This window comes from Vitis vinifera, chromosome 19, assembly GCF_030704535.1.
Source record: "Vitis vinifera cultivar Pinot Noir 40024 chromosome 19, ASM3070453v1".
Lineage (NCBI taxonomy): Eukaryota > Viridiplantae > Streptophyta > Magnoliopsida > Vitales > Vitaceae > Vitis > Vitis vinifera.
In genome coordinates, this window is record NC_081823.1 from 2,721,724 (window position 1) to 2,792,689 (window position 70,966).

General features: G+C 32.9%; 9 protein-coding genes across 15 annotated transcripts; 2 read left to right on the forward strand and 7 right to left on the reverse strand.

Moving 5' to 3' along the window:
- The first annotated feature begins 2,739 nt into the window (after positions 1–2,739).
- LOC100253752 (G-type lectin S-receptor-like serine/threonine-protein kinase At2g19130) lies at positions 2,740–5,118 on the forward strand. The gene has a single exon (XM_002282410.3). The coding sequence runs from the start codon at positions 2,740–2,742 to the stop codon at positions 5,116–5,118; it is 2,379 nt and encodes a 792-aa protein (XP_002282446.1).
- Positions 5,119–5,513: 395 nt separating this feature from the next.
- LOC132253399 (proton pump-interactor 1-like) lies at positions 5,514–6,176 on the reverse strand. The gene has a single exon (XM_059735177.1). The coding sequence runs from the start codon at positions 6,174–6,176 to the stop codon at positions 5,820–5,822; it is 357 nt and encodes a 118-aa protein (XP_059591160.1). The 3' UTR covers positions 5,514–5,819.
- On the reverse strand, positions 5,514–11,799 carry LOC100267528 (proton pump-interactor 1). Of its 2 annotated transcripts, none has more exons than XM_059735176.1 (7): positions 11,651–11,799; positions 10,229–10,626; positions 9,657–9,851; positions 9,383–9,562; positions 9,074–9,268; positions 6,889–6,987; positions 5,514–6,770 (listed from the first exon to the last, which is right to left on the reverse strand). In XM_059735176.1, the coding sequence occupies exons 2-7, from the start codon at positions 10,598–10,600 to the stop codon at positions 6,201–6,203; spliced, it is 1,611 nt and encodes a 536-aa protein (XP_059591159.1). In that variant the 5' UTR covers positions 10,601–10,626; positions 11,651–11,799; the 3' UTR covers positions 5,514–6,200. The 2 variants fall into 2 exon arrangements, with proteins under 2 accessions (XP_059591159.1, XP_059591158.1); XM_059735175.1 differs by having other exon boundaries at positions 11,511–11,784.
- A 7,679-nt stretch (positions 11,800–19,478) lies between these two features.
- On the forward strand, positions 19,479–23,490 carry LOC100245224 (beta-glucuronosyltransferase GlcAT14B). 4 transcript variants are annotated; one of them, XM_002284988.5, is made up of 5 exons: positions 19,479–19,744; positions 20,704–21,467; positions 21,559–21,634; positions 21,745–21,860; positions 22,689–23,490. In XM_002284988.5, the coding sequence occupies exons 2-5, from the start codon at positions 20,891–20,893 to the stop codon at positions 23,186–23,188; spliced, it is 1,269 nt and encodes a 422-aa protein (XP_002285024.2). In that variant the 5' UTR covers positions 19,479–19,744; positions 20,704–20,890; the 3' UTR covers positions 23,189–23,490. The 4 variants fall into 4 exon arrangements, with proteins under 4 accessions (XP_002285024.2, XP_010644192.1, XP_010644193.1 ...); XM_010645890.3 differs by having other exon boundaries at positions 19,534–19,797; XM_010645891.3 differs by lacking the exon at positions 19,479–19,744 and adding an exon at positions 19,817–19,878.
- A 101-nt stretch (positions 23,491–23,591) lies between these two features.
- Positions 23,592–35,752, reverse strand: LOC100258898 (protein SPA1-RELATED 3). Of its 3 annotated transcripts, none has more exons than XM_002282405.5 (8): positions 35,039–35,752; positions 33,459–34,504; positions 33,142–33,299; positions 26,838–27,804; positions 26,609–26,755; positions 26,166–26,477; positions 25,318–25,377; positions 23,592–24,133 (listed from the first exon to the last, which is right to left on the reverse strand). In XM_002282405.5, the coding sequence occupies exons 2-8, from the start codon at positions 34,383–34,385 to the stop codon at positions 23,951–23,953; spliced, it is 2,754 nt and encodes a 917-aa protein (XP_002282441.3). In that variant the 5' UTR covers positions 34,386–34,504; positions 35,039–35,752; the 3' UTR covers positions 23,592–23,950. The 3 variants fall into 3 exon arrangements, with proteins under 3 accessions (XP_002282441.3, XP_010644194.1, XP_059591161.1); XM_010645892.3 differs by lacking the exon at positions 35,039–35,752 and adding an exon at positions 34,983–35,013; XM_059735178.1 differs by lacking the exons at positions 23,592–24,133; positions 25,318–25,377 and having other exon boundaries at positions 26,057–26,477; positions 26,563–26,755; positions 35,039–35,432.
- A 1,751-nt stretch (positions 35,753–37,503) lies between these two features.
- Positions 37,504–47,265, reverse strand: LOC100250348 (probable serine/threonine-protein kinase At1g54610). The gene is made up of 8 exons (XM_002284972.4): positions 46,315–47,265; positions 43,581–43,865; positions 42,974–43,291; positions 41,131–41,358; positions 40,913–41,013; positions 40,160–40,271; positions 38,506–38,985; positions 37,504–38,057 (listed from the first exon to the last, which is right to left on the reverse strand). Exons 1-8 carry the CDS (start codon positions 46,723–46,725, stop codon positions 37,851–37,853), a joined length of 2,142 nt encoding a protein of 713 aa, XP_002285008.1. The 5' UTR covers positions 46,726–47,265; the 3' UTR covers positions 37,504–37,850.
- Positions 47,266–56,944: 9,679 nt separating this feature from the next.
- LOC100264069 (small ribosomal subunit protein uS2m) lies at positions 56,945–57,900 on the reverse strand. The gene has a single exon (XM_059735436.1). The coding sequence runs from the start codon at positions 57,763–57,765 to the stop codon at positions 57,100–57,102; it is 666 nt and encodes a 221-aa protein (XP_059591419.1). The 5' UTR covers positions 57,766–57,900; the 3' UTR covers positions 56,945–57,099.
- An 878-nt stretch (positions 57,901–58,778) lies between these two features.
- Positions 58,779–59,439, reverse strand: LOC100265811 (uncharacterized). Its single transcript, XM_002284952.4, has one exon. The coding sequence runs from the start codon at positions 59,310–59,312 to the stop codon at positions 58,971–58,973; it is 342 nt and encodes a 113-aa protein (XP_002284988.1). The 5' UTR covers positions 59,313–59,439; the 3' UTR covers positions 58,779–58,970.
- A 3,541-nt stretch (positions 59,440–62,980) lies between these two features.
- LOC100241788 (fe(2+) transport protein 1) lies at positions 62,981–64,514 on the reverse strand. The gene is made up of 3 exons (XM_002282389.3): positions 63,745–64,514; positions 63,455–63,604; positions 62,981–63,367 (listed from the first exon to the last, which is right to left on the reverse strand). The coding sequence occupies exons 1-3, from the start codon at positions 64,351–64,353 to the stop codon at positions 63,062–63,064; spliced, it is 1,065 nt and encodes a 354-aa protein (XP_002282425.1). The 5' UTR covers positions 64,354–64,514; the 3' UTR covers positions 62,981–63,061.
- Positions 64,515–70,966: the final 6,452 nt, after the last annotated feature.

The window sequence follows — 70,966 nt, forward strand, 5'->3', positions numbered from 1 at the left end:
CACCATACATGTGCATTTTTTATCTAATATATAAAGACAAACTTAATTATGTGACATACTTTTTTATAATAATAGGATAGTTTCTTACAAAGTATAATGCAAATAAATATTTATCAAAAACTTAAAAGTAAGGTACATTCCTAAAACTTGAAAACACCTATCTTCCCCGACCATCCAATTTTCGATATTTAATAAAATGAGAAATAAATAATGGTAAAGTAATTCTTAAAGTCGTAATAAAATTGGTCAAAATAGAGATCTTCAATAAAAATATCTAATTCAATAAAAGTTGCATGTTTATATAATACTGTTTCCACATATCTTCTTCTAACATAAAATTGGTCTTTTGTCTATTGAAACAAACTTTGATAAATATATATACATGTTCTTTTTAGTTACCTCCAGTGCCTCAAATTCATAGTACAGATTAATTTCACTACCATTCATCCCATTAATCAAACAAAAATGTTAACCAATAGACATTTTTATAATGTAACTTGCTCAATTTGCAACTACTCTCAACGTTGGTGGGTATGCCTTTGCAATGATAACATACTACAAAATAGGGTAAAATTGCATGAGAAATTGTGGCAGAGAAAGTATGACTGATGAGTTGGTCCTGTTAATCATACTGCATACAGCATGCATGTCTTTTGGGCTTCTAATTCATGAGAGCTTGATGCATACTTCAATTGAATGAGTTTGGTGCATGATAATCAAAGAGTCATGATTGTTGAAATGGTGCAAAGTTCACCTATGAGTTTTGGTATTTCAGTAGTCTGTTAGAACTTGTTATTGTTTGTTTCAAATTATCAGTATCATCCAAAGCCCCTGTCTTGTTTAGATGATGACGAACTAAGGTAGGATACAAAGCACTATTTTATGTATGAACCCAATTTACAAATGCTTGAATCTAAGGTAGACGACAAGAAATTCAATAAATCAAAATAAAGCAAAAGGTAAGATCGTAGAATTAATTGATTAAAAAATATGAAAAAATTCTTAAATTTATAATCTAACATCTTTCACTTTCGAACTTAAAAAAGTAATAATTTTTATATAAATGTCATTTACGATTTTCATTATTTACATGTAAATTTTAAAAGATAAAAGAGTTGATTTCATTCACCTCCCCTAAGGTTTCAACTTAATATATTTAGTTCTTATAGGTTTGAAATTTATCAAATATCTCCCATATTTTTTATTTTTTTTTATTTCACTCACATCTAGTCTTACTCAAAACAAGGGAGGTGCACGATGAAATTTCAAACTTATGAGGATTGGTCTCCCTAGACACCGAGGAAGTTTTGGGTTGGGGCCCACCGTTTAAGGGTTTTTTTTGTTTTTTTTTTTCAGTATTTGCTAGAATTGAAGTTAACATCTAAATATGCTTTTTATTGGAAGCTTTCACACTGGCTCACTGAACAATTTCCTTAGAATCATGTTTTGGACAATTTTTTGACTTAGCAATGACTCAAAGCTTGCTTAGGCCCAGTACAGCTAGAATTTAATGCTAAGACTCATATTAGGTCTCCTAAAGTCCATAATTCTTCAATTATGTGTGGATATATTGTAAACTCATCAGTAACAAATTTTTGTTTTACAAAACATTAAAAAACGATTTTCAAAAATTATTCTTGGAAATTATTTTTTAAAACTGTTTTTGAAAACACTTCTTAAACAAAGCATAACTCCCTCCCTGCTTGCTTATTAATTTGATGTGTTTTATCTGTTAAAGTCTATAGTAGGACAAAGATTGGTAAGAGAATAAATATATATATATACACTTCTTAGATTCTTCTATGATGTATATGGAGCCTCTAAGCAGAAAATAATGTCTGGACTGACCTCATTAGTCTAAAGCAGTTCCTCTAGAACAAACAGGTCAGCTAGAACTTGAGTGGAAATCTATAAATTTCCCCATAAACCAGAGACGAAAACCCAGTAAAAGAGCCATGAGTCAAGCTCAGTGGAAGACTTGGAACATAAGGCCAAACACTAACATAAAATCACAAATCCTTCCAACACTTTGAGCCAATCTTTTTTGACCAGGCCAGCTAATTGGCAAGGAGAACCAACCATTTATATGACCAACCACCATGAAAAGGACCACACTGTTCAGAAAATGACCCTCCATTTTGAACAGAAGGGTGAGACCGGAGTAACAATGGAGGTAGTTTTTTCGCGATTTTGCATCATTTTACCAGTTGATGCAGAATTCATTCAACACTTACCACACTATCAAATTATTTTATGTCTGAAATATCTTGTTTTGACTTCACAATTAAGTGATCATAAAATAATATAGAAGCTTTGGAAAGAGCAAGTAGTGATCAGATAATGGCCATTATCTATAACAACATTTCAAAAACAGCAGGGTAACTATCATGACAGATTGTCAACTAGCTCAGAAATCACAATGTTAATTGGGGTGTTAGCAGCTGAATTCAAACATAAAGAAGAAAAATATGTTATTCTTGACTTTTGGTGGGGGTTGAAGAAAAAACTCAACCAGGCCATCAAGAAAAGTGAAGTCTAAACTCTAAAGAAACAAGTATTCTTTAAGCAATTTCGTGTATTTTTCGTCTGACTTTCATCAGATTTTGAGTCTGAAAACTTCAACTTGGCCAGTATAAGAAGTGAAATGAATCACATAAGAGGCCTACTCCATTCAGAGAACTAGATTTCTCTATTCTTCAGATCAATTCCAAGAATTTGGGGTGCCAATCTTTTGCAGAGATGGGCATCAGAGTCCAGACTGGGTTCTTTTTTCTTCATGTTCTGGTTCTCTTCTTTTTGTCTTTCTACATGCATCTCTCCATTGGGGTAGATACCATCTTTCCAGGCCAACCTATCTCTGGAAACCAGACAATAACTTCACAGGATGAAAGATTTGAACTGGGTTTCTTCAAACCAAACAACTCCCAGAACTATTACATAGGGATCTGGTACAAAAAAGTCCCAGTTCATACAGTTGTTTGGGTGGCAAACAGATATAAACCCCTTGCTGATCCTTTTTCGTCAAAACTAGAACTCTCCGTTAATGGAAACCTTGTCGTCCAAAACCAGTCCAAAATCCAAGTGTGGTCAACTAGCATCATCTCAAGCACCCTGAATTCTACCTTCGCAGTTCTTGAGGACAGTGGAAATCTGGTTTTGAGAAGCCGGTCAAATTCCTCCGTTGTATTATGGCAGAGCTTTGATCACCCTACAGACACATGGCTGCCTGGCGGTAAGCTTGGATTAAATAAGCTTACCAAGAAGCAGCAAATCTACTCTTCATGGAGCAGTTATGATGATCCTGCACCAGGGCCCTTCTTGCTCAAGCTAGACCCGAATGGAACGAGGCAATACTTTATCATGTGGAACGGAGACAAGCACTGGACTTGTGGGATCTGGCCAGGGCGTGTTTCGGTCTTCGGTCCTGATATGTTAGATGACAACTACAACAACATGACCTATGTGTCGAATGAGGAAGAGAACTATTTCACCTACTCAGTGACCAAAACCTCCATTCTATCAAGATTTGTGATGGATTCATCTGGGCAGCTCAGGCAGCTCACATGGTTGGAGGACTCCCAACAGTGGAAGTTGATCTGGTCTCGACCCCAGCAGCAATGCGAGATCTATGCCTTATGTGGGGAATATGGTGGCTGCAATCAGTTCAGTGTTCCCACATGTAAATGCCTGCAAGGATTTGAACCAAGGTTTCCCACAGAATGGATCTCTGGAAATCACTCCCATGGATGTGTGAGGACAACCCCATTGCAGTGCAGGAAAGGAGGAAAAGATGGCTTCCGGATGATTCCAAACATAAGATTACCAGCAAATGCTGTATCTTTAACAGTAAGGAGCTCTAAAGAATGTGAGGCTGCTTGCTTAGAGAACTGTACTTGTACTGCATATACTTTTGATGGTGAGTGTTCAATATGGCTAGAAAATTTGTTGAATATTCAGTATCTTTCGTTCGGTGATAATCTGGGAAAAGATCTACATCTACGAGTGGCAGCGGTGGAGCTGGTAGTTTACAGAAGCCGGACAAAGCCAAGGATCAATGGGGACATTGTGGGTGCTGCTGCAGGGGTTGCTACCCTAACCGTTATCCTAGGGTTCATCATTTGGAAGTGCAGGAGAAGGCAGTTTTCTAGTGCAGTGAAGCCAACAGAGGACTTATTGGTCCTCTATAAGTACAGTGATCTAAGGAAAGCAACAAAGAACTTTTCTGAGAAGTTGGGTGAAGGAGGCTTTGGTTCAGTGTTCAAAGGGACTCTGCCCAATTCGGCTGAAATAGCTGCGAAGAAACTCAAATGCCATGGACAGGGAGAGAAGCAGTTCAGAGCAGAAGTCAGCACCATTGGGACAATCCATCACATAAATCTCATTCGCCTTCGAGGGTTTTGTCTTGAAGGTACAAAAAGGTTTCTGGTCTATGAATACATGCCCAATGGCTCTCTAGAAAGCCATTTGTTTCAGAAGAGCCCTAGGATCTTAGACTGGAAAACAAGGTGCCAGATTGCACTTGGGATCGCTCGAGGCTTAGAGTATCTCCACGAAAAGTGCAGAGACTGCATCATACATTGTGATATCAAGCCAGAAAACATACTACTGGATGCTGGGTATAATCCTAAGATTTCAGACTTTGGCTTAGCAAAGCTCTTAGGCCGGGACTTCAGCCGGGTTCTAACAACCGTAAAAGGAACCAGAGGATACCTTGCACCAGAATGGATTTCAGGCATAGCTATCACTGCAAAAGCTGATGTCTTCAGCTATGGGATGATGCTTTTTGAGATTATATCAGGAAGGAGGAACTGGGAGATAAAGGATGACAGGATGAATGATTATTTTCCAGCACAAGTCATGAAGAAATTAAGCAGAGGTGAGGAACTTCTAACCTTGCTAGATGAGAAGTTGGAGCAGAATGCAGACATAGAAGAGCTCACCAGAGTCTGCAAAGTAGCTTGTTGGTGCATTCAGGATGATGAAGGTGACAGACCCTCCATGAAATCTGTTGTTCAAATACTCGAGGGAGCGCTGAACGTAATCATGCCACCAATCCCATCATTTATCGAAAACATTGCAGAAAATCCAGAGGAAGGCAGCCCCACCCCTGGGTTCTGAATAACTTTCAAATCAAGATGAATTTGGAGTCTATAGTAGCACTTGCAGTTCCTGTCATTCCAATAGCTTAGTTTTCTTCTTAAGTTGCTTCTGGCTGTGTAAGCATATATGTAAGTAATCAGCAGAGTTTGGTGAATAAATGGCAGCAGCATAAGAGTCCACTTTCCCCAACTCACCATCAAAAAACTCTCATTATTCAAGCAAAATTCTAATCCTCCAGACAAGTCACCATATTTTCTAAAGAAAATTATCTTTTGTACACAGAAAAAGGTTTCAGAGTTAAGCAGAAGATCAAAACTGATAAATGATTGAGCAACTAGTATAGCATCGCCTTTAACACAAAATGATCCAATCGTGCAAACATAAAATGATCACAAGTATTTCAACATTCATCATCCAACTACTAATCTGCCTGTATAAACATTGCATTTCTGTAAATAGCAAAATGTTTAAGATAACATCCATGATATCTGATCAAAGTCAAAATTTGAAAATTCAACAACCAAACCAAATGTATAAAGTTGCTCCATCAGTAGATGTTTCAGATTGACTGAGCTACTCAACAACATTATGAGTTTGAGTCCATCCCTCTAATAGGATGTAAAGAACAAGGAATGGAGTTTAAGACTACAGACCTAGGCACTCACAAGCTCATCAAGCAGAAAATTGGCCCATAACTCATTTAACTCTAGCTTCAATCTTCAGAGGAGATAATGGAATCCGACCACTACAAGCAGCAGTACTAACAAAACAGCAGCAGCAGCAGCAGCCCATATCCAGTAGTTTGTTGTCTTTTTCCGCTTAAGGATGGCTCTTGGAAGAGAATCTGGGCCTCTTTTTTTATTCCTGTGCCTGATAGTGTTCTCCTTTTGTTCCTTGGTCTTTGATGGGACTGGAGGTTCAACATTCACATTGGTCTTTTCCACTTCAACCACCTCTGCATCTGCTGCTTCAGTTGGTTCCTCATTGGTAGCTGTTGCAGATGAAGCAGCCTTCTTCTTTGCTTTTTTTTCTCTCTCCTGTAACAAGTGCAATAAAAGTACAATCAGTTTTGCCATACCACAAGAAAAAGCTAGCTACTACTAATTAGCAAATTCTAGAAAAATAAAAAGTGAAGTAATAATTTCCTTGAGCTTCTTTTCAGCCTCTTTCTGAGCTCTTATGGCTGCCTTGGCTGCAGATTTGTCTGCCAGCTTCTTCTTCCTTTCCAAGGCCAACTTAGCTTTTGCAATCTCCTCCTCTCTCTTCATTTCCTTCAACTTTGCAGCATCAACTTCATTGTCCAAGGAAGGACCCTTTTGATGTTTTTCTAGCCCAGGAATGATCTCCTTCTCTTCTTTGTCACCACGTTCCAAAGTAATTCCTGAATCTGTAGCTCTATCATTTGCCTCTTTCTGGACCTTCTGGGAGGGAAGAGTATCATGTTGTGGAGGCGGCTTGGAATCTTCCTTAGATCGTTTGACAGGAGCTTTTGCCACTGTCTCTGTTTCAGAGGGTGTTGGTGCTTCCAATACCACCAATGGCTTCTCATCGGGGTTCCTCATTCGTCCATCCCTACTCAATTGACGACTGTCCAATGATGGCAAAATTCTTTTCTCATAATCTTCTCTAAAAGCCTTATTGCTGCTCCACAATGACATAAATTTCTCAACCTAAAGGAGAAGATACAAGGAAAAGATTAGAAGGAGAGCATTTTGGAAAAGTTGTCTGATGTTGTTGATGAAAAATAAATACTAACTTAAAAAACTAATTAATTAATTAAAAGAAAACCTCAGAATGTGAAAGTTCCTCAAGGGCCTTTATATCCTTCTTCCCAGCAAGCTCTCTGGCATTGTTCAAGAGAGCACGGTTTTGGTAGAAATGTGCATTCTGAAAAGGAAAATATTAGTTAGAGCAAAATTTTTGCAATAGTAGAAAATCACTCTGATTAAGTGTGCTTGTAAGGAGATTACAATGAAAGCAGCTTGTGCACATTGTAATACAACTATGTTGTATACATGAATGTGCAACAAACATGACAGAAAATTATCATAGAATGACTATAAAAGTAAACCCTTATTGGCAAATTAAAGATACAACATCCGACTACTATCATATGTAAAAGACTTAAGTTGGCTAGTCCCTTCTTACACACTGGAAAGACTGGACCAATTATGGTAGTGGACCATTTCTACTAATGGCTTGCAAATTGAAAATCTTTCCCATGTGTGTGTGTAGGTGGGTGAGTGCCAATATATCATGATGACCAACTTATTGGTTATCTTAGTTGGGGGGTGGGGGAGAGGGACGAGTGGTTATTTCTATCCTAGTTGACTATAGCAAATTCCATTCTAACACAATGCAAGTAGCTGAAGGGAATGGGAGGGTTTTTTGGTTTTTTTCCCTGGCAGAGAAATTTCAACCTTTCTTCATTTTTTCCCTTTTTTTATACATATTAATTAGAAACCTCTTCTTGATGTGTCTTCTCCGAAGATAACCTTAATATGTCATTATCACCAAAGGGCAACCAACAAAACCTAAAAACCAGAGTACAGGAGGAAAAGCTGAACCATTTTGTTATGTAAGCATGTGCAACCATTTATTTCATCCTCCAATTTTTCAGCAGAAAATCATTTTTTTATATAGGAAAATAAAGATTGTATCAAACAAAAGAAAAAAAACAAGAAGGTATGCACAACACATACAAAGCAGCCAAAAGGCCAAAAAAATGACGAGAAGGCACAAAAACCAGCAACCACACCCTACAAAGAGTCTAACCAATCCACAAAGTCTATCAACGACAAGGAACAATCCCCAATATACATGCTAACTTTTTCAGCAGAAAATCATGTGTTAAGGCCTTTTCCAGTCTGAACATTAAGTTGTAAAGCACGCTCGATAGTGTGACTCAACAGGGATGACTTGGTCCACTTCCAGAAATTCCCAAAACCACATTAGTTTTCACCCTTCAGGAGGCAGGGATTTCCTCGGATTGCATCTTGCCTCTTAAAGGAGAGCGCGTTTTTATTCCTTCCATAAATTTAAATTTATCAACAGAACCAGTGGATTAACTTCCAAATAGCAGTTGTTTTTTTATTTCATAGGCAAATGAAAGATAGAATTAAGGGTTCCTAGCAAATTTCCAATATGAGGTTATGAAACTCAACACATAGTCAAAAACATAAAATAAAATAATAAAGTGGACAACTTCCAATAGCAGGTTACGAAACTCAACATATAGTAAAAAATATAAAATAAAATAATAAATTGTCAAGTTGAAAACACAAATTATTTTTCCATAGTCAAGAAAACACTCAAATCAAAAAATACTCAAGGGTAGATGAAGAATTATCACAAAGCGCCAACTGGTAGAAGGCTAGAACTATCAGAAAGCACAAGCTAGATTTAGCATGGATAACTTCTACAGCCAGTGCTTCTAGGCAATACATAATCAATGAGACCTCTCAAACCAAGGGAAAGCTTCAGTTATGATGATGCAGACAAAGAGAAAACAGAATTCTCTTCAGTCATACTATAAATATCCAAAATATTTTTACTTAAAAATGCTCAGGAAAGCTTCAGGGTATAGGAATTAGACTTCATGTATCTCACAATGTGAAATGACTTAATAGCATCACCAGCACTTACATCCGATAATGTATAAGTATTCATTAACATGAAAACAAGTTCTGGAAAGATTAAATCAACCGTAAGTTGCCAATTGCATTAGAGCCTAAGATAACTAGTTGATTTCAGATATCCCTGCATATGCCCCAATGAAAACGTAAAAAGCCTCTAGGTGAAGTGGTGGCCTAGGCAATGCCTGAGTGACAATGTGAGTAGTCCCATGGAGTAACTCATCCCATTCACAATGAAAACAGAAGGAGTAGAAACCAGCAATGCAAATAACAGCCTAGTCAACCCTAAGTACCCAAAAAAAAGGAATTCTCTAAAAGTGGAATGGAAACAAACATACACCCTCATCACGCTGTTTTCTCAGTGCCTGAAGACCTTCATATGCTTTGTCCCTCTTTTCTGACACAGCCTTCAGTTCCTCCATCAAAGAATCAATCTCACTGTCTATGCCCTTCAAATCATCCCTAAGTTGCTTGATTTTGGCCATGACAACTTGCTTCTCCTTCCTCACCCCATCCAAATCAACACCTATAAGCTACAACGAGAAAAGAATTCACAAATTTATTAATACAAACTGAAGAAATAAAAACTCAAGACAGAAGGTTTAACAAAAGGTTTAATTCAAATTCCATAGAAATAAATTCCTTACTTTGACCTGGTCTTGGATGGCCTCTTTCTGACCCAATGAGTCCTGAATCTTTGCCCTCATAGCAGCACCAGCAATAACTTTTTCCCTTGTTGCCTCAAGCTGTTTGATTTCCCTAAGGATTTGCTTCTCTTCAGCCAACGGGATGCTCTCATGTTGCATATGGTAATGTAAGCTTTGAATCTGTTTCAGAAAAATGAAAATAAAAGGCAAGGAATCACTACACAGCACACAACACTAATTAATTTAAGTCAAAGTTCTTGGCATCAAAGCTCACAAGATCATTAAGTTCTTCCTCAGATGAACATAGAGTACCACCCCTCTCTCGGTTAGCACTGTTTGTACTGCGCAACTTTCCCAGAGCATGCTGCAGAGGTTCCATTTCCTTTCTCTTCCCATCCACAATCATTCTGAACTGCTCATCCTCAGCTTTCAGAGACTTCAACTGAGAAAGCATCTGTGCTCGATCAGACTGCAGGAAAAATTTTCAGTAGATTCAGATGTCTGATTGAGCTTGTTGTGGCACTTGGTTAACTCTTATTTGACAGCTTTTACATGAGCAATAGTTCTTTCAATTACCATCAAGAATGAGCAATTGTCTTTAGTGCCTCAAATCTAGGGCTTTCCCAACATTAAACACATTTCCTTTCAAAAATTATTACTGATATTTGCAAGGGATAAATAACATTTGCAAAAAAAGGAGATAAAGCAATTTTTAACATACCAAGTAAAATTTCTTATAACCAATATATTTGAATAAAATTTGTTTCCCTCTTCACTTATAGCTGTTATAGAGGCAGCTTCATCATATTTAGCACAGGCAATCAAAACTAAGAACCTTTAATTTACCTTTTTGGCCCTCAATCCTTCAGTGATTTGAAATCGGGCCTGATTCCTCCTTTGAATCTCTTTATCAGCCTGATCAAGTTTGGCTTTTATTTTCGGATCATCATAAGATCTATATTTGACAAAATAAAATGAATGAATCTGCTTTGGTGCAGGCCACTCATCAACCACATCCTTTGGAAAGTTATCAGAAACATTATTTCCTTCCCCTTTAACAGGCTCATCTCCATGAGAACCAAATTTTATGGGCTCGGTAACTCCGGGTCCTTGATCGAGTTTCCCATTCTCCTTGTCATGCAACAAAGCACTTTCTGCTTCAGTTCCAGCCTCCACAGGTGCCGGGGCCGCTTCAAATCCCACAACCTCCACACCCATGGTGTCTCCAAATGAAATAGAAAACGCTGAAAGAAGGAAAGAAAAAGAAAATTAATAACTAGTTCAATCTCTTTGTTTTCAGTGAAGATCAAAAGGGAAAAGAAAACATTCAATCGATTAAAGAAACATTTAATAGAGAAATCCCAATACCGACAAATGATGAATAGTAGCAAAGCCCATTTATTTTGCAATTCTATCTGTCACACCGGATACACAATGAATGTTAATTTTACCAGTTTTTGAGCTAGAATCCTAGAACATTCAATAACAGAAACCAAATACATGAATCTCCAAAAGCACATGGATAAAAATCTGAAGCCATATACAGTGCATTAGCATTTAAAAGAAAATGTTTTGGGAATCACTGGAAATAACCGAACAGAAAAATAGAACTATCCTGAAAGGCTTGTGAATCCAGAATATTCAATGAATCAACCAAAAAAACAGACATACGTATACATCTATAAATGAAAAAGGACAGAAATTAGAAAAAAACCATTTGATGAGATAATCACGAGTATCTGCAAGACCAAATCCTGATCAATCAAGATAACCAAACCCAGTTGATGAACCAAACCCATCCATTTGTGCAGGTTTCTCTAGTTGAAATTGATCTCATAAGGGTCAAAATTTTCTATAATTCATCACAGATCTTTCAATCAAACCACAACAAACAGATAAATCTAAGAAACTGCATGAAATAATCAGAAATTTACACTAAATAAGCCAAATAGAAACATGAATCCCAACCACAATTCTCCAACAACACTAACATCAGGAACAAAAGAACACATTTTTCAAAAAAAAAAAAAATTCAAATATTGACACCAAATAAACGAAACCCAGATACCAAAAATCAAAATTTAAAGAAATAAATAAAGGAGATTACATCCGAAAACACCTAAATTACCTTGACGGGTCAAGATCGCAACAGATCACAGCAGAAAGCCACAGAAAATGAGGGAGAAAATGTAAAACAAAGACGAGGGAGCAAAATAACCGAAAATCAAGAGTGAAACAAAAGGAGGAAAATGGGGGATTGATTGTTACCTGGAATAGAAATCTAAGGGAGAGATATTTGAGAGAGGACCCTTGGAGACAGGGCCGTCCGAGAGAGGAAAAAGGTCAGATCTCGTCGCTTTTCTTCACGATCAAAGTCTTTTCCTATTTAGAGACACGAGAGAAATATGAAAGACTAGCTTATTTATGTGTCTCTTTTTTTTATCAACCGGCAAGAGAGTTTTTTTTTTTTTTTTGTGGTAAAAATTCTTTTTCTCATAATTCTTATTTTAGAATTTTTATTTTTATGTTTTTTGTCATAAATTTTGAGTTTTATAATTAAGAGTGTTTTAAAAAACAGTTTTCAAAAATAATTTTTATAATCACTTTTCAATTAGTATATTAAAATTTAAATGTACCATAAATCTCTAAAGTATTTTATACTTTTTATTTTTAAAATATTTTACAAAAAAATTAAAAACACTTTAAATTATTTTCATAAAGAAGATTCTTTAAGAATAAATTTAAAAAATATACTATTTTAATTAAAATTAATTATTATATATTTTATTAAAAAATGTTTTCATTTGGAAAGAGAGGGTGAACACAACTTTCTATTTTTATTGTAAGTTATTAAAAATATTTTAAATTTTAAAAATATTTTTTATTATGTGTAATAATATATTGGATATGTTTGAAAAGTGTTTTTGAAAAGAGTTTATATTGTTTGGATAAAAAAAATTGAATTAGAAACAAATCAAAAGTATTTTTAATTGTTTTTTAGTGTACGTTGAATGTAAAAATGATAATTTTGTATATAGTAAATAATAAGTTAAAAATATATATTTTTTATATCTAGATTTTTAAACATAATTTTACTTTTAAAAATAATTAATAATATATTAATTTTGAAAACATTGCCAAAAAAATCATATTTGTTCTATAAATCTTTGCAATTTTTTTTATTTTTTTGAGCATATGATTGAATATTTAAAAATAAATTGCATTTTTAGTAATATTGGATTGGGAAAATTTAATTTTAATTTCGGGAAAAAATGTCATTATTTTAATTCTATTTATATATATATGGTAATATCCTTGGATTCTTTCCTTTCTTGGACAAAAGATATATGACGTCACTATTTCAACTCACCAAGCAATCTAAGACCGTATTGAATAATTTTCATCCGGTATATTAATTTTAAAATAATTTCTCTTTAAAGTTGAAAATTTTAAAATAAAATATATAAAAAAAAGGTAAATGAATATTTTTTTAATTTAAAAAATAAATAAATATGCTTTTTGAAATTTTTTTATCTTTCATACAAATCTTACCAAATTTAAAAATATTATACTTTATTTTTATTTTTTTATTGTTTGGATTCAATATTAGTTATTCAGATTAAAATTTATTTTTTTATTTTTATTAATTTTTATTTTTATCCGATTTATGAGCATGACGTACGAGAAAAGGAAAATGATACGAAAACGACGTCGTTTTTTTAATAACCACGTGGCCCTTTTGAATCTACTCACTGCCCTGATTCTGACACGCCCAAGCGATGATTACGAGAGCACCGCTTTGGCAATTTAAGTGTGTAAATACCTAACTACCCCTGTGATTTCTACAAATTACAGCGTATGGGTTCGGTTGTCGACTTTGGCAAGTGTAATGTGTGAACGCTGACGTGTTGGCTTTTGACATTTCCAAGAGGCGTAGGCCGCCCAAAAGACACGTATCCGAGTTCCCTATGGAAAGTCTTATTTAGCCTCAGTTGCTTTGTTTTATCAATGTCGTGACTTCTTCGGACTAGTAAGGATATTTTAGACATTTTATCAATGATTTTTTTTGGGTGTTTGAATAGTTTCTCCATAATATCTTTGATATTTTATTTATAAGTAGGAAAAAAATATATGGAAAAGGTAATTTATTTTTATAATAAATAAAAGTTGGATGTATTTTTTTTTTAATTCGAAAATTTTTCAAAAATATGCCTTTTCTTTTTAAAATAATATCCAAAAAAAATAAATGAAAATAATCATGTTTATAAAAAATAAATATTAAAAAAATGGATGCAAGCACTATTAAGTTGAAAATATGAATTATATGTACAAATTTTAAGAGTAAAAAAGATATTAAAAATGATAATTAAAACTTTGAATAAATGTGTTATGATAAAATTATTTATAATATAACATATAAATGATTATTTTTAAAACAATGTCGATATTATTTCCAAAATTTATCGTAAAAGAATCTCGTAACCAAATTTATCAATAGATTCGGGATATTATAATCATCCCATATGTGAAAAAGGGAAGAATGGATCATCTATCTCTTAATCAAAGATATCGTAATCATCTTATATACAAATATAAAAGTTTGGTGACAAATTCTTATATAAGATAATGTGTAAAATTGTCTTCTAATATGATTTTTAATGGTTTTCATTAAAATAATTTATGGCCTGTTTCACATGTGGCCCACCACCGAATATACAGATATTACAATTCATATCATTTAGTGGCCCTCATACATGGGCCCCGGGAAGAAAGTGGATAATTTGTGGCAAAAACGGAATTTAAACCTTTTGATTAGCTCATATTTGTGTAATGATGTCGTAAGATGTGTAGAGCGTAATTATTATCACAATAGTAAGAGTATGTTAAGTTAAGGTATTTCGGGGATTTTACACATACGTGGTTACCTATTTACACATACGGGGATTTTGCAGCAATTTTTTCCAGCAATTTTTTTTTTTTATAAAAGGTAAAATATTAAGATATGTATATTAAATTAAGTTTTTTAATAAATTAACATAAATATAACACAATAATATTAGATAATAAAGGAATATGAACTGAGATTAATGTAAGGAAAACGTGTTTCCACTTTCCATACATTATAAAAAAAATTATAAAAAAAAATTATAAAATAATAACTTAAGTTTATAAAATATAAATTTTAAGTCGGTACCCCGACATAATTGGTATTTCATACACTTTTTTGACCAAATGTATTACCTTTGACCATTGAAGTGTTACATTTTAATAGTATAAATACTACCTTTAACTATCTTAAATATTAACTTTTAAAGAGTATGAAACTTAAATTATTTTTAAAGGGTTTCAATTTTATGATTATTTATAGATGAGTGTGTAGAAACATACTTTTGGAAAAGCGATTAAATATATTATTTATAAATGACATTTTTATATGCATATGTTTGATCAAATCGGAGAATCAATGAATGTTTATGTAAAATTAAAAATTATTGTTCAACGATCTATTTAAATACTTAAAAGTCAATGAAGAGAGATGGGCCAGGCCTTAAAAAAAATTCAAGCCCATGATCTACACCATTGGACATAGGCCCATACTACCAAGCCCGTAGACCCATACTGCCAACTCCTCAAACCCAAACAAAATGAATCCTACTAAATAGACGATCCATACAAATACCCTCGATTTCATGAAAAATTATACCCTAATTTTAGACTGGTTGTATGGAAGTGATAAGAAAAAAAAGTATTAAGAAAAATGATTTTTTTTATTTTGTTTTTTTATGGAAAATATTTAAAATATATATATATATATATATATATATATATATATATATATAATTAAAATTAAGTAAAAATGTATATATTTCCAAATTATTTAATTTTGATACAAAAGGGAAAATTAATGTATTAAATTTGAAAAAATATATAAAAATATTTATTAATATTAATTTTTTTTATTCTAATTTTTTCTCTATTTCCTTTTCCTTCCATCATTCCTCAAATTTTTTAAAAGCTAAATATAGAGTAAGCCTTAATACATTCTGCAATCATGTTTAAACTCATTTATCTATTTTTATTTTTTTCGTAAAAGTCAAATAATTTGAAAATATGTAATTTTTAAAATATGAAAAAAAAAATTCTTAATAATTTTTTCTTTAGTATTTTTTTATGAATCAAATATATTTTTATTTTCCTTTACCTTTTATTTTTTTATTTTTTTTTCCCTTCAAAATTTTAAAGAAAAATTAGTCATGGTTGGTTTATGGTTGAATCAAAATTGAGCTTTTATTAATGAAAATATTGAATCTAAGCAAGCTTATTCAAAGTATGTTTAATACTAAAATTAGAAAACATTTATAATATTTCTAACATTTGAATGATAAAAAATTTTAAGTATTAAAAATGTTAAATACGTTTCATAAAATCAATGATTAATCAGTGAAAGTTAATTGAAGTCTTAAATTCAATTGTTTTAAAAATCTACTTGAATTTGAACTTTAAAACACATTTAAAATTTATAACTCATAATATAATTAATACATTTAAGAATTTATTTCACTATAACATAACAACAACCAATTACTTCAATAAAATTTATACAAAATATACATAATAATAATTATAAAAAATATTACTTAACATGAAACACTTATAAATTATAAGAGAAAAGTTATAAAATGTTGATTTGATTCGGTTTTTATTAGTTAAACTTAAAAAAATGAAATCAAACTGATTAAATTGGTTTTCACGATTCTCAAACTAAATGAATCTCAATTATAATTAAAAATCGAACTAATTTGATAAATTTGAACTAAGTTCGAATTTGATCCCATTCTTTTGGATTAATAGTGGTCCAATTGAATTAATAGTATTTATATTTAAGATTCGATTAATCATTCAAAATTTACTATATAATTTATACCATGAAGAATAATAGTTTGGTAAAATATATGTTTCTGAAATTCTAAAGAATCGATGAATGCATGATTTATAGTCGAATGTGCCATTGTTGGATAGTTGCCCTACGACCTCACCCACCCTATCCTAACCCTATCTGTACAGCTACCTTATCTCATTTTCAACGGTGATCCATTGTTAATCACATTCATGGTCAACCCCTATCTGTACACCTTCATTTCTGGTCGTTAATGTTCATATTTTAATACTAATTTAAACGTGAACTCCATTATACAGTCGGTCCAATCATTACACTGACGTACAATTTTTGGGTCGTACTTTTCAATCTGTTGACTTTACTTTAAATCTGATCCAACGGTTGGAAACCAATTTGGCCCTTGCGTAATAATTGGGCAATGAATCACGTCATCGGCAGATCGAATCTTTGGTCCCCCCGCCAAAAAGGAGAATGTCTATGTGGAATATTGAATCACGGCGAGGAAATTCTAGTGTGCTTCTCGAGCACACGCAAAAGAGACGCCTTCTGTTCTCTGATGTTGCTACGTGTCAAGAAACTAACCGGCGATGACTCTGCCTCAGCTGTTTGGCCGTCGGATCTCTCTGGTTCTGAATCATTAGGGATCGAGTGGTCACCTTTTCATTTTTTAAAAAAAAAAATTTAAGACGATAATAAGCATGTCAAATTACATAATTATCAGAGTCTTCACCACGTTGATTTCAATAAAATATTTTTTAAAATTTCATATTTGAATTATTATAAAAATTAAATAAAATTAAAATTAGTGACTAATCTATATATTTTAAAGTTATTTAATTTTATACCCAAGAGATTATTTTGGGTATAAAAGATTTATATATTTAAATTTTTTAAAAGAAAAATATAGTTTCAAATTAAAATATCTCAAAATTAAATTATAATTAGGAAAGTACCCTTTTTAAAATGAAAATTTAAAAAAAAATCAAATTTCAATCGGGTCATGTCAAGAATCGAGTCTTACGTGGGTGAACGTGAGGAATACGGGTTGGAATGATACGTGTGACAATATGCATAAGTCACTCGCTGCTTTAGAGCGTGAAAACACGACTTTAGTTATCAAGAAAGTGAAATATTTATTAAACTAAAAATATTTTTATTAGAATCAGATTCTCAATCCCCGATATAATTTCCACGTGTTGTCACTTTTATTTTAAAATACATTAAAATGTATTACTAAAAATATTTTCAGCATTATCTCATCTATTACTATTTCATACAACTTTTTTAAATTCATTTTCCCTACCCTCAAAGGTAATATCACCAATTAATTAATTACGCAATTTGGACGGTCCACTCGATACAATATCATAAATATTTTTAATATTTAAGTTGATTTTGGGTTAAGCTCTTTTAACACCGGTTAATTTTGGACTAATCCAAACCTAATGCAAATAGGATTTAATATTTTTATAATATATATATATATATATATATATATTATCTTATATAATAATATTTATTTTATTTTTAACCCTGAAGAAAAATATCAAACTATAATTGTATCACATATTTTTACATTGTTAAAATTTATAAAATAAAAAAAAAAGTTCTAAAAAAATATTACACATAAATTTTGAATTATATAACTTGATTAACCCTATTATTTTGAGTTTAACGTGATTAATCTATCAACTTGAACTCAAGTCAAGTTTGGAAACATAATGGTGAATTGGCCTTGAGTTAATTACTTCATATTAGAGGTTGGGTTGGATTTGAATTGATTATTTCTCAATTCGAATTACGTTCAAGTTAATTGTCAATTTGACTAACTCATCTAAGTTGTAACTTGACTAATGTTAGCCTTGTCATCCAACTGACAAAATTTTGAAACCCAATAAATAAATAAAGGGATTCTTTTTTAAATTGTAATATACTACAAATTGTTTTTTTAAACTATCGTACAATTATCAAAAATCCCCTTCCAAGATCAACACGCTCTTGGACCCAAACAACATAAAGTAAATCAATATAACATAAATAATTTTAATAATTTTATTTGATAATAAAATTATTTGTGTCGATAAAAAACTATAAAGTTTATAAGTGTACATTTATTATTAAATTACATTAAATATTATTTTATAATAATATTATGATAACATATTTAATATTAAAATTATGATCCATTTTAATTTAAATGTATTCAATGATACTAAATAAATAAAAATAATATATGTATACTTTTTTTAATATTTATATTTAATAAATATATAGATTATATAAAAATGACTATTAAAAAAATTATATTTTTATATTTTTGGTAATAAATTAAATTAAATGTAAAAGTAAAATAATTAGAATTAAATTATTTAATAATATAAAAATAAGATAAAATATCCATAAATATCAATGGAATATCGATTGAAATACCTGAAAATATGGGTTAATGGATATATCTTTTTGAATTTAGTATTGGGATCAATAGTATATTGGATATCGATTCAAATGATAGACTGAAGTTAAATTTTTACAACACATTATCTAGACATTTTGTCGAGGGTATAAACCTAATAAAGGAACATTTTAATAATTTCTTATTATAAATTCTTTTATTTAATATAATAAATTAACATATGTATAATAAATGAACGAAAAATATTAAGAAAAATGTGAAAATTACCCATTATAGAAAAAGCAATAAAAATCAAAACAGATAAGGATAGATAAAACGGAAGAAATAGGGAAAAATAGTTATCTAAAAAAATTTTAAAATATACTTATAGAAATATTATTATACTCTTCTAGAAACACACTATGGTTGTTATACTCTTATAAAAACCATTTATTTTTTAAAAATTATTTTTATATTTTAGAAAATATTATCACTTTTTTTTTCATTTACTTAAAATATCTATTTTAATACCTAAGAAAATTATTTTCCAAAAAATAATTTCGTCACCACAATTTTTTTTTAAATTAAAATATTATTTTGAAAAAAAATTTCATCCACGTGGATGTATATGGTTCAAACGAAATTTATTTTAAATGATATTATTTTGGGTCAAGGCACCAATCTCCATTCTCAAAACGGAAAGTAGCAGACACGCGCTACATGTAGGTCCCACGAACGATGAGATCGGAGGTACAAATGGCCCATTCTCACCTCATCACAGTACATCTAAACTCCCAGTCCGTCCAATTAATAGACCTAATAAAAGTCAAGAAACTTGATGATCTTAGCTAACCGTAGAGCGCGGCACACCAGATCAAGAGAAAAACCATTCGAAATCCACGCGTATAGAAACCGTTGTTCTAGTAGTTTTGGGGGGTTGCCGTCTTCTTGGTGAGTCAAATAACAGAAACGCAGATTCACAGAAAAAGAAAAACAAAAACAAAAAAAACCCACTTCTCTCTCCTCACTTTCTCTCTCTTGTTCAAATGCAGCAGCATCACCAAATCCAAAGGTCCGTCTTCTTGTTCATGACCCAACAGCTGTTTTCTTTCATTTCCATAATTTGTACGTAACCACTTACCTTATTTATATCTACAAATGTGTGCATGCATGTATGTGGGATGTATATGCCCCTGCTCTGGATTTGTATGTATATGTTGTCCCTCCCCCTTTTTTTTAAAATTAATTCTGGGGTTTTGGGTGTTCTATTTTTTTTTTATTAGGTGTGATGTGATATGATGTTGATGGAAGTTATGGTGATTTGATTTTTGGGTTTTTGTTCTTCTCTCTATTCATTTGTAGGTGCTGTTCTTCTTTTCGAATTCTGGGTTTTTTTTTTTTGGGTGGGTTTTTACCGAGTTCTATGATGGGATGTTGTTCATGGAGGCGACGATGATTCCTTCGTTCCTTTTTTTTTTTTTTTTTATCTGAAAGGATTTGGAGATTTCAATTTTTTGACATGGGTCCTGTTTCTTTTTGTATGATCGTTTGTTTCCTACATAAGAAAACTTTTGAATTTTCTTCTTTGAATCTGCTACTAGAGGTGGAATTTGTGGATTAATTATGGGTTTTTTTTTTTGTTGTTTTTTTTTTTTTATAATTGGGGATTGTTCATTGAAATTATTCCTGGATTTGGCCTTGCTTAGTTATGAATGATGTTGTTTTGAACCATGTGGTTTTATACTGTGTTTTCTGTGGTTGTTTATTTTATTTGTTTGTTGTTCTTTGTTATCGATTCTTCATATGCCTCGATTTCTGTCTTTTCTTATATATTTGATTATATTCTATTTCTCTGGTTCCCTTGTTCCTCTCTATACTTTGTTTATGATTTTTTTTTTTTTAATTATAGCTTATTTAATTCAATACCCCAGATGGTTGTTTCTGAAAGTTTCAATTCCCCATCACTGATATTGATGTAATAGGGTTTGATTCAGTTATTTATTTATTTTTTCGGGTTTTTCGATTCAACAGGACATCCAAAATCCAAACCAAAGAATTCCTGTGAGGAAGGTCTAGCTCAATTTTCAGGGGTTTAGGGATATTCCTTACTGTTTTGATCCCAATACCAGTTTTATGGTTCAAAACCCATCTTTTGAATATGCAATTCAGGAGGTTAGGCACTGGAAAATTATGAATTAGAACCCCATGATAAGGTTTGATGATGGGGTCCTTCAATATGGAGAAGAAATGGGCATTTCCTCTGGCTATAAGCTCTCTCATATGCATGTTCCTTCTTGCTACCTCCTTCAACATGGGTCTTCTTTCTTCACTACACCCAATCAACTCAATCTTCTCGATTTTCTCGCCTGGCCTTTCTACAAACCAGACAAATCCTGTGTTTGCTGAACAGAAGGTTGGGCAACCCCCTCCACCACCTACCACTCCCAACATTCCCCGGTTTGCTTATTTAATTTCTGGTTCAAGGGGGGATTTGGAGAAGCTTTGGAGAACTCTTCAAGTACTTTATCATCCATTGAACCAATATGTTGTTCATTTGGACCTTGAATCGCCTGCAGAGGAACGATTGGATCTAGCTGCTAGAGTGGAGAAGGATCCGATTTTTTCTAAGGTTGGGAATGTTCACATGATTACAAAGGCAAACATGGTAACTTATAGAGGACCTACTATGGTTGCTAATACTCTTCATGCCTGTGCCATTCTTCTTAAGAGAAGTAAGAATTGGGATTGGTTTATCAACCTCAGTGCCTCAGATTATCCTCTCGTGACTCAAGATGGTTAGTCCTTTTTCACTGCTTTTCCAGTCTATTTGACTACTGTGATATTTTCCTTTGGAGAAACAAAAGACCATTTGCTTGTCATATGCAGATCTTCTTTACACATTTTTGGGTTTGGACCGGAACCTGAATTTCATCGAGCACACCAGTCGGCTAGGTTGGAAAGAGTGAGCTCTCTCCCCCATACACTCCCTCTCACATAAACAATCTTCTTAATTAAAAATCTATAGGTGATATTTACATATTAAATGATTCCAAACTTGGTTGTGTTGTGCAGGAATCAAAGAGCAATGCCTTTGATTGTAGACCCCGGGCTCCACATGACAACAAAGTCGGAGATATTCTGGGTCTCACCTAGGAGAACTTTGCCAACGGCTTTTAAACTATTCACCGGTTAGTGTTCCTGGAATCACCTCTACCTTTCTTAGCCCTGCTGTAATTAAAAGTGTTTTTACCAGTATTTTATTATTTACCAGACAATATTACAAGATTGACCACAAAACTTTGCACCAAGGAGCTTAGTGTAATTGTTTTATACTGCCCCTGCAATCTGATAAACATGGTGGTTTCAGAAACTTTGCATTTAGGAGCTTAGTTTAATTGTTTCATACCTTCCTCGCAATCTGATAAGTGTGTCAGTTTCAAAAACTTCGCATTAGGAGCTTAGTTTAACTGTTTCATACCTTTCTCTCAATCTGATGAATGGGTTGGTTTCAGAGACTTTGCATTTAGGAGCTTATTTAATTGTTTCATACCTTCCCTGCAATCTGTTAAGCAGTTTGGTTTCAGAGACTTTTCATTTAGGAGCTTATTTAATTGTTTATTTAGGAGCTTATTTAATTGTTTCATACCTTCCCTGCAATCTGTTAAGCAGTTTGGTTTCGGAAACTTTGTATTTAGGATCTCAGTTTAATTGTTTCATACCTTCCCTGCAATCTGATAAGTGGGTTGGTTTCAGAAACTTTGCATTCCTTGCAATGCAATAAGCGTGTCGGTTTCAGAAACTTTGCATTTAGGAGCTTAGTTTAATTGTTTCATAAAGGCTGTTGGTTTCAGAAACATCCCATTTAAGAGCTTAGTTCAATTGTCAAATACATCATAGTATCAAGTAGAGTAAAGAAAGAAAGAACATTGCACCTGTACATTTATGATTCATTTGAAGCCTCGTTTAATTTATAAAAATGGTGGTGTATCATTAAACAATGTCCTGTTTGTTTGCAGGTTCAGCATGGATGGTTCTCTCACGATCGTTTGTAGAATACTGCATATGGGGTTGGGATAACCTCCCTCGAACCCTTCTCATGTACTACGCAAATTTTGTGTCCTCCCCAGAAGGCTACTTTCAGACTGTGATATGCAATGCACCAGAGTATGCCAAGACCACTGTAAACCACGATTTGCACTTCATTTCTTGGGACAATCCTCCAAAACAGCACCCCCACACCCTCACCATCAACGACACCAGTAGGATGATCGGAAGCAATGCAGCCTTCGCCCGGAAATTCAGACAAGATGACCCTTCCTTGGATAAGATTGATAAAGATTTACTAGGCAGGAAGAAAGGCGGCTTCACCCCTGGTGGCTGGTGCTCCGGCAACCCCCCTTGTTCCAAGGTTGGTGATCCTACCAAGCTAAAACCAGGTCCTGGAGCTCAAAGGCTTCGCCTTCTCGTATCTAGATTACTTCTATCAGCTAGGTATGGTCAAAATCAGTGTAAATAGATATGGTTGTGCCATTCTTGATCAAAATAAAATTGAAAACGGGAGTAGAAGTTTAGTCCAGCCAATGATATCTCATCAGAAAACTGTATCCACGGATAGAACATCAAGGCTAGAGCAACAACTATAGCTTCACAAGTGTGTGATCAAAAGATGGAGCTTGTGCAACATTCTTTTGGAAGGGCTTGTTCAATAGAACCGTCACACGAATATGCTTCGATGTTTTTACCATGCTCTAATATCCTGAACTTTTCTTGTTTTTCTACATATTTCAAAATTTAGGCTCGGTAATTCTCTGTTTTTTCTTTCTGGTCATCATATTCAGATTCATTAGTCAACAATCAGTTCTTTAAAGGCAATTCTGCTACATCAGGCTACAAGAGAGAATACTTTTGTCAAATACCCATGTAGAACGAGCTGTAGGCTTGGCATTTATAGAAAAATATACAAAAGTAGCAATTCTCCACTTCTTTTTCTTCGAAATTTTTTTTATATACACAATGCATTTGATCAGAAGGCTGTTCTCAATCTTCACATTGCTTGCATCTGGTATGATCGAATGACAAAATTTGTTATGTAGTTTGTCATAATCAATTACTATATCTTCCTTTTGGAAAGAAACCTCAGCAAAACAAATTGCTGTGATTGATTTTTTTTTTTTTCGATTTTTTTTCTATCTATCTATTCTTCTCCATTTATAACACCAAATTTTCGGTCTTTTTGATGATGGGGGGTCTTTGATAATTTTGGTGGGGATCTACCAAACTAAACCATCTCCAAAATCTTGATGTTTCCAGCAGAGTTTGCAGCAACTAAGGTGGATGATTGGCCGCGCCAACATACAGAAGAGATGAACTGTGCAGAATCATCTGATTCATGGTCAGAGTCCATGCTGTTGAATTTGAATGTCAGTGCTGGCATGGGGAAGGCCTTGTGGTAGATGACAACCTAACAAACACAGAACAAGAAAAGCATTAGTAAATGAATGAAAATTTATTGAAAATATCCATTAACATGGTATTAAAAGAGAAAATGAAAAGAGAAATCTTAACCTAACACACCCATGATGTTTCTTTACAAGTAGGACTTTCTCTATTGTGTGTAAATAGTTCTGAAATGCTTTCTTAAATCCTTTCCACCATCATTTTATTTCCATCAGAAACAGAGAAGCATAAATGCAGATTCAAAAATCCCAATCCTTTGATAGAATATGCATGAGAACCAACATCTGAGAAATTTTGGAAGTCCTGTTTGGAATTACATTTAATTTCTGCATTTAAGAGTACCATAAGTAAAAAGTATTAAGTAATCACTACTATAATACCGTTGAATTTTATGTTTGGAAACTTGACTCTTAAAAGCTACTTTTCGCATTTAAGAATATTTCCCAAATAGGGTTATAAACTGAGTTACTGTCTAAAAATTTACGGCAAATGATAACCGATGCAGCTAATCCAAATAGCTGGGAGAGTTGAGCTTTGATACATAATTAACAAAAGGGAAAAACAATCAATGGACAAGTTGTTGCTCGGATTGAGAAGTAGATTTTGATAGAATGTAGAGCCAGAATCAAGGGTATTGAATCGACAAAATAATCCACCAATTTACAAAACCCCTACTTGGGCTTTTGATTCTTGAGTGCCTCTACTTGCTTATTTTTGAGTTCAAACATAAAATAAATAAGAAACTAAACAAAGTTGCTTTTCGGATGGCTATCTCTACGCAGGGATGGACAAGCCGGGTTCTTCCATATGAAGGAAGAAGACTACCAATTGGTATGCAACCCATCAAAATGGCCGTAGGGGCAAAAAATTGTAATTTAGTAATTTTTTCCACTTACCATATACCCCAAACAAGACGATTTTGCCACAAGATGGCAAGACTTGTCAGTAAACCCTATATGAAGTACATGGAAAAGAAACTTCAAGGAAAGAATCACTCTTTAGTGACAATGTAACTTCAATAGTTCTATAATAAACTTCAGTTGCAACAGCTGACTTGTACTACTCTTAAAAATGTGGTATCGGTTTTTGTAGGAAGTGGCCCAACAATAATGTGAGGAACCCAAAGAAACAGTAAGTATCAAAAATCATTTTCCTAATAAAAACTAGGTGGGTTGATATATGAAGTACCTCATTTGCTTCTGAGCCCGTAGCAATGTAACCATCGGATACAGACAAACCTACAAAGTTCTGCAACAAGGAGAACATACATCAGCAACAAAACATACATAAACCAAAGGCATATTTCAACAATGAATTAATACATGAAAAAATCACACGTTTGAACTGATTTCTAGAAGATAAATTACATAAATAAGATGAAAAACTGTGTTATGATATTTGACTGTCTGATATCACCAGTATGCAAATACAGGGAAAACTTACCATAATAAACTGACACAACAAAGAAGAAATTCTTCATATCTGAGAATCTTCTTTCCTTCATCAACTTCCTTTTCCAAACATTAACTATTTAATATTTCCTTGAGTAAAGTCCAAAAATGGATTCTTAACAGAATTATACAGGGATGGGTCTCCAGCTACCACAAAAATTATGCAGAGATGAATCTCTAGATAGAGAATTTATTGAAGATATAGTTCATGGGCATATCGTAGTCAAAGTTCTACAATAAAGGCAATGACTTTCTCAATTCGTATCCAATCTTTCATGCTTTTAAAAGGGGACAGTGCTTACTGAAGTTCTGATATTAGCTTCCCCTACCATGTGCCAATTTTTTTACCAACACTATCAATATAGTTTGTGATCACAGTGTCACCAAAAATGTTTTTTAACTCACTCAAATGAACACATAAAATATTGATGTAAATCACAGGAAGAATGGAGCAAAGTGTAATCTTATCAAGAAAATAAAAATTAACAGTACAATCATATTATCTTGAAGAACAAGCAGGTTTACAAACTAAATACCACAATATAAGCTAAAAGATGATTGATACAATATGGAGAGCAAATGTACCTTTACATTCTGGTGGCCAGTGAATGATTGAAGTGGACCTTCAAGAACCCGAGCCGTGCACATTGACAAATCCCAGAGCTTCAGAGTGTTATCCGTGGATGCAGAAACAAGATGCGTTGAATCTACAAACTTGACGTAACTCACAGTCTTATTGTGCCCAAGTAATGTGCACAGAGGTATTTTTGAGTTACGGAGATCATAGTAATAAATTCTATGATCAGCTGAACCAAAAGCAAGGTAACGGCCAGAGTCTGGGGTAAACTGAACACAGCATACATTGGCCTTCGTTTTGATGGTACCAACACTTACTCCCTGCAGTAGCAACCCATGTAAGAAAAACAACTTATTATACATCCAGAATTCCATATGCACGACTGTAATTAGATGACTGCAGTACGTTTAGTTTCAAAGCTGACATCCACCAAGTGCAAAAATAGAATTGCCTGATTGATACTCCATAGCTTAACTGAACCATCATCACTGCCGCTAGCCAACATTGTTGGATCTGCTAATGAGTAGTCGATGGACCATACACGCCTCTCATGCTCTCTCATTTCTGTAAGTACTTGACTTCTTGTAACATCCCATACCTGGACATTTTACAATTAAGCAGCAGCTATAACATGATAGACAGCTAAAAGGTAAAAATGAGATGGATGAGGCTTGACCTACCTGTACTACACCTTCAAAGTTACTGGAAGCAATCTGGCTTTTGATATAACTATTCCAACATATACTGCTTAGCTTTGACCTACAAGCCATTTCAACTAAAGGATAGTGGATATCACGATCTTCATTTAGGATTGAATTACATTCAAATACTTTAATCTTCTTATTTACACCAGCTGTAGCAAAAAGTTCTCCATCCCGATCAAAACTGACAGAGCATACTAGGTTGGAAGAATTTAATAGATCCCCTTGCTTCAAGTCTGCTTTAACTTTTAACTTACTGAAAGATAGATACTTGCACAAACCATCAAGAAATGGATTTATCCATCCACTTTGTCCGTGCTCATTGTACTGGTCTTTTGATGCCAAATTATTAACTGAACTTCTTTCAGTTACAACAATAGATCCTCTACCATTACTACTCGGGGGGGAGATTTTATTGGATGGTTTCCCTGATGGCTTTGTTGGCTTGCGTCTTGTCAAAAGATAAGCTGACTCTAGTTTCTTAAAGTTCTTCATTAATCGAGAACTTTTGGAAATGAGAATTTCTGGATTTTCAGCATTCATGCCCAACTTTTGGCCATTGTTTAAAGTATCATCCAATTCCTTTATGTGATGAACTCCTTGTCTGAATCTTTTGCTAGACCTGACACTAGTGGAATCCTCATTTTCATCAACATCCATTGGAGAAAGATCAGATGTTGATTGATCATCCTTGACCAGTTCTTGGTATGAGCCTCCCCTTTTCCTAAGAGTAGCTTGCTGTTTTCCGACTTCTTCAATATCAGAAGATAGAAAAGAAATGGTATCTTGCAACTTATCCACAGCTCCCTGTTTTCTTTGTTGCATCAACAAAAGAAATTCCAGCAACAATTCCTGCTCCTCTATTCTCTCTCTAAGCTCTATTGCTGCTTCACGTTCTTCCATTTTGTCCCTTGGTTCGGTAAGAAACTCGCTTTGAAACAATTCACTGTTATACATGGCATAAAAACAAATATTATCTTACTTAATCCAAAAGATAGAATGGTTAAAAAACGCTTCTTGTATGTGCAAACTGAATTGCTTAACCATCCATGGCAATAGATCAATAGAAAGCAGATCAAAATGCTGCAAATATCCTACAGCCCAATACTGGAGTAGATGAAACAAGAGTACAGTCACAATCTCTCATAAATTACTACTTTATTTTTTATTGGTTTTGGGTTGAACATAGAATTCTTAAAAGTCACCTTCCAATCTGACCTGGTCAGAACATTCCATGAATGATAATATTCTGAATCTAATTTGGACAAACCAAACTGAATAGTCTGAATTACCACAAATTTTGATGCCAATTTTCAAATTGAATAGGGAAACATGCATGAGCCTGAATTTTGAACAGGAAGATTCATATAAACCAATTTAATCTCATCAAAGGAGGGCCAGAGTCTTAAAAAATATTGCTCCCCTATTATGAGTTATTGGAGATATATGACTCTCTAGATAATGTTGTATACAAAGAAAAAATTTAGATATTTAGTGTAAGTGTCAGTGTCAGTAGTTGCTATTTTTAGGAGAAAAAGTAGTAATTTGGTTTTGGTGAATTGACTTGTAAGTTTTTAGGTGGTCCTATTACTAAGAGAGATTTTATCTCAAGGAAAGTTTGTTCCCGTTAGTCTTATTGAAAGAATTTTCCTTGAAGCAACCACTATCCATTCTTCACTTTTTACAAGTGCTTTGAGGACTCACTTGCTTGATTAGGAAGTGATTTGGGTGGTGCCTTGACCAAATGAGACCCTCACCTATTTATAGGAACCAATGGAACTCTCTGGAACCTTGGAGGGTTCCTTACAAATCACGAAGATTCTAGAATACCCTACACAATTCTATGTACAACCCTATGTACAAGAGATCTCTAAAATTCTCTAGAAAGCCTTAGACTCCTTTCATGCCTTCCACCATAGTGTAGAGATGTGTGGACATCTTTAGGCATCTCTAGAACCTTCCACACTCTTCCCTCCAATGGCTTAGTGTAGATGGCTCTAGGAGTCTCCAGAAGCTTCTTAGGCTCTATATAAATCCATGAGGAGGCTCATTTGAAGCATCCTGTGACACTCTCCCCTACCTATGCCTTTGACGTCCTTGTCGTTGCCTCTTTCTGAAATTTCTCGATGTGTTTCCAGAACCTTCTCAAGGCATCCGCATGTTCCTAGCTTACCTGCCTCCTAGGTAGTCATTTCCATCGGACTAGATACTCAATCACAGGAGGGACCCCTTGTCTCTTGATGACCCGTTCAGCCAGGATATTTTTCACCTCCTTTTCTCGTGAGGCCTCGGATGGATGCAGATCCCTGCACTTTCGATGCTTGGAGTGTTGCTTCCTCTTACCCATCAAGTTCACCTTTCCCTTGGTGACCTTGTTGATGTATGTGTGGGCTACCTCAGCTCGCTCCCCTTTTGCCTCTTTTACTTGCACCCTTGATAGTAAGGAGGTCTTAGGCGTACTAGGATTTGGGTTGAATTGGAGGGCACCTAGTAGTTGTATCAAGCCCATATGTGCTTCGTCCTCCTGTTCCCTTTCCTTGATCATGGCATTGAGCGCCTTCATCTTTGGACAATCCCGTGCCCAATGTGGACCATCACATAGGAAGCATTTGATTTTAGGCGTAAACTCCTTCCTTTCCGCCTTACCCCTTCCTTCTCGTACATTAGGCGTCTTGCCTGATCCCATTCTAAGAGCATTGTGGTCCCTTGAGACCTCGTCTCCCCCACCCGTGGCGTGGCCATCCTCCAAAGACTCAACCTTGGATGAGTCTCCCCTCTTGTAATCCGTTAAAGACTCTGCTACTACCATAGCAATGGCTAAGTCTTGAACGCCTCGGCGCCTTACTTCCTGCTCGGCCTACCCTTGCAGGTTATCCATGAAGTTGAATAGCAACTCCTCCTCAATCATGTTAGGAATCTCAAGCATGAGTAAAGAGAATTCCTTGACATAGTTGCGTATCGAGCCTGTGTGCTTGAGACACCTCATGTTTTTCCTAGCCAGGTAAGCCACGTCCTCGAGGTAGAATTGCCTCTTAATCTCCCTCTTGAAGTCCTTCCACGTCTCTATGGTGCAAATGCTTTTCTCCATATCGGCAAACCTCCGACGCCACCATAGAGTAGTTGTATCAGTAAGGTAAAGGGTTGCAGTTCTTACCTTAGTCGCCTCATCAGTCAATGCGATAGCCTCGAAGTATCGCTCCATATGCCATAAGAAGTTATCCAACTCCTTGGCATCCCGCTTGCCACTAAACCCATGTGGCTTCGACACCTCCACCCTAGATGCCTTCTGTGTGGCCATGACCCATGCCGACACAGCAGCCTTGTAGATGGCCAACTCCTGCCTAACCTCCTGGTCTCGAGACTCCATTCGAGTGGCCAAGGCCTTTATCCTTGACTCCATGCTAGCAAGCATGCTCAAGACCTTTCCTTGGAAGGACACAAACTCCTCGTGCGACACTGGCTGAACCTGTGAGACTAGTACCCTCTCACGAAGGTCTTGGATCTACTCCCTTAGATCCTCTAAGCCCTTCTCCATGCCTTGCTTGATCAAGTCCAACCCCTCCCGAGTGTCCGCCATGGCTAGCTCCACCTTGGATAACCTTGCCTCTATGTTGGCAACGACATCACGAGATTTATCCTTCTTCCCCCTACCCCGTGCGGTAGGCTCAGTCTCCCTCCCACGGGTTTGCTCGCTAGTCTCCTCCATGTTAGAGCCCGACATGCTTCCTTTACTATGCCCGCTTTGTAGTCACGCTCTGATACCACTTCTCACGGACTTAGTCGTCTCCTAAGCTCGTGCGGCACTTAGACAAGTCAAGACGCTTGATCTTGCTAAGTCAGCCTTACTCCCAATGCTTAGCTTGCTAGGCTAAGACACTCGCGACTCGGAAGTTGTAGAAGGCGTAGTAGGCAACTCTTAAAGAATAAAAGTTCTTATTACTCAAGGAAGCTTTTACAAGTGCTTTGAGGACTCGCTTGGTTAGGAAGTGATTTGGGTGGTGTCTTAGCCAAATGAATTCCTCACCTATTTATAGGCACCAATGAAACTCTCTAGAACCTTGGAGGGTTCCTTACAAATTAAGAAGATTCTAGAATACCCTACACAATTCTATGTACAACCCTATGTACAAGAGATCTCTAGAATTCTCTAGAAAGCCTTGGACTCCTTTCATGCCTTTCACCATAGTGTAGAGATGTATGGACATCTCTAGGCATCTCTAGAACCTTCCACACTCTTCCCTCCAATGACTTAGTGTAGATGGCTCCAGGAGTCTCTAGAAGCTTCCTGGGCTCTATATAAACCCATGAGGAGGCTTATTTGAAGCATCCTATGACATTAAGCCTCAAATATAGGCTTCTAATAGGTTTAGGGTCTTTGCAGCCTTTTTGTATATATTTTCTTAGAGGTTTAAACCTCAATATTCAATGGTTTTAACGAGTTGTGTTTTTGTGGGGTTCTAGTGTAGATCTATAAATTTTGTTTTGGGTCCAAGACTAGGGCTAAACGTTTTACAAAGGGCAAGTTGACCAAAGGAAAAAATCACTACAATTGATGAATGAAGAAGAAGAAGAAGGAGAATGAGTGGACATTAACTCTAATGAGGAGGATAGTAGAGCATATAATCATGATTCCTTGAAGGATTCCGCTAGTGATTTTTTGGATAGCCTTGAAGGATTCTACTAGTGATTTTTTGGATAGGCTCGAAGGATTCTACTAGTGATGGTGATAATAGGATTGTAGATTATTTGATAAGGCAATGGGAAGAGTAGGATTTTAAAAGAGAGAAAAATGAACTAAATTAGAAACTATAAAGATAAACAATTAATTTGATTATTCTGAATTGTATAATTTTCTAATTATTCAATTTTCATGTAATTTTATTAGCATTTTTCCATTTTTTGGGATTTCTCTTTTTTTCATTATTTATATATTTGTTTAAATTGAGGCTTACACCTTGCTCTGCTTCAAAGCTTATGCCTCGCCTCACTGGGGCAAAATGCCTCAAGACCACCTTTAGCCTTTTAAAACATTGGGCAAGATACAAGCTAATCTAGCATCCTCAATGATATATTTCCATGGTTATTATAAACCACAAATCTAATGGAAATTTTTTAATTTTACTATCTTTTGGCTCTCTCTAGAAAGCTTCTTCACTTTTGGAAAAGACAAAAGCAGTACATTGATAACCCCTCAAGTTTGATGCTATTTTATGTCATTCCTATCAATAAAGCGGTTGGATCCTCATGTTTGCCCTGGTCTCAATATTATTTTTAAGCATAGTGGCATTGTATTGTTTTGTTCACACTAGATTAATCCAATTCAAAGAAATAGTAGCATTATTAAAATAAGCAAACATTAAAAATTCAGCCTATTAATTCTGAAAAACTGCAATGCAAGAAACCCATATCTTACCCACATATCCCATAAAAAACAATGCATTAGCACCCATGTCCAGAGAAATGTTTCATGTCAATTATATATCATAGCTTGTTAGTAATCCCATCACCATTACTCTAAGAAAGATATTACTTTTAAGGCATAGAGAGCACCAAGGTACTTTTGACTGTCCAACAATATAAACCCCAACATATGCCCCATAAACTAACACCATCCTGACATATTGATTAGGATACTCTTTATACTCCTAACAGAATGAGTGTAGCCCAGAAGGAGACAAGAACACAATTTTCCGGAATAAACTACAGCATTATGGCCTATAAGTTACCACCTAGAAAAGGATGAACAGATATGACCACTGCTAAAGTACATATTTGATTAATTGAATTTGCACCATATGGTCTAACACATTCCTTTGTGCAGTAGGTGAATTCTTCACAATCTTCTTCAAGTTTAGATGGAAATTCCATATCCATTCTCAAGCTTGGAAAGAGTTGCCAGTGACAATTTGTTTGATGGTGGCAAAAGGAAATATATAGATCTGGATGAACTTTCTCTCATGAAGAGCAAGACACCAGTCACTTAAATTCAGCTCCCAACAAATAAAATCTAATTTCAAGATTCTGAGGTGGCATCAGATTTTGGGGGGAGAAAAGATGTACATACAGATTAGCCTGGAAAGCTAATTTCAACCTTTCTGAAAGTAGACGATACAACTATCTTAGAGTTGTATTTAATACCATTGTGCTACAATCTATATTAGATATCCAAACCTCACCACTGTGTTAAGAAAAAAGACTAAAACTGAGAAGCAAGAAATAGGAAAAGATGGGATCCATATCCAGGATAACAATGCAAGAAAGATCTGCTGCAAGGAGAAACTACCTTATCTTTGGCCGACTACTTGGCTCAGGGTGCAGCAACCATAGGCAAAATGAAGCTTCCTTTGGCCACTTCAACAACAACTGAGGAGGAAGAACTCGATGCCTCAAACAAGACATAGTTCTGCTCTTTTCTTCTCTTGAGCTAAATGTGCAGAATAACTGCTCACAAGTACAACACTCACATCAGGTTGTAGAAAGAAAATAAATAGACATAAGTCCTAAGACTTTGAAGTCAGCTCTAACCACTGGTAGAAGGAAATAAAACAAACACAAAAAAAAAATCCAAAAATTCAAACACGAATTGAACTATTTCCAGACCTCAAAAAGGAGGACGCCCAATTGGTAAATATCAGAAGCACAGGAAGTCTGAGCACCAGAAATCTCTTCCGGACTCGTGTACCAATTGGTTTCCATGAGCAATATCTCCTTCATCGGAAAGGTTTGCTTCTTTTCTTCTGATTGTTCAACACTTCTTCTATCTGTACTTTTATATTCTTCTCTATCTTCTACTAATGTCACATGTGTTGCAGAAACTGAACTTGATTGCATGCAACTGGTTTCTGATAATACAATCTGAGAAGCATTTGTTGGCATTATCGTGGGTAAAAAATCTTCATTTCCTGACCGGCTTTTCCGCAGATGCAAGTCATCAGGCAAAGAAGATAATCCATTATCCTCCTCGGTATGGCTGTTCGACCCATCCTCCAAAGAATCAGAACCTGAATCTGAGCAGGATACTGACTCAATAAAGGAAACATGGTTGAAAGATGACATGACAAAACAGGAAGGCCTCACATTATTAACAACTACTCCTTGTGAATGTGCTGCATTAACAATTTCTGCAATTTGAGTAAATATGTGCAAACATTCAAGCGCATCAACTCTTCGTTCTGGTTTGTCCAACCAATGCCTCAAGCTAACATCACCCCATTCTATTGCCCGAACAAAAGGGTCCAAAGCTACATCATCATCACAAACTTGAGAAATACCGACCTGGTTTTTATGGTTCTTAGTATGAGACGACAGAACATGATCTCTCTCCTTCCTCCCAGATATAAATCCAGAATCATGTGATGCACCTCCAGACAAGCCAATTCTATTGGCATGACGCTGCCTGGGATTTCTCCCGTGCGAAACTATAGAAACATTCAATCCCCTAGAAATATCAGAATTACGCCAACCCGACTCAGAAGAACCCTCCATTGTCATCCACCTATAGCTGAATGCAATCCAGAGCACACACATCTAAAAAATAGAGGAATCCTCCTACTTCCACCACACTCTCTCACTTCCACCATCACCATTTTGTATCAAAAACACATTTCAGCGGCACCCACAAACCAGCTCCGCCATCGAAGAATTCCCTGCCGGGCACACAGACATGGATAAATGAACTTTTGAGCAAGCAATTTCCACCACAAACAGCAGCTCATTCAACAATGATAGAAAAACTAAACAATTCTTAAGAAAACATTGAACCACCCATCAAATTATAAGCAAAAGCACCGCCACCAAGAAAAAGCCCATCAAAGAAAATCAAATATACCATAAACATGGAGGAAAAAGAAATGAAAAATCAAACTTCCCCGTAAAAAAACTGTACAGTTTTAGACCCAAAGAAAGATTACTAGCAGAAAAAACACAAGCACAAACACCATCATCATCCTCAGAAACCCACCAAAGACAATTAAGATAAACCTATGAATAGTGCGAAGGGGATAAAAGAGAAAAAAATAGGAATCACCACCAGCACGGTGACCCGCTTAAAACCCACCAAAAAAAAATTCATATAATCTAGAAAACTGAAAACAGAATTATCAAATTACCCATCAAATAACATACCCATACACACATAGAGAAGGAGAAGAGAGAAGAGAGAAGAGAGAAGAGATCAGTACCGTAGCCAAGAGAGACCATCTGTTTCCACACTCCCCCAACATGTGAACAGAAGCACACGGGAACACCCAAAAACCAAAAAACATTTTATCCCACAACTTTACTCCACAGCCTCATATATTCCCCATTATTTTCTCAAGACAAAAAACAAAGAAATCTCACCCACAAAAAACCCACATCCCCTTTTTTTTCTAATCAAACCCCGAAAATCAGAAAAAACAAAAAACAAAAAACAAAAAAAAAATCATCTTCCACGGTTCTACCAAGAAATCTCCAACCCATTTTCCATCTATCCATGAACCCTCGATGTCCACCAAAAATCACTCTTTATTCCATTGATTCTTTTCAAAAACCTCCCACACACCACACCCCTATTTCATTATCTTCCCCCTATTTTCCATGTGGCCTACGTGGCGCAGCCGTCTCCTCTAATTTGTCTCACATCGGTACCAAACTGGGAATTTCGCACACCAGTGGACCCAAAAAGGAAATTGCCTCTTTTCGTGTGAAATAATATAAAATTAAACAAATTTACCATCGAAGCTGTAAACGCAGAGCTATCATTTCCTAAAGTGGAAAGGTTCAACTTGGGTCAAAAACAGTGGTCAAGAAATTCAAACCATATCAATTAAGGGATTAATTTAATCCCCATCCAATCATCCAAACTTATGAAAGTAATCAATATACATATAGTTTATAAATTTCAGATTATTTAATACATAACTTTCTCTGAAAGTAATGCCACTTATATAAGATAATACAATTGGTAGGGTAGGGATAACTACAACATTAGAAAACATGCATGTTTGGATCAAAGAATTGGGATAATTTCATTCCCAATATACACTTAATTATCATTAATTTAAATTTTTGTCAAATATCTTTTATTTTTCTTTTATCATTTTCATTTATTTTCCTTTTAATTTAAAATAAATAAAGTTTTTGATAAAATTTTGTACAACCCGTAACCTAAAGGAGCTTTTGTGACTTTAGAAACTCTCTCTTATCCCATATGAGTCACAATATAAATAAAATTTATTTTTAAGAAATACATGTAAATACATAAAACAAATATTCTAAGTTGTAAACATATTTTTATTGTAGAAAACATGGCTTACATTTTCAATGATTATTTGTTGAAAATTGCTTCCAAAAGCCTTCCAAACAAACCCTAACAATTTTCTTTTGAAAATTGTAAAGAAAAAATATCTATAAATAAATTTCAAGTTAATAAATTATCTTTATATTTATTTTTAAACTTATGTTTTTATTTTATCTTTTGTAAAAAGATTAAATAAATTAAAACACATAAAATTTTAATTAATTTTAATTACATTTAATTTTTTTGTCGTATAAAATACTATAAATTAAATATGAAAAAAAAAATCATTTTCTTTAATGTTTTTAGCTTCATTTCCTTAATATCTTTCAAATATATATATATATATATATATATATATATATATATATAGTCATGAGACAATTCTAAGTAAATGAAAACCTTTACCACCTGATAACTGTTTTAAAAAATAATTATAAAAGCTAATTTTTAAGAATAATTTTTTAAAACTATTTTCTGGATTTTTTAGAACAAATATTCCTTTGAAAACTTACAATGTTTTTAATTTATTTTTAATATTTTTAAATATATTTTAAAAATAAATTTTATATCTAATATTTTATTTTTAATCATTTTACGTGTTTGTATAATTATTTGTTAAAACAACATTCTAAAAATAAGTGAAAATAAAAAATAAAAAATAATTTTTAATTGTCAAACATGTTTTTTATTCTTCAACATATTTTTAAAAGAGCTAATAAAAATTTGTATAAATATATTTTTAAAATTTCTTATTTTAGTTATCAATATAAGCATTTTTCTTAATTAATGTAAGGAAATTTTTTTTTTCATGAAAATGGAATTGAGTCATCGTAAGACTCGCTATAATAGATTGAATAACACCCCAGTATGATTGATATTTTAAATTTCGGGATTGAACTTTATTGCAAGAACACTTCCCAAACAGAGCCTTGATTTTTCAACATGTCTCCAAGACTCGACCAAAACAAGGGTACCAACAGAGCTAGGGTCAGTTTGGCAGAGCTTTAACTCATTCTCAATCAAGTGTTTCTTTGAAAAGATTAGCTGAGATTGGCAGGCAGTCAGAGACCATGGTCACATATATAATGTAAGTCTCTGTTTGGAAATGGATAAGAATTCGGCATGGCTAGTGTAATTGATAGTTTTGCTTGTCCTATCAGAAGCCGGAACAAAAGGAATCAAAATTGGGTATTTGAGGGTAAACTTCAAGGGCCGACTCTCACTTTCTACAAAAGGGGGAACGAAAGGAAGTGGATAAAATCCCATTCAAAGCCTGGTTCTGGGTATGAGAAGAATTCTTAGTTTCAGTAGTGGAGTCATGTAAGAGGTACCAAAAACAGAATAAGATTGATGCATTCGGAATGATGAGAGCAACTAAAATACTATCTTCATCAATTTCATATTTCACATATTCTCAAGAGCTTATGGCTAACGATTAGCTCTACAAGAATGGCTCATTATAGAGACTGCAGTTGCAGAGTGAAAATAGAATACATGTAATAAATTGCAGACAGAGAGAGGTTTCCAAGTCTGCTTAGGCCTTAGCTAAGAATGGCCACCAGCCACCTTTCACCAAACACCCCCTATACAACCCAACATTCCCCATCCACACACCCAGTTACTCATATTTGGCAAGGGAACTTACCGGCTACATATTTCTGAAATGGTCTCTTTCATTGACAAAAGCTTATCTTCATCTGGGTTAATCCAGCTCAACGACCAGAAACAAATAAAGAATTGGCTGATATTTTGTTCCCTTCAACCTGAACTTTTCTGAGTTTTTCCCTGTCTAGACGTGCTCGTCTTTCAGCATCTTGTATCTGGCGGTCATGGTCCTTTAGCATCTGATCCACCTTGCCTGAGGGAACAAGTAGTGGGCCAGAGTAGTGAATCTTGTGACCCTTTGACCCATACCCAAGCTGGAGAAAAATGTTAAGGTCAAGAACCATGTATCAGGCACTAAAAAAACACATGAATCAGAATGAAGTAAGCACTTCTATTCTTGCAGAGAGTGGTTGGCAAACAAAAAAAAGAGAAAAAATTAATAAGTAAATAAATGCTCGACTCGGTTTCAGGATTCAGAATTGTTGATTCTTCCACTTCCCATAATAGCAGCATATATAACCAAGAAACAATGTATATGTTTACCCAAACATTGTAAAAATACATTGCTACTTGACTTCTTTGGTGATCAAATAAATTTGTTAAAAAACAATAAAGGACCATAGGATTGGAGATTTTTGTCTCGAGATACAGTAGAAATGACGATGTGTGAATGCAGCTAGTTAATGATAAGCATGTTTCCAAGACCCAAGAAGTTTGATTAGAAAATTTATTTAAAAAGACAGCATATGTCCAACTACTTACAAGAACTGGATCTTTGCTGGTCATTCTTCCATCTTCTTTCTGAGTACATCTGCCGGCACCCTGCATTTGATGCTTCTGATCCTGCTGTATTGTGGATTCTGAGGCCTCCTTGAAGGATCCTGGAAACCTGACTATTAGTTTTGAGACATCTGGTTGTGATGAACCAGACTTTTCTCTGCGATCTTCAGACAACAAGCTCCTCCTGGCTGCTACTAAACTCGACATGGTTGACAAGTCGGCTCCAGTCGAAACCTTTGGAGCATCATCCAGGTTTTTCCCAGCCTTTGCCCACACAGCCCGGTGAGCCAGTGGGCCTGAATGGGAGGCTCTCTTATGAAGAGGGCCTTGGGTATCTATGCTTCCATCTTCTATAGCTTGAGACGGCCTAGGAGGGTCTATTGGAAAACCAGAAGCAACTTCTTCTGGATGAGGATTGAACTTCTCACTCCGGCTCTTCGAATTGGACTGACCTTGTCTTTTCTGCAAGATGACCATTTTCACCACCATAAAGGTGAAAAAGAAACCAAAAAGAAAAAAAAAAAAAAAGATTTAACAACAAAAAGCAATGAGAGATTGAAAGAGTGGCTGATTTATGTTGAAATCTCAAAAAGACTTGGGTAAATGTTAAGGAAACTACAATATCATGAGGGCAGTGATCTCACCTTACTAAATAGCTATATCTACCAAACATGAAAATTATTGAGTACGAAAACAGAACTTCATTCACTTTACAGAACAACCTAATCCATAAAAATAGGAATGCTCCCTAATTAAAAGAATACAAATATTTTGACCAAATTTCTAAGTGAAATATCACCCCGCCAGTTATAACAAAATGCTCTGTATTTTTTAACTAACAAAAGTTGTAACATATGCTCTTTATATGGTCATTATGAAATCATAATAAAAAACAAGACATTGGGAGTTTTCTGACAACCACTCCAACCTCAGATACTGCATTCCTTTTTTTTTTCTTTTTTCTTTTTGACAGTCAAAAAATAGAATAAATATATCGATATAAATATCTAATAAAAGCAGAGGTGCAAACCCCTATATAGATACAGCATCCATTTCCTCTTTCCATCCCTCTATATTCTTCGCATTCAAATAGAGCATAAAAGAACAAAAGATTATTGACATGTAGCACTAGCTTAAGATTGGTCATATAGCAACTAGAAATTGGTAGTTCTCATCACCATCTTTCTCTTTTGCTCATGCTAATTCTTACAGAGGAACATATTCACCAGATTACAAGATCAATTTTTCTACTTGGCACCAACAAAAAGTTGCAACTCAATTTCTACTCAGAAACTGACTGATCCTCAACATGAATATGGCTCTACAAAAAACCTTGATACCTCTCGCAACCTAGAAGACCCCCTCGGTTTATCGATTCATGAAATTAGCAAGTTTTTTTAAACAATCCACTGTTTCAGTCTAGCTAGAAATAAATTATAAAAAATAATTTTGAAAGAATTTTTGTACAAACTGTAATGCTAAATTAAAACCTCTCTATGCACATGCAGCCCAAGTTTTTTGCAATGTTTGATGTCACGGGAAGAGAGTTAATGGGAAAATAATTTGGATGGATTATGGCATTTGTACCTTGTAAAAGAACATACATGACCCAATATTTAGAAACAGCCCAAGTTACCTGCATTGACAGGACTAATTCAGCATTGGCATCAGGTGCTGGAACCGCTCGAGACTCTCTTATTCCTTTCCTTTCATGGTCAAGTCTCTGGCCCTTTCCTGTTGCTCCTTGTCTACAAATGATAATAACAAGAACAAGTTTATCAGTACATACACCACTCTTTCTTTTTCTTTTTTCCTTTTTTCCTCTCTCTTTTTTGATAGGCAAATGTATGATTTATTTCCTTAGCAGTGGCTGGAGCATAAAAAAGAACATGTCGAAGTAGCAAATGCAACAAACATATTATCTTCCTAATAATGCATTATAAAATGAAGCCAATAGAATCACTAAAATCCAACAAATGGATTGATAAGTAGTATCAGCAATTGAAGGGGTAATAGCTAAAAAATTTAAATCCTAAATATCAGTAATAACAAGTAAATCGCATCTCTAGAATGAGCATCCAATCTGACATAATAGTGACTGCTTCACAAAATGACAGCATCATTATCTTATCTGCCAAATATTATCATCATAACTGGGCAAAGTGGTTTTAATACAGTTACCACAGCCTGATTCTGTCAGAATGAAGATGTAAAAACAGGCCGCCTCTATAAATGTCACATAGATGCCACTTAAGCATTATTCATTTGGGAAGCCAAAGTATGGCTCCACTTTCAAACAGGATTATATTATGTAGAAAAACAGGGTGCCTTAAGTATACTTAATTGTTAAACATCACCATATGCACTCAAACCATCTAACAATAAGTACCTTCTAGCTTCTTCATCTCGTACTTTTGCATCAAACTCTTTGCTGGGAGGATACTTAGGCAAGCTTGAAGGATCACAAGGAAGTGGCTTTACTGTAAAGAACTGGGAAACATAAATCAAAACAAGTCAAGAACTACTACAAGAGAGAGAGAGAGGAGAGATCAATTAAAAAAGAAGGAAAGGGCTCCCAAAGGACCCAATTTCTCCAGAATTTCATACCTCACTTTTAAGAGCAGAGGCTGCAGATCCACGATCAGCAGGATCTATGGAAAGAAGTGTTTCCATAAGCCCTAATGCAGGTGTAGGAAAGTCTTTAAATGTTTCTGCAACACAGCGCCTATAAGGCTGTTGGGGCTTAAATATGGTTGCATGTGGCAACTTTGATTTTCTCCAATAATCCTCAGATGGAGAGCCACAAAGCTTGAAAATTTTATGCAACTGTTCCACCTACAAAGGAGAAGAACCAAACTTAGTGAGGACATGCTAAAGTTGAAGTAGATGGAGATGTTACTTGATTAGTGGCAGGCCCAACGGAATAATTAAATAGAAAGAATGGGGGCATAGATTCAAAATTCTTCAATGAAGATAAGCAAAAATAGAATGAACAGACACACAATAGAATATAAGAATGAAAATTTTTCCCTTCAATTCGTTAGTTATAATGAGCTAGACTATAATTTAAACCAGCCCACATCCTATAGAGTCCACAGCTGCCAACTCCACCATCTCCACCAATAATAGCACCCCCACTAACAGAAGCATCCTTACCATTATCAACCACCAGCCACTGTATTGCCACCATGTCAACCCATAACATGAACTTCCTTCACCACCAGGCAACCACCACCAACCATCATACTACCAGCACCACCAACATTGCACTACCTCTAAGCCCACTTCCCACCTACACACCATCACAACCTTAGTTGTTAAAATCCTACAATGTACCATTCACAACCTATAATTGCAAAGTGAAACTCAACTGGATTATTTGATTCCAGATCTAAACCGTTTTTTTCCAAGAACTACTTCAAACCCCTCCTTAATTTTACAATGATATAAATCCTAACTGCCATCAATAATTCTGACTTTAATTGAAAGCCAAGTGGCATTGTTTTGTATAAAATAATAGACTCTAATTCTCTCTTCTTCTTTTTTTTTCAACTTTTTCCTTTTTATAGCAAGAACATGGATTAATTGACAAAACTGCATGTTCATGCTAATAAATTGTAAACTCCAAACACTGAAATCCATTCCTAGTGTCCAATGTGAAATAATTCCAAAGCAACTTCAATGTAAAGTGATGAACCCAAAGATAAGCCAAGTCTTTGGAAACTATCTCCAATTTGCACCATAATCTGCCACAATTTTTGCATTTTGGAAACCTTTCCAAACATGAGAATCTCACTTTCAATCTGAAATGTATAACGGAAATTTTCATAATGATTGAGGCACTGTTTCACAGTTTATAAATGTGATATAAAAAATCTTCTATGCAGATTTTGTAGCACTAGAAACTTCAAGGTGTTGCAAGGGAAATTCATCACCCAGCAGGGTAATTGAGGGCAAGTTTGGGGCTTGGACTTTATCGTTTAAAATCACATAGGTAGCAAATTCAGGGTTCAGCTATAAGTTAGCAAACTTCAGCTGGATTGTTGAGCCTCATTTTCAGTGAGACTAAAAAAAATTAGTGATTATTATAACATGTTATCTAACACAAATTAAAATGGAAAGTTTCAGTGTTCAGCACTAGTTTGCCATCAAACAGCCATTAAGAGTAAACCTCTTTTCCAACATTTTAGTCATGATCCTGAGATGAATGTCACCATTTTTTGTTTTTTTCTTTTTTTTTTCATATGCCTGAAAGTAACCAGGTAAAATCAGACTCAATTACTGTTAGTATTTTACATCCAATATTATGTTCAAAACAGAACTCTAATAACAACAAATGCTAGGTATTTTTTCCAAAGAGAAAAAATCTGTAGATTGCACAATCATGATTCCATGAATAACAGGCAGTACTCTGCACATCTTGTGGGAAATAGATAAGCATAAACGATACCTCTGTTCTTCCTGGCATTATAGGCTTGCCAGCATATAGTTCAGCCAGTATACAACCAGTGCTCCATAAATCCACAGCAGTCCCATAGTAAGTGGCTCCAAGTAAGAGCTCAGGTGGCCGGTACCAAAGTGTTACCACACGGCTTGTCAGTGGCTGGATTTGATGGGGATCAAAAAAACTTGCCAAACCAAAGTCTGCTATCTTCAAGATGCCACTGTTGTCAATTAGAAGGTTGGAACCCTTTATATCACGATGCAAAACACCACGGCTGTGACAATGATCAAGTCCACGTAAAAGTTGCTGCATATAACATTTAACCTGCCAATATATAAATAAAACCTCAGAGCTTGCATATCAAAGTAAACAAACATAGATTAAGCTTAATATAAAATATTACTGGATTTATCAAGAACACTTTACACATAAGTGCTATTTTCAAATTTTGCTAATGTAAAATCATGTGATGGCAGTGATGCTAACACTAAGAAACCAAACTTGTAGAAACATCAAATTGAATTACAGTTGTAGCCTTATAAAAATGGAACTTTGAAGTATAAATCATAATGTAAATTACAACTATTTAATGAGACAAAGCTTGCACAAATACCTGTGGTTCTGTAAACTTGAGACCAGGGTGTGAGGCGAGACCTGCTAGATCATGTTCCATGTACTCAAAAACAAGATACAAGCTGCAAGACATCCTTGATGTGACTAGACCTTCCAGTTTTATTATATTTGGATGATCAAGCCTGCGCAGAACGTGAATTTCCCTTGCCATAAAGCGGACACTCTCTGGCTCCAGGTTATCAAACCTAACTTTCTTCAAAGCAACAATTTTCCGTTGGTCCAGATCACGAGCCCTGTAAACATTACTGTAAGTTCCCTGGCCAATCTGCAGAAAAGAAGATCTCAATAAAAAGGAATCCAAATTCAACCAATAATTAGCGTCCACATAAAGAGAAACACTGGAGAACAAGACAAGAATGATCATATCAACCAACCTAATCCTTGTCTAATCCTGTGAAATAATATATCAGATTCTTAGAGGTCCATACCACCTAAACAAGAGATGGATAAAGAATCAATGAACACAAAACCTAGTTCCAACCATAAGCTAGACATGGTCGTTAACTTATTCAAAAGCTCGAGGTTTGAAGAGCCATTGCTCAGGGAATGGCTGAGGAAGCCATATCCCAAAAATTTGGGGACAAGTAAATGAATCTTTTTTTGTCAATTAGAATGCAACTTGCAGGATTCATGTGGGCAAAGGTTTGACTCAAAGTGGTAAAATTTCAGGATTCCTATTAATATTGTTAATCATCTGGTTATTTTTGGGGCTCTACTTCTGAGTTTAAAGGTGATGAAGAAATCAGCTAACCAAGCCTTACAGAAGAGGTAGAAAGGTACTGGGCATCACACTTTTGGAAGAGATAGTTGAACTCTCATTCGCATTACACCTAAGCAATCTTCCAACAAATTTTTATGTCACTTAGCTGTAAACGGAGCACAAGTTCGAACAAGTCCAATGCCACTTCTTATAGGTGGTTGAAGTGTTGTTAAAACACTACCTCATTCACTAGAAAACCATATGTCCACCTAAGGACGATATGGAAGAAATTCTAACCCTCACAGAATATGGAGAAAAGTTCAGAGGGGTGCCATGGGATGAGACAGAGAGGTTCCATAGAGGATGTTTCAGATGCAGACGCTGTGGAGTTCAAAAGCACTAAACTGATTAATTTTGCAGAGTTATAAGAGAGTGTCATAGAGTGTAGATAGGAGATTTTAAAAAGGCAACATACTTTTCCTTGGATAAGGAGTCTATGTCTTCTTAGAATCCAATATAATATAGAAATGCTTCTTTAAAGTCTCAATAACCAGAACTATTCAACATTTGTAGGAGATTCAATGCTTTGGTGGAGGCTTATGTTGGGTGGCAAGATGGAAGAAGCTTTAAACTCCAATTAACTTCCATTTTAATGAGCTACACTCCATAAATGTGAGCAGGATTAGAAACAACACTTTGTGCAAGATTCTCCATTCAAACTTTCTCTGGGATTTGTAACCTAGGTCAGATGAAAGATTTAAAATAGAGGCAAAATTTCCTACCCTTTAAAATCAAATTCTTTGTTCAGACAGGTGATGAGAACAAGCTTTGACAGATTGATTCCTAGCAGATAAGTGATTTGAGAATCCATATAGATGTGTCACATGTATAAAGGAAGCACTCTTAGTCAGCTTCTTATCCTCATTCATTGTTCATTTGCTTGTAAGTTAGGCAATTTATTTTTTTCTCCCTTTGAGGTTTTTATCATCTTTCCATTCACCTAGGTTGAGCAATTTTGTAATTAACAAATTCAAACTTTGATTGGTGAGACTTTTTTATAGGTAAATTTTTGTTCCCATTGGGGCTTGAACCTAGAACCTCCCACAAACCCTTCCTATCCCTTGACCACTTGAGCCAGGCCTCAAGGGCAACTTTGATTGGTGAGACTTGAGACATCCTAGTTTATCAATCTGCTCTACTTTACATTATGGAGAAAATTTTGTAGAAATAAAAAGAAAGAACTTCAAGAACTATGAGCTTCTTGCCTCTAAAGTAGACTTCAATCAGAATGCCCAGCTTTTATTGAATTAACAAAACCTTACAGTCCCTTTCTACTTTAATCACCCATCATCTACGTCAGTTGGCACCCACCGGGTGACATGGGATTCACCACCATGGAAAGCAGCTGATTTAACTGGACCCAAAAAAAAAACCTCTCCTATGATATAACAAGGTAAAAATTTGGATGGTCATAACATTAAAGGTTGCCTGATTTCAACATTTTATTTACTAACCTTATATATTGAAAATTAAAAAAAAATAAAGAAGGAACAAGAAGAATCGGAGTGATTCTTGCACTATTAAGCATATTATATTTTTCTCATTAACAGTAATTAAAGCATTGTGATCACATTGAGGTATATATGGCTGGTAAGTCAACTAAGGAAAATTTCAATTTCCAAGTTTTAGTACCCTACTGTTTTAGTCCTCCCTAAAACTCTCATTTACAATACCCATACATCTATAAGCACATTTTTCAACTATCCAGTTAGCAGAAAATGGAGAAAAATGTTTTTCATGTGTTCGATACAATTCAACTAACTACATAAATTCTTCCACGTTGAGTTTAAGATAGGACAGTATTTACTGAAATTGAAACCCGACCACTATTTTAAGTGATGGCATAATCCTAAGCAGAAAGATCGATCAAATTGAAAGAATTCATTTTCATAGTAAGCATTCTCATGATACATAATGCAGGTAATTTCGCAATTGAATCAAGAAAGAAGCATACTTTATCTAGTTTCTCAAAAGAATCGGCCCGCCTTGGTAACCATCCCCTTATAGCTTCTCCAGCCACTGCAGATAACCAAGCAGGCCAACCGGCAGCAACCTGTTCTCCTTCCATTGCTTTCGGGATACTCCCCAATCCCGGATGTTGGGCAACAACATATTCACCCCTCTCCCTCTTCCTCTCAACGTTCTCACCATGCAACCGAACTGAACCATTAGCTTGCTTTTCAATCAGCATTGTCCTCCCATCATTACTATCAAACCTATCTTTTACACGATAAGCTTCCTCTCTCCGGGAGGAGGCTGGCCCCGCCACCCGCAGGTTTGATGATGCCTTACTCGACAACCGCTCTCTTGGACTCTCCCTACTATCCTCAATGGCAGAAGGCTTACAACAAATGCAACCCATCATGCCCCAAATCAACCTCAACAAAACCCCCTTTCACAAACAAAAATCACCGCCCAAATCCTCCACATTCACGCTTTCATCCTCTTCCATGCCTTCTATTACCAAAACAATCCAAGAAAATTAATCAACTAAAACCCAAGATTCAAACTCACACTCATCTCATCCCAACTACACACAACTCAGTAACCAAAATGCTCAACACCTCGCAATCCGCTGATTCACAACTAATGAAACCCCAAAACCCCTTAATTTTTCAAGAATCTAAACCCCAAATCAGCAACAATGATACAGAAAAAAATACATAGAGGTAAGTAACCTGTGAATGATTACGGTTTTGGAGCAGAAAACAAAACCAAATCAAGAGTAGTGAAGGAAGGACATTGGAAACTCTAGAGAGTGATCTGGGGTTAGGGTTTGGAGAGAGAAAGACATGGATCTAGGGCTAGGCAGAGGGGAGAGAGATTTGACAGACAAGTAATGCAGACAAGTTAAGGTTTTTTTTTTTCCCTTTTTTTTCCTTTTGCTTTTTTTCGTTTGGAGGGGAGAAAATGTGGATTTAACTACTCGCAAGCGCGTATGTATAGTTGGAAACTGGGAAGACGGCCTGTCGCGGCAGCTTTCAGGCAAGAGAAAAATGTAATTGCGACATTCTCCCCTGCTCTTAACTACCAGGCGCACATGAAAACGCGTTTGTTACACTTTCTTTAATTTTTAAAATTCTCATTTTTTTTTCTTTTTTTTATGGTGACTGATTTCCAATTATTATTGTTAGTTATAGTCAGGAAATCGGAGAGAAAATAATGAATAAAGAAAAATAAAATAAATGTAAATCTAATAAATTATTTTATATAATATTTTAAATTCATTTAATTTATTTTTAAAAAAATTATATAATAATTAAATACTATCATGGATACTTAATTTTTTTTACTTTTTTTAATATTTTTTTTTTTAGAACTATATACATAATAATAATAATAATAATAACAATATTAATAATGATGATAATAATAACATGTGACCAAGGGATTGAGTCAATAATGAACTCTGACAAATAAAAGGACATGCACCTACCAATATGGGTCCTATGTCCCAATTCAAAGTAAAAATTTAATTTGATAAGATATTTATTCTTTCAAATGAATAATGTTAGAGTACTCACCCTACATTAACAGGGAAAATTTTTTGTTGGATGAGAGGGCTTGTTTTATTCTAATAAAAACAAATTTAATTTTCTTAAAATATATATTTTTTAGTCTAAATAGTTATTGATCTCGAGGTTTAATGATTAAAATATATGACTTTTAATAAAATCTAACCGATGAAACTCAATTTTTTACTCGGAAGTAATATTATTTTATGTTTAAATAATCTTGTTATTAGCTTATATTAATTCACTTTTGCATCAATAAATAGTAAATACCCTTGAATAGTTTTTTTTTTTAATGAAAAAATATAATTTAAAATACATTTGTCCATGAAAATTTGGATGCCTGCATTAAGTGATACCTTGCTTCAATTCAAACTTCCCACATGGCATGTCTTTTTGTTGAATTATTTAAAAAAAATATTTAAAAAAAAAAACCTATAAACTCACTACGCGTGGTTCACGCGCTTGCAGAGGGGTGTGAGGCTTGAGTAAAAAGTTGGGTGGTTTTTGGTAAAGGAGGTCGTTGTGTTTTCCTTGGCTTTTATGAGTCCAGTTCATTAATATGGTTAGGTGAGAGAATTACGGTACTGTTCACTCACACGGAAAATGTCATCCCATGTGGTGGGCCCTAATCCAGATTCGGTGCAGATGCTCTAATCTTGCGGTTGCGATTCACCTGACGCCGAAAAAATAATCACGGCCGTTAGATTGATGGATTTGTTTCAGATATCAGTACGTGATGGGACCCACAAAAATTATTTGGGTTGAATTGAGATCGAGCCGAAAAATAAGCGGATAAGATTCTACTTAATGGACGGCCAAGATTCACTGTGTGGGGACATAGGTAGTCAAACTTGGTCAGGGTAGATGATCAGATGCGGCACATCTTCCATCTTTAACTTGCGTCAGGGTCATTCCACCAATCATAAATTTTGAAACTAATAATAATTAGTTGAGGATAATTGATTAAAATTAACCCAATTAAAATACAGTAAGATTCTTCCCCATTTTGTCTAGCAAAGAATATTTATCTATATTTATTTTTTGTTAAATTTATTAGGTAATTTCATTTATGACCATAATTAATGATAAAAAAGTACAAGACATTGAATAATGTATAAATAAACGAGACAAATATAAATAAATTAAACCAACTGTGTAGAATAATATGACAAACTTAAATATAAAGTATAAATTATATATACACGGTGCTATAATTAGTTTCATGTTTTTTTATATTTAAATATATTAAATTAATATTATAGTGAAACCCATAATATATATAAAAGAAAAATATAAATAAAAAGAATATATAATTAAAAAAATAAAATAAAAGTAACAAATAATCGAAATAAAAAAAATAAAATTAAAGTATAACAAAATAATAAGATTAAGATATAAAATAATACATCGACTTGAACACAAAGCGATGAGGTATAAATTGCATGTGTATTATGGTATAATTAGTTTTTTCTACCTTTATACTTATTAGATGGGGAAAAAGTGTCTCATTCCAAACCCCAAAAGCAAAGTATAATGCCCTACTTTTAAACAATGAAGATGACCAAAATCACCATATAGGGGGGATGAGGGAGGGAGGGAGGGGAGAGGGAGAGGGAGAGAGAGAGAGAGAGAGAGAGAGAGAGAGAGAGAGAGAGGGAGAGGGAGAGAGGGGGGGAGAGAGAGGGAGAGAGATAAAACTTGGAAAATGCGCAGGAAAAAGGTGTCCCATATCCAATTAATTATGAAGAGATATGCATATAATGATAGATGTATGAAATTTATGGCATGCCCTGTCTCACTGAGACAATAAAACAAGTGAATGGGGTCCATTGACTCAGCCATACTTTTTGTTTGCTCCTACCTACACCCTCCATGTTTCCATCCACCCAAGCACTGCCATTTCCCTTCCACTTTCTACTTTACCACCTTCTCCCTTTCCTTTTTTTTTAATAATAATCACACATTGGGAAGAGAGGAGGACAGCAGCCAATGCCGGGCCCTGCTTAATCTCCTCTTTGTGTTGTGCTCTTCTTCTTCCTCTTGTTGCTCCATTGTTTTGGCCTTTTCCACTTAGTTTTTTTCTTCAATTATTACTTGCTTTTCTTGAGGTTTTTGTGTATTGGAAGAATCTTTATTGATATTTCCAAAATAATATTAGCCTTTTTTTTTATGATTGACTCACATTATTAAAGAGATGTTTTTCCTAAACTTTACCATATAATATATTGGATAATGTAGACAAAAAATATCTCTGTCATGGATTATTGAAATGATATGTGGCTGTTTACACTTGAAAGGAGTTGAAGGTGATGGGAATAAAATAAATGTAATTTAAAAAAAAATAGGTGGTGAAAAATGTGATAAACATGAGCAAATAATTTGTATTTTTTGTTTTATCAACAAACCTAATGTTGGTACGGTTCCTAATATTGAGCTAAGTGAGTTTAGGTTATATGTGTATATATATATATATATATGAATTTTATATATATTTAACAACAAATAAACTATTAAATAAAGGTTCTCATTACAATATCGAATCAATACGTATAAAAATTGATGAATCGGGATCACGACATCAATTAGAAATTGTTATGTTTATGATACAAATCTAAATGTTTTGTATTCAAATTTGGTTTCATTATTTTGTATATCAGTCACATTCTTTTGTACCTTGATTCTATGCATATGTAACTTCATTCAATTGCTTAAATTCCATTGTACAATTTCAACCGTCTACTTTACATCTTGTTAAGTATCGATTCAATATCCTAAAATTTTCCTTAACTAGATGCAAGGTTAAATAACTCATTACAATATATATCAATATATATAAACAAGGGATGAATTAGGGTAACATTAATTAGAAATTGTCACATATATGATGTAGATTTCATTGTTTTGTATTCAAACTCGGTTTCATTATTTTGTACAAAGGTTTCATTCTTTTGTACCTTAATTCTCTGTATTTGTAACCTCATTTAATTGCTTAAATTTTACTATTCAACAATCTACTTTACATCTTGTTATGTATTGAGTCAATATCCTAAATTTTCCTTAATTCAATGCATGTTAGATAAATGTACAAGTTATCAGCTTGCATTTAATATGCATCTAACAATAAATTAGTCATCAAAATTCCAAAACAAGTGTCAAAATGTATTAAAAATAAATTAAAATCAACTTAGACAAATTTATTATTTATTTTTACCATTGATAGAGTCATCTATTAATATTATAAAATAACGAAATGATATGCATCATGATGATGCGTAGGCAAATCCTACATATTCATGTATTTATTTTTTCTAAAAAGTCTAATGATTAAACATGTACTTTGCTGGATGATGGTCCAACCATCAATCTATCTTCTTAGCAAACAATACATGAATATTTATGAAGTAATATATATTCAATAGTGATGCTCTTATGATTGTTTTATTAATTAATGCATCATTGAAAACTCGGTAGACTTAATTGATCATATCAAAACATAAATATCTTTGGATATGTAAACTCCATATTCACTTAAACATATAATTCAATAGACATTATGGTAAAGTTAAAAGATTTTATATATATAAATATATATATATATATATATATATATATATTCATAGTTTCTAATAACCATTTCTATTTTCAGAACCTTAAATCAAGTTTATAATATCTAATATAGTACTTACAATAGCTTTTGCCAATGTCAAAATTAAAGAAGTATCTTTTACCTCAAATAATTATGTACGTGGTTGTATAGTTTGCAATACACATCGGTTTTTTTTTTTTTATACCTTGAAACTTAATAACTTAGGGATTTTTGATATACTAAAATTTGAGTGAAGAAGTTTATAAGACAAAAGGTAAATAATGACGTAGTGAATCTAATAACAATATATAAAGTAACATGAGTCAATGCTAGTATTTTCACCATTGATTAAAAAGTAAGATTTTTTTACTAAGACATCCAAAGAAATCATCATGGCAAGAATATACCATCCGTGTTAAAATTCTTTTCTATCTCTTTTGTTTTTACTTCTATTCAAAGTTGATAAAGGTTGACCAAATGTTTGGATAGAAGATAAGTATACAACCAATATCCTTTTATGCACGCCTATAATAATTATTCTCGTGATCTTCAATAGGTTTACCCACTTTTGGTGGTGCGATGTAATATTAATTTTTTGAAAATTTTGAGATATAATCATGGTAAGCACCATAGTATTGAAATTTTTCTTCCTCGACTATGACCACATCTTTATCTTCATCCATGTCTACTATATAGAATGATTTTGCATTCACTTCATGAAATGGCACAAACCAATTCAATGAGATTCATCATTTATTATCAAAAACTTGTTATTTTGTTAAAAAGAACAAGAAAATATGATATCTATTTAAGAGTATTTTGTAAATGTATGATATTTGATATCGTTGTTGTAGGAGCACCTTTGAGTCGAGAAACGTAGTAAAAGATTTTCTAATAATTTTTCTTTTACACAACTTTAATTGAGACCCAATTTTGAACAATGCGAAGTTATACACGTGTACTCATTAACAACTTTGACAGCTTACAACCTCAAGTTGTAGGAGTACCAATGGGGCGTGAAATGTAATAAAAGTTTTTTTTTTTAATAATTATCATATGGTTGTTATTTTAATATAGTTACAACATGTAAAAAATTTGTGAAAATTTTGGTTAATCATACAAGCAAAAGAAAGTGTGATATTTTCTTAACATGAAGAGTTTATTTGATCATAGGATTTAAAAATAGTTTTTAAAAATAAAATCAAATATTGAATATCGAATAGTTTTTAGATAACAAGTAAAAGTAGGTAACTTGAATAATCGCTCTCTGAGAAAGGATAGGAACAATGCCAGACCAATGGGGCCATCTGAAGCCAACAGGGACTTGAGCATAGATGGGGGCATATATCTCTTTCATGCCTAATGGACTTGGGCACGTTTTCGAATTCCACTTAAACCAAATGAGGTGTAAGAAAAAGGATGTGTGCCCAAGGCCGAAAAAATGTATTCTTGGCTCAAAGCCCAATCAAAACCTTCTAAAATGACTCAGGAAGAAGGAACACAGGAATCCAAGGGTGAAGGGAACAGCAAATGAAACTTCCAAGCAGGTTTCCTCTACTAGAAAGGAAAAGCATGTCATCCTAGGCTATAACCAGAGAAGGATGAAGTCTTGATCAGTAACTTAAGTGGAGGAGGAGGAGGAGAAGCATTGCAACAGTTGTGGAAGACAGAAAGGATGAATCATTGAAGATTAAAGAGGGGAAAAAACCCAAATATATTAAAATAATAATCAGAATAGATGTACTGTTCATCCTCCCTTTCCATCCTTCAAATGACTCTGGCCTAAAAAAATCTTTGACATTCACCTGGGACGTTGTCGAGAATAAGTTAAAGAAACAACAGAATCAGATAGTAAAACAAGATATCATGATTTTGATTTACAAATCAAGCTAAAAGCATGACCTCCAATCTTCATCTTGGAAAACTTCTGAATCACCTACAATGTAATATTAGGTTTGAGTGATATATGAGGCCCTGCCTGTACCTATTTGCTCCCTAGACCCTGGAGAGATGAGGAATGGCTTCTTTCTTTTTGTTTTCACTTGTTCTGTGTTCAATAAAAAGGTAAATAGATGGGGCCATGCTACATTATGGAATCATTCGCCTTCATGTTCTTTTATCATGCATTTCAGTTGGTAAGGACTAAGGACTTAAACGGTCTGAAGATCAAGCAACAAAAATAATATAAAACTGACCTCGACTTGATTAGCGATTAAGTCCTAAACTGTCAGTCCATTACAGAGTTCAGTGAGAGGCCTACATGCAATAATAAGGATTAGGGTAGATATAAAAAGTCAACAAAGGCTTCATAAGAAAATGAAATACAGCACCATGAAGGAGAGAAAAAGACAAGTAAACAAATGAGGATGGCACAAATGAGTACTGATTCATAGGAAAATTAAATAGGGCACCAATAAAAATTCACAAGGAAAGGATTACAATTGTCTATTTGTTTTTTTCCCCGTATAGACTAAGGTGGTGTTTATTTTTTTGGCTTTTTATTAAAAATAATTTAGTTTTAGAATTTAGGTTGTTTATTTTTCTATTTTTTCATGACTTATTATAAACTTTTTACTAAATAGAAAAAATAAAAATATGTAGCTTTTTCTAAATAGAAAAAATAACATATTGATTTTTTTTTATTTTTTAATACTTAATAGAAATAAAATACTACAAAAACAAACAACCTAATATTTCACACTATTAAACATTAAGATTCTATTTAGAATTAAGTAAAAAAATAAACACCACCTAAGTTATAATTTTAAGTATAAACATTTGAGGAACTCAACATAGATAAATATAAGGGTTATTTGATTAAAAGGGTCCATGAAAACTCGAATTTTGAAATTTAACCCTTTGTCCTTTTTTTGTCTCATTTGGACAAAAATACCCTTGTTATTTTCCTGTAAAAATAACATTTTCTTTGAAAACCTATAAGTAAATACTTGAAATGACAAAGGACATTTATATTAAAAATGAGCTACTTTTCAAGTAAAAATATAAGAAGGGTTAGATTCATAATTTGGGAATTATCTCATCCCTTTTAACCAAGTATTTCTAAATATAACTGCATCTATGTTACCATGTAAAGTAGGTAGTTGGTGTGCCCAATCTATGATTCCTAAGATGCCTCTATTCTTGTTACTTAACATGCAACACAAGAAGTGCATAACCAGTAAATATCATCGGCTTCAGTTTCCTACTTGAATGTTTTGGAAAATTTAGAATCTAATGCACTCTGTTCTTATTTGAACACATTGCTTCAATACAAAGATACAGTACTAAATCCACACAGATAGCCCCCCCCCCCCCCTCTTTTGTATATCCTGCTTTTAATTATAGATCTGACTTATACTGTGGAATCAATATGTCCTATAAAAATCATTTGTATTTTTGATATCTTCAAAGTACCACAAAATTCATATCTTTCACAAGAATTACAGCCTTCATGTGCCTAGAATTATGTCCGTTTAATTCGGAGAAACTCATTTCAACTAGGGAAAGCCAGTGCCATGTTTTGAAAATTTTGGGCCAATTTCAGTCATCTACAAGGAACACACAATATTTTATGGATGTAATTAGGAACCTTTTTTTTTAATTATTATTTTGGGATAAATAAGAGAATGTATTAAAAGTGCAATTAATGCATGAGAGTACACAAGACGTATACAATGAGCATCAAGAGGCCAAAAAAAAAAAAACTACTCCCTCCCAACCAATCTACAAAGTCAATAAAGGACATAGTGCTTCCATCTATGTACACATGAACCCACATAAATAGATTGTTAAGGAATTAGCTTTTAAGTCTTTGATCTAAAGTCTTGTCATCTTCAAACACTTTTCTATTTCTTTCCTTCCAAATAGTCCAAAAAATACAAAAGAGAGTGCTCTCCAAGCCTTCTTTTGCCTTCAACCCACAAAGTAACCATGCCACCCTAGGAGAGTGTCCCTTACTGAGGCAAAAAGAACCTAAGGGATACCAAATAAAGAGAACAACAATAGCCATAAAATCCTAGTCTTAGCACAATGAAGAAGAATGTGATCGATGGATTTTGTCTCCTCTTTGCATAGAGCACACCTAGTGACTACTAACCAACCTCTTCTTTGGAGCTAGTCCAAAGTCAACACCTTATCCCAACAAGCCTCCCATGTGAGAAAGCTCACTTCAGGAGGGATCCGGGAGTCCCAAAAAATCCTTGAAATTGAGTGTAACTCTACATTTAAAGATTCCAAAACAAACCCCAGCCCAACCCAAATACAAGAAATCCACCCCAAACCTGAACCCATTCCAACCCTGTGTTACTAGTGTCAGAAACACCCATAAGAAAATACCCTTTGACTAGCTAAAAGAACAGAAAAATTAAGAAGATTACATTGTTGGTTTAGTGGCTGCACTTAAGTTTACCTCCTGTGCTGGTTATGCTACTCATGATCCGAGATCAAGCCCTTGATGTGTTTAATGGCCTTCATCTATTAGGTGCAACTACAAATGGGAGAAACATAGGCAACTAGTTTAACTGTTCTCTCTTATGGATTCAAGGTATTATATATTGGTTTATATTTTATTAGAACCAAGGTGCCAACATGGGGTGAATGCTAGCACAAGGGGAGTATACAAGGAAACACCCTAAAGAAAATCATAAGCTAAGGACAAACAAATCAGCCCATCAGTAAACCTTTCTACAAATTCAAACAAACATAAATTTTCCTCCTTAGCCCATGACAAAGGAGACCTAAGCCATGTGTTTCCTCTTTTCCTCATAAAGAAAATACAAACCCATATCTCTAATATCTTCAACAACATACTGAGACCTTTACACAAATTTAAATTTCCATTTCCATTTTTTGCAGCTAATTTCTACTAAAGTTTGCATTCAGAAGCTTAATCAGATAGTGGTAATGAATCTTCCATTCCTTTCATGGGTCTAGTTAAAAGCAAGCTAGGCATTGTTTCAAACACTTGACAGCCACAGATCTCCACTCCCTCCTCTCAACTCTCAAGTAGGCTAATGGGGCAAACAAGCAAGCAGGCATGCATTTCCCTCATATGGGTTCACTCCACCACCCCATGCCCACCAATCCAAACCCCCTAAGTCTTTTGCTTACTAGCCAAGAAGCCATTTTTCACACTGCAACCACTACTGATTCCACCCCATAACAACAAACCCACATCAAAACACACTCTTACAACAACTCAACCTTGATATTCTAAAAGAGATCAAGAAAAAAAGGTAAAAAAAAAAAAAAAAATTACCCTAGATGGGAAATCATTAGGCAGAACCAAGTGGGTTTTGCAGAAATTGCAGAAAAAATTACCATCACAGATGGGTGCTAGAATTGCATACCTCATTCATAGTATCCATTCCCCCTCTTCATTTTGTTGCACTTCCTAGCTTCAATCGAGTATTCCAGACGAAACAAACCGGCAGATGAATCAAGAAGCCCTTTTATTGGAAACCAAAAACAGAACACGCTACCACTGATAATGAATCAAAAGCCCACTTTATTGGAAAACAAAAAGATAGAATATCAGCTGTTTAGAGGGTTCAGACACAGTTACCCATCAAAATATATAAATTTGAAACCAAAAAAATCCAAATTACAATCAAAATGATTGAAACTTCAAGCACAATTTTCATTTCTCATTTTTCTCTGCCTTCTGAACCGCCAATTTCCGGGCAGTTTCGTCCTCTTTCTTCCCAAGCCCCATTTTCTTTTGCTCGTAAAGAAATGTCTTGGTTATCAAATTACAAAACAAATACACAAACTGCACTGAATCTTTAGCTGGAATAGGGTAGGCGATCTTCTTAAACGTGTCCAGCGGCATACTCGGATCCACCACCGAAACAATCGGTATCTCCAGCCGAGACGCCTCCTGAATCACCGAAGACTTCCTTTCGGTATCCAAAATCACGACACAGTCAGGCGGCTGACTCGGGCCGAAAATGATCTTCTTGTTTCGGGACCGAAACTTCTTGGGACTAGAACTGTTGGTGAGAAAGCCGCCGAGTCGCCAGGGGGCGTCGGGGGTGAAGCATCCGATTTTTCGGGTCATCTGCTCGACGATTTCATCGAAGAGGGAGTTGGTGTTGACGAAGAGGAAACGACCCTTTTGGCGGACGAGCGAGGCCATGAAGTCGCAGGCATTTCGCATGCAGATGAGGGTCTTGTCAGAGTCGATGACGGCGCACCCGTTGCGGAAGCCATAGGTGTAGACCTTGAAATGGTGCTCCACCAAGCGCCGCCCCATATGGGCATTGGTGCTCAGAAGCTTTTGGATAACGAGAGAATGGATCGTCATTTTCTTCGATCTGGTCTTCTTCTCCTTCAGTTCCGTTCCATTATTGGGTTTTCTCCAAAATATCGAATGCCCAGAAGAGATCAAGATTTCTCTCCTACCCGTAAATTTTGAGCTCACTCTTCTAGGGTTTGGGGTTTCCTTCTTATTATTATTATTATTTTAATATTTGCCGTATTTTGACTATTTACTCAACGGATTAATTTCATAAATTATATTTAAAATATTTTTAAAAAGATTGATGTATCAAAAAAATTTATTAACTTAAATCTTAAAATTTGTGAAAGTGATTTGTAAAGATATAAGTAAAAGCACGTGATTCTTAAAAGTGTCGGACAGGCCCTAATAATTTCATAATTTAGGTTCGGTTGAATAATCATTTTTACCAATTCACTTATTATTGTGCATTAAATGGTAATTAATAGGGTTTTAGACCTTAATCAATTGAGCAATTGGTTCCATCGGTCAATAATTTCTTGGTTTTTCCTGAAAATCAATTTTTTATAAAATTATTAAGTAAAGGAAAATTTATTAAAAAAAATCTTTCAGTTTATTTTAAAAATAAAATAAAATAAAATAATACATAAAAATAATTAATTTCCTTCCAATATTTCTTCTCTTTGTTCTTTCTTTCTAATCAAATATACCCATAATATTTCAAAATTTTCATGGTCCCTTACAAACTTATAAATGTGTAAGAATAATTAAAAAAAAATCTTTTAAAATGTTTATAAATTTCTCATTCAAAAATCTAGAAAACAAAAATCAAAGTCGATGAATCTGAGATTGAACACTACATAAAAAATAATTTAAAAATACATTCTGCATTCCATTTTCTATCATGAGAGAAAACAATGTTCGATCATCTACAGCTCCGGCAATGAGATTTAACAATGTTATGATAAAAATTATGTAAAGCTGTTTCAATTAAAAACTTCAATGAAACCCTAATTTTCCAACACCGAAGAAAGAGAGAAACTGAAGCCTTAAAAGTTCCTTCGTCACCAGTTATCGCGTTCTTCAAATTGAAGATCTCCTAATTACCAAACAAATATCCAAATTCCAGATACATTTATGCTCTACATTATGAAAATTCATCTATTGTTCGCATTACTAAAAAAATATAAAAAGGGAAAGTTAGGGCAAAAGTAACCACAACTACAACACAGAACCATCTTTAGATTCAAGAAATTGGCGAAGAACACAAGTTATTTACAGTAACGATCGGCCTTCTTCTTGACTCGATCATCGAGCGCCTCCTCCACCGACGTCGAAGTCGTCTTGGGATCGTACCCGAACTTCTTCGCCTCCACGGGGAACAACTGATCGTACTTCATGCGCTTCGCGGCATCGATCGTGTACACCTCTCCAGATCCTCCAGCATCTCCTGAGAGGACTTCCTCATGCTCCAGTGCTTCTTCCTCCGATATGGTTTTCTTGCTCTTCTTCTTCTTCTTTTTCGCTTTGTCTATGGTTTTGCTGCGAGTGGCAAGATCCCCTCCTTTGAAGGTCAGTCTCGCTCCATTAACTTTCTTGAATGGATCCGCCATTGATAGCTCTTTGTTAAGCTTTTCTTCTTCTAGGGTTTTTTTCCTCTCAGAATTTTCCCCAAAACCTCAACTTGATTCTTTCTTCCTGATTTTTCGCTCGAGAATTTTATTTCTGCCAAAGGCACACGTCCTGCACGTGTAATGGTACTAATAAAAGCTAAAAACATATCCGTGGTAAATTACAAAATCTCAATATAGAACTTTCCCTCAATTTAACCTCAAATTTCAAAAATAAAATAAATAAATAAATAATCTAACCTCTAAATCATAAATATTAAAGGGTTGTTTGATTAAAGGTTAATTGAAAACCGAATTTCAAAAATATAATTATTTCATTGTTTTTTGTCTCATCTCGACAAAAATACCCTCGTTTTCTTGTAAAAATAATCATTTTTTTTAAAACATATTTTAAATACTTAAAATAGTTAAGGACATTTACGTTAAAAATGTGTTATTTTTCGAATAAAAACATGTAAAAAAATGAATTCACAAATATGATGAATATTTTGTCCCTTTTAATTAATTATTTTAATATTAAATAAATCATTTTTAAAGGATTCTTATTAGAAATAAAAGTAAAAATATAAGAATCATTTTAATAAGTTACATAACCAACTATTTAAAATCATCAATAATCTAATACTTGAATAATTATTTTTATTTTTTTTATAAAAATGAAATTAATAATATGAGATAATATAAAAATTATGAAAGAAAATAAAACATATTGAAAATAAAAAACCAATTTAAAGTTAATAAATCATTTTAAAATATTTTTTCAAATTTATTTGACCTTTTTTTTCATGGTAAGTAAGGAGAAAATAAATTTCTTTAATGCTATATGTAATTTTTAAAAAAAAATTGAGAGAAAATGTGAATAAAAGAAATCAAGATGAAAAAAAAAAAAAAAAACAAATTAGTTCTGTGTATCTCTTCAAACTTGGTTCATTTATATTCTTTTATTTTATATAAAAGCTAAAAAAAATTATTAATATTTTTTTCTTTTCTTAGTGCCTTTTGAAAAAAAAAATATCATTTTCTTATCATTTTCCCAAAAAATATAATTTCACACGCTCATGTAAAAATAATTACAAAATATGATCTTCTAAAAATAATTCAAATTTCATGTATCTACTGTGGTCAAAAGTAATACCCCCGATAGTTAAAGATATTATATCATTAAAAAATAGTAAGTGGATAGTCAAAGGTATTTTGTGATTTTTTTCATATGAATGTATAAAAACCCATTTTTCATAATAATGGAAAAAAAATGTGTTTTTGCATTTTTACTGCCCAATTAAAATTTTATATTAAATTCTTTTGATAAAATAAGTGCAAACAATTTTCTTAAAAATTGAATGCATTTAAAATTGAATCAAGTCATTTGTTGAAATAAATAGACTTTTTCTTTTAATAAAATAAACGAAATAATTAATTCAAATTTTTTGAATAAAATCATTTGAAATTTCTTGAAAATTAATTTTTTAAATATTATTATTATTATTATTATTTCAATAAATCATTTTATATAATTCTCTTGTTATTTATTTTGTACATTATTGTAATTAGATTTTATTCCTATAATATAGGTATCCATGATTAATTAATTAATTATTATAATTCCCTTAATTCATTTAGTAAATACCGTTTACATATGAGTTTAGAGGGGTGTGAGGTGTTACTAATCTAATCCCCAAATTCAAACTTGGTTTTTATAGACATATATTTTTCAAAATAAGGAGTCACACATGTTTTCTTTTTTATTTTGTTTTTGTTTTAAAAAATAAAACAAAAATAAATAGTAACTCAAAATTTTTTTTAAAAAAAAAAATCAAATTTTCACCAAATAAAAATTTCATCGTCCATTGAGGATGCACATAAATAAAAAATGCAGGTTCACAACATTTAAATTGATTTCATTAACAAATCTAACCCTTTAACCAAATTATTAACCAATGGAGGCATCATGGAAAAAGGGTTTTTTGGTAAATATAAATTAAAATCAAAGTATAATAACCCAATTATCCAATTTCTAGAATTTAGATATGGTTTTATTCTCACTTGGTAAATGGAATGCGTATTTTAATAGCTCCTATAATATAAAAAGATAATTACATATATAAATTATATGAGTGGAAAAGGTAAACAAAAGAGAAATAAAAATTTACTGTTTCTTACTTATCATATTGCTTAATTTAATTAATTTTAAAAAAAATAAAGAATTCAATTGAAAATGGAACAGGAAATTTGAAAAATGGGACAGAACAAAAAAAAGTAATCATGTAACTCTTTTGAAAATTACATATATTTGGGAAGAATTAAAATACTTTAATAAGTATTATCATATTTCACTTCGATTTAATTGAAGAGATTAAAAAACCTTCCCATTGACCATTGTAAAATTAATTTCAAAATTGAACTTTTCAACTCATTCTCTCTTATCTCTCTTATCTCTATTTTTGTTACTTTTGTGTTGAGTAACTTTTTTCTTATCCATATAAAAATCAATCCAAATAAAAAATATATGAGTTATTAATTATAATTTAATATTTACAAAATATCATGCATGTGAATATAGATCTTATATTATACTTAATAATCGTTATATGTTCAATGTTTGAGTAAATTCCTCTTAAATATTCTAAATTCATTTTTAATACCCTCTAATATCTCAAAATAATTAAATATTTATTACGTTATTAATATAATAATTAATGCTATAATAACGTAATAAATATTTGGTATACAAACAAAAATTTAAACTCATTATTGGTATAAAGCTTACTAAGAGAAGGAAATAAATAGACAATGTTTAATTGAAAAGAATGTGAAAAAAAAAAATGTGAGGAATGTGAGAAGCATAAATGCATGACTAACCACAACTCTACACATCATATCATATTATTTTTATTTATCTCAAATAACTTGATTTTCTTGAATATTTCCTTAAACTTATTCCCAAAAATTGTTGCATTTTCATCAATTAAGATACTTAGATAAAGGAAAATAAAAATAAGAAAGAATAAAAATAAATTTAGTTGGAAAATTTAAGAAAAAAAAAACTCAATAAAAATTAAAAAGAAATTAATATGAAAGTCCGAAAGTTTAATTTCATTTATATAAGATTTTTTTTTATTTTTTATTTTTATGTTTAATAAAACTTTTACAAGTCGATATCTTATTTTAAAAAATGATGATTTTAGCTTTGAGTTCAATTACCCATTAAAGTCAACAAAAATGAATTTTTTATTATTATTTTATAATTAGCGTATATTTCGCTAAATTTAAATTTTAACATATAATCGATAACTTGTTTTTTTTTTTTTTTTTAATAAAACTTTTACAAGTCGATATCTTATTTTAAAAAATGATGATTTTAGCTTTGAGTTCAATTACCCCTTAAAGTCAACAAAAATGAATTTTTTATTATTATTTTCTAATTAGCGTATATTTCGCTAAATTTAAAATTTAACATATAATCGATAATTTGTTTTAATTAAAATTGAATCAATCTTTCAATGACTGAATCAAATCAAATTTATTTAAGATTGGTTTGGTTAAGATTCAGACGTAAAATCCAATTTATTTTTAAAAATAATTAAAATAACTTGGTTTTAAGTTTAAAATAAATTTAAAATTATAGTTCAAAATATGATAGTTATCTAAGAATCGATACATCTCTTTTCAATTACTAAGATATCAAAGAATATAAAAAAATCCAAAGATATTAATCCTAAACATAAGGGATTTCACGCCCATATTGCCATCACGGACATGCCACCAACGCCCAATATGACAGCGACATAAGCCCACATTTGAAGCTTCATGTTTGATTGCAATTTGGGGCCCATGAAATCAGCGCCCAGCAGGTCCACCAGCGCCATGTAATTCAGTAGCCCAGCAGATGTAGCGTTCAGCACTCCAACCACTATCAGAGCCGTCGGGCTGTCGTCGCTGTACACCTTTGATAAGCCGATTCCCAGCGCGATCCCCAAGGGGGTGGTGACCGAGAAGAAAAACACCATGATGGCCTTCGTCCTTGCCTTGTATTCAGCCTGGGGATGGAGGTTTGGGTTAATAACTTAATATACACTGATATTGAAAAGTACATGACTGGTTTTGAGGTAGAAATCCATCGTTACCTGTAGAATGCATCCTCCAAGCCCCATTCCTTCAAAGAATTGATGGAAACAAAGAGCAGCAATGAGGGGCCTGATTGTACTGGCATTTTCAGAGGCCCCCATTGACAGCCCAATCACCACTGAGTGGACCACAATTCCCAGTTCTAGCACCTGCATCCTCAATGTTAAAGAGCATGATATGAACCCATATTCTATACTTAAAGTTCTTTAAAAAAAATTGGTCCAAAAAAAGCTATTTACAGTCAAAAAAATCTTAAGTCTTAAAATTTAATGTATGTTTCGAATCATACCTGAGCGATAATTTGATATCTCAATAGTTTTGAGGATTCGTCATCAAGCTTCTTCACACCAACTCCATGTCCGTGTCCATGAGAATGTCCCTGATCATTCTCTATGTGATCCCCATATTCGCATTCTGCTCCACTCATTCCATGTTTCTTGTAATAACTCATTGCAAAAGAATCCATCATCAGTGTTAAAACCGCTGCAACCATGGCTATGAACGTTGAAAATGGGAATTTGCTCCATGGAGCCTGCGGCAGACATGGAGAAGTCAAGCTCTCAATTGAATCCGGCAGCACGTGAACGTAGCCTGTGGCCAGGATAACCCCCGACGCGAATGCCTTAATCAAAACGAACAATTTTCCATCCGGTTTAAGCAGTGGCATGCCTTGTAGAAGTATGGGAAAAGAGATGCCCAAGATGCTAGCAATCAGTATCGAGAATATTGCTATCACCTTCAGCTTTAAGGCTGATGCCTTTTCCTCGGATCCTCCTTTGGGATCACCACATTTCGATCCCGCTCCGCTGGCATCTTCCTTGCCGGAAGTTTGCACTGTCAATGAAAGTAGGAGGAGAAGAAGGAGAGTTAGAGCTCCAACGTTTTTCAAGGAAGCCATGACTATGGAGCAGGAGTGGAGATTGGAGAGTCTTAGATAGCAAACATATGCCTAGGACTAGCTATTATATGTGCTTGCTAGAGTCAAAGACCTTTTCAAGTTTGGTATTTTGAATTATCTAAAGTACATTAAAATATGTTCTATTTTCAAATTTAGTGTTTTATATGATTTGAATGTTTTAAAACTAATCTTTCTGGTATTTGTATATTTCACATACTCTTAAGAATTTTTAAAAATCTAAGTATTAAAAATTCTTAAAATTTTAAAAATAATGAAAGATTAAATAATAAATTAATTAAATATTAATACATTTTTCACATTGAGTTCAAGTAGGAAAGCACCATACCATTGTGGTTATGGTGGGAAGATGACGTCTTGCTTGCATTAGTCAAATTTTGACTCCTCAATTAAAATTTTTAAAATTTTCAAAAGGAAAATACTATAATATTAGAGTATGAGTCAATCAAATATTAAAAAATTTGAATGGTCACACACATATCCTATCCCTAATATTATTTTTATTTAAAAATTTTAAGGTTAATTGTGATACCCACAATATTTCAAATTCTAAAATATTAGTTGAAAAAGGGCGTATTTATTAAATATAAACTTTTTATAAATTATATTTATGATATTTTCGTATTGAAAAATGATATTAAGAGTGAGTTTGATGATGTTTCTATTTGAAATATTTTTAATAGGAGTATTTTCTTTTGAAGTATTTTTAGAATGATTCAATGTGTTTGATAGTGATTCTAATAAGAGTTTTTTATATTTTCAACACTGAAATTTTTTTATTTTTTAAGTTTTAAAAAGAAATATTTTTTAAATTTTTTATTTTTTAAAAGTGAGTTTGAGAGTAATTGTAAAAAGTATTTCTAATATTTCTAAATTTGAATATGTTTATTTTCCGATATTAAAAAAGTTAGAAACAGTTGATCATTGTCAAACACACTCTTAATAGATATTTTTTCAAAAAACACTTATATAAGTAATTTTTTAACAATACAAGTGATTGTTCAAATTCCTAAATTTTCTTAAACACTATGTTAAAATAAAATCATTATCAAACAAACTCTAACGTGAATCAAGTCAATTGAAAAAGAAAAATCTTCACCATTTGAAAACATGGGTTCTTCCTATAATATTAAATAATAGAATATTATTATATATTCAATAATCAATATTAATTTCAATTATTTACTTTAACGTAGTCGAGGGACTATTCTACCGACTATTGTCTAGTGACAAGTGACCATCAATGATGGACGAGGCAAGACAAGGTGTTGGAATAGACTAAACACATCACGAGCCATCTTTCTTAAGATTTTTGTTTCTTCTTATAAAGAAAAATATTCTATTGGAGTAGTGATGACAAATACTAACACATCTATATTAAGGGAATTATAGATTGAAACAAGAGCTAAAAACCTCTTCTTATAAAGAAAAATATTCTATTGGATTGATGCAAACAAATACTAACACATCTATATCAAGGGAATTGTAGATTAAAACAAGAGTTGAAAAAGTGAGGAAATTTGGTCTTTCATATAAGTGAGGAAAGCCGACAAGAAGGGATAGTGACGAGTAACCAACAACTTGATGATAAGGTGGATTTTTTCAAAATTTATTGCTTGAATCCATGGGTAAAAGAGAGAGGAATAATTGGAATAAAGATTAAGAAAACTATTTTACCATTCAAGAATTATATTCTATTTGTAAATAAATTTTAACTTTTATTTATTTATTTTTATTAGGTCTCTGCTTTGAGAAAAATAATTAAAATGCATTTTAGAGGGTTTTAGAAAACGAAGAAATATGGCTGAGACAATTATTCCCATCCATTTATTGTCTAATTTTATAGGCGTATAACTTCAAGAATATTTAAATTAAAAATAAAATAAAATTAAGGATTTATTTGATATTATTTTTAAAAATGTCTTTAAAAATAGTTTCCAAATATTTTTAGAAATAAAATTTTATTTGAAACTAAAATATGAAAACAGTTAAATAAATTTTGAAAAATAGTATTTTGATTTATTATTTTCTATAGAAGTAATGTCCTTTATTGTAAAATATAAAAGCTTTTTAATTATTATTTTTATATTCTCAATAACTCCTCATAATACTCTAAAAAAATGTTTAAAAATAATAAAATATCTAAAGTGCATTACCATATTTTGTATTTTCAAATTTAAAGATTAAATAATAAATTAATTAAATATTAATACCTTTTTCATATTGAGTAAGAGTCGGAAAGCACCCTTCGTGCTACTATGGGATGATGACGTGGTGCGTACATGAGTCAAATTTCAATGATCAAAGATTAATTCCAAGTATTTACTTTAAATTTTCATTTGGAGAAGAATTGGAACCTTAAAAAGGCTCAAATAATATTTGTTTTAAATTTTTCTTAAATATTATATTTTTACTATTTTTAATCTTCGATATTCAACTATTTTAAATTTTCTCTCAAATTTCTCCCAAATAAATTTTTTAAAAAGTGATTTCTAAAATTATACCAAATCCTAACTTCTACAAGAAAAAATACTTCCAAAATATTATCTATAAAATATTTCTAATATTAGGTTTTCTTATATAATAAGGAAAGTTATTACAAATACTTTTATAAAAAATCTAAGAAGGGAAAATGTGATAAGATAGAGATGAGTATATAAAAACTATATTATGTGAATAAAGATGATGTGAGAATACTGAAAGATACTTGGTGGAGTGAGGGGACTCGTAGTAAGGAGTGAAAAAATATGAGATGTTTCGAATTTAACCGTTGTATCTGATTTTGTCATTTATAATATTTTTTAGGTAGAGTAAAATGATTTTTCTACATTCATGGATATAAACATGATTGATTAAATCACGTTAAAACCTCGTGTACTATATATATATGATTATTTTATCTTTACATTCTTAAACTAACATATTTGCATTAAAATTTCCCCAGGCACAACATTATAAATCCCCTACAACCCTTCTAAAATTTTTCAATCCAATCTTTACCAAAATTATCCATGCAATTCATCTTTTGGTGTCCATCACCATCAAATTAACGCACTAGAAATTATAATTCTTGCTAAAAATGGTGGGAAATTGTTTTTGACACTCCAACCTTTGAAGTAGGCAAAGCATTACTAATTTAAGATAATGTTGAATTTTGATAAAAATTCTTCCTTTTTTGGTAAGTATAATGTAAGATTCCTTGCACACCATGTATTCAAGCCAAAGGATGGGAGAGGTTAAGCTTCATTATTTGCTAAAAAGGGAAAAAATGGAAAGAAATGGTTTAATAGATAGAAAATTTTGGTCATTTGTTTTTTCAAATTTAAAAACAAATTTCATCATTAAACCCTCTAAATTAAATGTAATTTTTTGTTTTTGTGACAATTTTTTTTATTTTATTCATTTTTCTTTAAAGAACAAACATAATATTTTATTTTGACATAAATATTGGATTTTTTTTATTAAAATTATAATTCTTTGTTTTCCTTGAACTTTTAAGGTTTTGTTTGGTCACGGAGAGTACAAGGAAAATTTAAAAAAACATAAAAAAGAATATTTTTCTTCATATTTAAAATATTAAAAATAAATAAAATATAATTAAAATTAATAAGAAATTTATCCATTTTTAAATTATTTAATCCTTATATAAAGAAGTTAAATGAGATTAAAATGGTATATTAAATACTTTATTATTATTTTTTTATTTTAATTTTTTTTATCTTCTTTCACCTTTTTCTTTTTTCTACTTTTCCTTTTTTATATATTTCTGTCATATTTTCTCTCACATTTTTCACAATCAAATATAACTTAAATTCATTATTTTTCTCTTATCCAAAATTCCTAATAATTTGCATTATTTTTCAATTAAATGAATGTTTAACGAATATCTTATATACAACATTGCAAATCGAACACATTAGGTCAAACTCACTTCAAATACAAATTCAAATTATTGAAAGCCTAATCCAACTCAAATTGTTCAAATCGAGTTTAATCCAAACTCAAACTCAACTCATATTTGAACCACCATAGTCAAAAGCTTAGTTCAACTTGAATGGTTCAAATCAAGTTAAACCTAAATATATTTTTCTAAATTCAATATGAATTTAGGGTAAGATTGTTACGTGGATGTTCAAATTGATTGGATTACACAGGTTGGACCAACCATAACAAAACAAACGAACTTTAAATCAATTTAAAAAGAGGTTGACTGCCAACTACAACAATTAAATAAAATAAAAACTAATTATATAATGATATTTTATGTCTTGTTAATGACAAAACTAACATGGGTTAAAACTTAAGATACATAGCGTAAGTGATATATATAAAAAGACAATTGATTAAATCGTATCAACGTATCACATATGTATCTTGATCCCATAATTTGCATCCTCATCTAATGATTTAAAATTTATCCTACACTTTGAATGACCGATATGTAATGTTTGATTAGTAACTTGGGGCAACTTAAAATTTTCTTATATATAGGAAGTCCTACATTTCTAAAAGAAAAGAAATCGGAGTAACATAATAATAGAAGTTTTTAGAGATGCAATACATTGGATAAGAGAGAGTTTTTAGTGTCATATAAATATGAACTCTTTTTAATTATTTAGACATGTTTTAAAGTCGTGAGGGTCCTTTAGGTCAAAAATAGGCAATATCTATAAGGTTGGATATGACCCATTATAAAATGTATCAGAGTAAATCTTCAGCCCTGGTGTGAGGGTTTGTTTGGCCTATGAGGGTGTTTCATGAGGGTTCTATTTTGAACAACAGTTGGGTTTTTTGGGAAGGGGGTTGGAGGGATTGTTGTTGTTTTTTACTTGTTTTTGCATGAATTCTTATGTAGTTTTAGGTTCTATATAATAATTATATTTAAAGAAATATTGTTAAATTATACTTAAATTATTTACTTAAAATTTATTCTAAACCATCAAATTGACATATATATCATCATAAATTATAAGTAGGATAAAAGAGGTCGAATAACAATTGAGGTCATGAAGTAGCAAAAGAGATCGTGGAGATAATTAGGACAAATGAAGATAAAAAGGTAAAATAAGGATATAAATTTAATATAAGTTAATTATTTTTACTTGTTACTTAAAGTTATTTCTTATTTTAACTCATATTATTAAGTTATTTTACCAAATATACTTAATTTACTTAATAATTTAAATTAAGTTATTAAGTAACGGTAAGTTATTAAGTTAATTTACCAAACACCCACTAATTTTCATATTTTTGTTGTTATAAGTAATCTTGGTATTTTAACATATTCCAAAATATTAATTCTTATTTTTATTAAATTATTAGTTTTCAAATATGTTATTTTGTTTACATAAAATAGAAAAAAAAACCATAATAATTGTCTTTTGTAGGAGCAATGATATGTAACTACTATTTTTTTTTGTTGGTAAATAAAGATAGATTAATAAACTTGAGATAAATTCAAACATTAAAAAAAAAAACAAATATATTAATTATTTTATTTTTAAATTTTGTTTGTACTAGTTGATTAATTTTATATAAAAATTTAATAGTGAAAAATAAAATAGAAACTATTCTTGAGAAATGTGATAAATTATTTTGGATATTTAAATTGATGGACCCCCTAAGAAAATGATGTTTAAAGGGAAGGGGAAGCTCACCCTCACTTTCTCCCTCACCATCATTTTGGTCTTCTTCCTCAAATTATTTCTTTAGTGGATTGTTACTTCATTTGAAGCCAAAACCAACATTATCATAAGAGACACTTATTATAGTATAAATTCCCAATAATCTCTTTTAAATTTTATTGGTATATTATATGAAGTGTTTTGTCTTGTCATACACCAACAAAAATGGAGGAATTTTTTAGATGGTACTCTCAAATGGGAAATCACTATTTACAGCCACTAACTTATCCAGCTCAATTATATTTTTTTTTAATCAAATGTATTAATAAAAAAAAAAACAAGAAATGGGGAAAATGAGGGTTTGTCTAACAACTATTTTTTAGAATAGTTTTCTCTTTTCTATAACAAAAAAACTAAAAAATACACAATTGAAAAACTATTTTTTTAATAGAAAAGAAGGTATTTTCAAATAACATCTTTCAATTATTTTAAGTTATTTTCATTTGTTTTTTTTTAAATAATTGTACAAACATGTATAATAATTAAAAATAAAACTTTAGATATATGTATTTTTTTTAAACATATTTAAAAATATTAAAAACATATTAAAAATATTTTAAATTCCTAAATAAATTCTTATTCTATAAAACATCAAAGAATAATTTTAAAAACTATTTTTCATAATTATTTTTAAAAATAGTTATCAAATAGAGTCTTATATTACACATTTGAAATCTTTGTTATATAGTAAAGCCCATTACTAAAATCCCCACAAACTAAAATTTATTGTTACTCCAATTAATTGGAGCCATGAATTTCATTATGTCATGTGATTTCAAAATATCCTTGAATTATAGCTAGTTTCTTGAAAATTTTGAAGGAAAATAAAATAATAATAATAAAAAAATGAAAGAAAAAGTAAAAAAAAAAGAAAAAAAAACCTAGATGTAAAGCCAATAAATTATCTTTAT

Coding starts and splice junctions, on each gene's coding strand:
- LOC100253752 (XM_002282410.3), top strand. CDS start 2,740: ATGGGCATCAGAGTCCAGACTGGGTTCTTTTTTCTTCATGTTCTGGTT.
- LOC132253399 (XM_059735177.1), bottom strand. CDS start 6,176: ATGGCAAAACTGATTGTACTTTTATTGCACTTGTTACAGGAGAGAGAA.
- LOC100267528 (XM_059735176.1), bottom strand. CDS start 10,600: ATGGGTGTGGAGGTTGTGGGATTTGAAGCGGCCCCGGCACCTGTGGAG. Junction 9,269..9,382: donor CCATCCAAGACCAGGTCAAA/GTAAGGAATTTA, acceptor TTCTCGTTGTAG/CTTATAGGTGTTGATTTGGA. Junction 6,988..9,073: donor GAAAACAGCGTGATGAGGGT/GTATGTTTGTTT, acceptor TTTCCTTTTCAG/AATGCACATTTCTACCAAAA.
- LOC100245224 (XM_002284988.5), top strand. CDS start 20,891: ATGATGGGGTCCTTCAATATGGAGAAGAAATGGGCATTTCCTCTGGCT. Junction 21,635..21,744: donor AGTCGGCTAGGTTGGAAAGA/GTGAGCTCTCTC, acceptor TGTGTTGTGCAG/GAATCAAAGAGCAATGCCTT. Junction 21,861..22,688: donor GGCTTTTAAACTATTCACCG/GTTAGTGTTCCT, acceptor GTTTGTTTGCAG/GTTCAGCATGGATGGTTCTC.
- LOC100258898 (XM_002282405.5), bottom strand. CDS start 34,385: ATGTGTGTGCTCTGGATTGCATTCAGCTATAGGTGGATGACAATGGAG. Junction 27,805..33,141: donor AGTAGTCGGCCAAAGATAAG/GTAGTTTCTCCT, acceptor CATGTATAACAG/TGAATTGTTTCAAAGCGAGT. Junction 26,756..26,837: donor ACTTTGAAGGTGTAGTACAG/GTAGGTCAAGCC, acceptor TAAAATGTCCAG/GTATGGGATGTTACAAGAAG.
- LOC100250348 (XM_002284972.4), bottom strand. CDS start 46,725: ATGATGGGTTGCATTTGTTGTAAGCCTTCTGCCATTGAGGATAGTAGG. Junction 40,272..40,912: donor CGAGATGAAGAAGCTAGAAG/GTACTTATTGTT, acceptor TATCATTTGTAG/ACAAGGAGCAACAGGAAAGG. Junction 38,058..38,505: donor CCAGCAAAGATCCAGTTCTT/GTAAGTAGTTGG, acceptor ATTTTTCTCCAG/CTTGGGTATGGGTCAAAGGG.
- LOC100264069 (XM_059735436.1), bottom strand. CDS start 57,765: ATGACGATCCATTCTCTCGTTATCCAAAAGCTTCTGAGCACCAATGCC.
- LOC100265811 (XM_002284952.4), bottom strand. CDS start 59,312: ATGGCGGATCCATTCAAGAAAGTTAATGGAGCGAGACTGACCTTCAAA.
- LOC100241788 (XM_002282389.3), bottom strand. CDS start 64,353: ATGGCTTCCTTGAAAAACGTTGGAGCTCTAACTCTCCTTCTTCTCCTC. Junction 63,605..63,744: donor GATATCAAATTATCGCTCAG/GTATGATTCGAA, acceptor TTGAGGATGCAG/GTGCTAGAACTGGGAATTGT. Junction 63,368..63,454: donor TTGGAGGATGCATTCTACAG/GTAACGATGGAT, acceptor CTCCATCCCCAG/GCTGAATACAAGGCAAGGAC.